The 71,013-nt window shown below is 48.3% G+C and overlaps 1 protein-coding gene and 2 long non-coding RNA genes across 4 annotated transcripts; 1 reads left to right on the forward strand and 2 right to left on the reverse strand.

Annotated features, from left to right (window-relative positions):
* Positions 1-387: 387 nt before the first annotated feature.
* Positions 388-4,991, reverse strand: ZNF703 (zinc finger protein 703). The gene is made up of 2 exons (XM_072950276.1): positions 4,229-4,991; positions 388-3,236 (listed from the first exon to the last, which is right to left on the reverse strand). Exons 1-2 carry the CDS (start codon positions 4,469-4,471, stop codon positions 1,707-1,709), a joined length of 1,773 nt encoding a protein of 590 aa, XP_072806377.1. The 5' UTR covers positions 4,472-4,991; the 3' UTR covers positions 388-1,706.
* On the forward strand, positions 3,721-16,491 carry LOC140689439 (uncharacterized). 2 transcript variants are annotated; one of them, XR_012064377.1, is made up of 3 exons: positions 3,721-4,064; positions 12,477-13,118; positions 14,103-16,491. It is a non-coding gene; the product is annotated as an uncharacterized lncRNA (long non-coding RNA). The 2 variants fall into 2 exon arrangements; XR_012064376.1 differs by having other exon boundaries at positions 12,877-13,118.
* LOC140689438 (uncharacterized) lies at positions 12,211-24,544 on the reverse strand. Its single transcript, XR_012064375.1, has 3 exons — positions 24,146-24,544; positions 12,866-12,976; positions 12,211-12,784 (listed from the first exon to the last, which is right to left on the reverse strand). It is a non-coding gene; the product is annotated as an uncharacterized lncRNA (long non-coding RNA).
* Between the last annotated feature and the right edge of the window lie 46,469 nt (positions 24,545-71,013).

Genomic DNA, 71,013 nt, shown 5'->3' on the forward strand with positions numbered 1-71,013 from the left:
GCCCGCAGGGCTCCGGGACGGTGCTGCCAAGAATGTTCTGAGCCCTGGGTCCTGGTTCTCTTCTCAGCCCCTTGCACCTCGAATCTAGGCCCAGAGGAAAATCCACATTTACACTCTCCCTCCACCCTGTCCCCAGGAAATGTCAAGGCCTTTGAAGTGAGGCTGGGAGCTAAATAACCAAGTTGAGGGGAAAAAAAGGGCAGTTTTATGTTATTTGTAACGCGTTGGCAGAAGTTTTGTTTTCATCTCTCCCCTTTTTTAAACTCGTCCTTGAATGGCAATCTGAGGAGACCATCAGGTATTTTAAACAAGAGTAAAAGAAGGGCGTCTGCTTATGTGTCTGGAAGGACGGTGGCTGAGCAAGAGAGAAACACACCACGGTGTGAATATAGCCAAGTATTCCATTTATTAACAAAATAAGTCTTACCAAGGGAGAGCTCTATTCATCCCAAACAGACCCCGCGGCCCCCGCTCGGCTGCATAAGACCAGGAGGGAGGGAGGGTGTGAGGAGAAGACCCAGGGGCTGAAGTCTTCAATCCTAGTAACTGAGGAAGCCCACGGCCAACTTTGGGGGTTCTGTTGGGTCAGGCCTGGGAGGGGGCGACGGGGACTGCTGCATTCCGTGTGCTCCCTGACTCTCCCACCTTCCCCCAAAAGCGCTAACATGGGTGTGTTGCCAGCTGATACTACCACTGGTCTGCTTTGGAAGGATCTAGCAAGAATCACACACCAAGCCCCTACCGCCAAGACAGGGACCACTGCCCCAGTGACCGAGCAAAAAACAATGGCTATAAAAGCACTTCGCAAACTATACGAGCAAAGTTTCATGCCAGCAGGGCCTTCTAGGACTTTTACTTGAGTAAGATGAGCCCTGCAGGTCCCCCACCAGCAGGCAGTGTGACCACCGGGGTGTCTGGGGCCTGGAAGAAGAGTAGCTCTGTTGGAGGCCTCTCGGGCCATTGACTCCTGCTCAGAGCAAGACAGGGGAGCAAGACTCTAATTTTGAGGGCCAGGGTGAAGACCAAGGACCCTGGGCGGAGAGGGTGGCAAGGGAGGAGTCACAGAGCAGAGTTCCAGGTTAATAAAAGCACAAGACCTCCAGCTCCCAAGGCCACTCCCTGCACCCCCAAATGAGTTACCGAAAAAAAAAAATCCTCCTCTCTGTTACTTGTACAAAAGAAAAAAAAAAAAACAACAGAACCTCAAATGGACGGAAACAAGAAGGAATGAAGGGGAAAGAGGGGGTAAAAGAGATGGAAGAAATGTAGTTTGAACAGTTAAGAAGCATGCAAGAAAATCTCCAGGAAGGGCAAACAAAACAAAAAGAACCCGAACTCTCCCTCCTCCCCCTAAAAACCAAACCAATCAAAAAAGAAAAAAAAAGCCAAAGGAAAAAGATTTAAAACTTACATCTAAGAAAAAGAGTCAAGAAAGGAAGAGGGGGTGGGACATGTAGTTACTTGCGTGATTAATATTATTATTTGGGGGAGGGGGGACGGACTTTTTGCATACCATTGACTCGTGTGGGCCGTTAATGCACTTATATTCCCAGCTTGTAAGCTAACATTATAGTAAATAAATACACAGTCCGGTGGGGAGGGTCTGGGCGGGGATCCGGCAGGGCTAAGCGGTAGTGGAGGCAGCAGCGGAGGCGGGTGGGGGTGCGGGGAGAAGAGGAGGGTCGGGGTGGGAGGAAGGGCTGTAGTTACTGGTATCCGAGCGCGGAGGCTGAGGCCAGTCTCTGTCCGTACAGCGCGTATGGTGAGTAGTAGGGTCCGGCTGTGGGGAGGGACGGCACGGCCAGGCCCCCGGCCGTGGATAAGTGGCTCTTGCCATAGGGGTGGTACCGGCTTAGCCCCAAAGTGTGTGGACTCCGCAATGACAGCGACCCGGGGCTGCCCGGGGCGGTGGGCGGGGGGAGGTGCAGATGGCAGGAGGCGGCGGCCGCGGCGGCCGCGGCGGCGCTGCCCAGGCCCGAGGCCCCCGGGTAGGCGGCCAGAAGTTTCTCCGCGCCGGGCAGGGCCGTGTGAGTCCGTAAGTGGCTGAGCAGCTCCTCCGAGGTGGCGAAGCGCTTGTCGCACGGCCCGCTGGCCGCCACCCAGTTGCAGCTGTGCGGCAGCGGTTCGTTCTGGAGCATGAAGCCGTAGGTGTAGAGCGGGTGGCCGGGGAGTGCGGCCTGAGCGGCGCTGGACGAGAGCGCGGCGGGCTGCAGCGGGTGCCCGGGGTACACCAGCGGGTAGCCCCCTGCCTTCAGGCTGGGCCCGGCCGGGTCGTGCGCGCTGCAAGTGGAGCAGCTGGAGCCGCCGAGGTGCGAGGCGCTGTGGTAGCCTCCCAGGCAGTAGGGGTCGCGGCATAATCCCTGCAGGAAGGAGGGCGGGGAGGCCCCGGTGAGCGGGCTGGAGCTGGGAGGCTTGCCCGGTGGCAGGCCCAGGCCCCCGGACAGCTGGCCTCCCACGAGGCCGGACTTGCTCGGATCCAGGCCAGGCACGAACTGAGACGGGTAGCCGGCGTAGGCGCCCACGATGGAGCCGTGGTAGCCGATGCTGGAGGGTGGCAGCGGGAACACCGAGTGGCCCGGTTTGTAGGGCGACACTGGCGCCACGTGGCCGGCCCCCACCAGAGCGGAGGGCGGCTCGGATTTGCGCCCGGAGGCTCCGGCCTCGGCGCCGCCGTGCGCGCCCGGCTCGCCACCGCTGCCGCGGCTCACGGCTGCAGGCTCAGGGCTGGGCTTGGGCTCCTGGTCTTTCTTGTCCAGCTCCCCGCCGCCGCCGCCCCCGCCGCCGTTCTTGCAGTCAGAGTGGTGCGGGGAGCCGCCCCGGGAGCCACCGGGAGAGGACGAGGACGACGACGCGGAGACCGGCGCTCCATGCGGGGGAAACGGCGTGCAGGTGGCGCTGGGGACTCTGAAACCCGCCTTGTCTCCGGGGGACAAGGAGGAGGAGGAGGAGGTGGAGGACACGGAGGAAGAGCCGCTGTCTTTGCGGGAGTCACCGCCACCGGAGCCTTTGGAGTAGGGCTTGAAGCTGGACTTGTCCTCGGCCGGGGAGTCCCCCAGCTGCTTGAGGGCAGCAGACGCGGAGGCGGCGCCCGAGGAGGAGCGGCCAGGGTCCTTCTCCGCTCCCAGCCCGTTGGCCGCCGCTACCGAGTTGAGCTTGGACGAGGGCGGCGGGTCCGGCTTGCCGATCTGCGAGCAAGTCTGCGCCAGCAACGCCAAAGGACTCTTCTTGGCGTCCAGCTGTGGGAGACAGCGGCAAGGGGAGGGAGAAGGGGGTGAGACTAGAGACCCGCCGATCAGGCAAGCGGGGCGCTGGGGAACTGGGTGGGCTCAGGGAGCTCGCAAGGCGGCGCGACGGAGCGGGAAGGCCTTGGAGAGAGGGTCTGCGAGCGCTGGGCGGGCGGGGCAGCTGGAGGATCTGCGCTCACACTAACCGTCGTCGGTGGGATCCCTTGCTCCACCGGGTCCTGTAATGCGCCACAGGCTTTGGGGAACGGCAGTGGAAGTAGTCTACCAAAGGCCACCGCCGGAGAAGGTGACTTCTCTAGTCGGGGCTGGGGGAGGGGCTGTGACTCGCCCCCCTTCCCTCTAATCTCCTCCTCCTCTCTGTCTAGGCAAAAACTTATTCCTTCAGTTTGGGGAACTTCGCTTGGGACGGGATTCTGGCGGTGGCGCCGCGGGGTAGGAGCGGGGAGACGCGCGTTCGGAAGCCAGTGCTGCCGTTGGCGCTCTCTTCGTAGCCCCTCCCTCCCGGGGAGGGCACCCAGGGAAGTGGGAGGAAGAAAGACCTGGGATCGGGAGTGCCTGGGCGTAGGGCGCTCTAACCGGATGGGACAGAGGCGGAGTGGGACGGGGGCGACTGGGCTTCAAAGAGAACAAACCCTGGTGGAGGCGTAGGGGCAGGAAAGGCCCAGGAGAGATCATCTCTGGCCTGGAAACTGGGTGCCGAGGAAAAGTAAAGGACCCAGTGGAGAATCCAAGAGCAAACCCAATCCAGGAGAAAACACGTAGCTCGGCAAGGCGAGTGTGGAAGGGGAACCTTCCCCGGAGAAGCCTAGGGAGAACCAGGTGGGTTCGGATCCCTCTGTTCTCCGTCCCTCCTCACTCCATCCGCCAGTGTGGCCGGACCTGAGCGTCGCACGGAGCCCGGGGCGCAGGGAGCAGGGTCGTGGGCCCAGCAGTGGTGGACGGAATGGGGCCGGCGCTGGGCGGGCAGCGACCAGGAGACTGACCTCAATCGGGCTGACGGGAGTGGAGGACAGCGGCTGCAGGTACTCCGGGTGCAGGAGGTGGCCGGTGTGAGCGCTCAGCATCTTCAGGACCCTGATAGGAAGCCGGTTAGCCTGGCGCAGGGGGTCCGCCGGGGGCAAGAGGGACACCGCCGCGGGCACCGCTGGCCTCTTCCCGCCGCCGCCGCTGCCGCTGCCGCTGCTTTCGGGTGTCCTTGGGTTAGATCCAGCGGGCGAATCGCTCATTTGGAGGAGGCAGCGCCACTGGGGGGGCGGGGAGGGAGGGGGTAGCTCCGGGGAGGCGAGCTCCCGGAGCGGGTGGGCTCGCTCCGCAGCACCGAGAGCGGTGCAGCAGCCGCCGCGCCTCCACCCCTCCTCCACCGACGCCGCCGCCGCCGCCGCCGCCGCCGCCGCCTCTAGCCCCGGCGAGCAACACAAAAACCTTTGCCTTCCGCGAGCCGCACGTCAAATAGCCGCGATCGGCAGCCACACTTCAAAGGGATCGCCGCGCCCGCCCAATCGCAGCTCTCGCCGGGACCCCGGGGCGGGGAGAGCGGCGGGCGGAGGCCGGCGCTGCCGGTGGGAGGGGAGAGCCTTAAAGGGGCCTCGCCCGCGCGCCGCCACCGCCTCGGCCTTTACCGCTCGCCGTACTCCTCCCCTCCCCCCAGCTGGGCCGCCCCTGCCGGGGGTCCCAGGGAGGACAGGACTTCTCCGGGACCCTGGGCTCTGCGCCCTATCCTCCGCTGGCTTTCCTGTCTCTCTCCCCTCTGTCTTCGCACCTCCGGGGGGTGGTGCTGGCGGGGGCAGGCACCCGCCAGGCCGTGGGTGTCTGGGGTGGGGTGAGGGGGTGGGGAGGGGTGGGGTGGAGTGGATGGTTAGGAGCGCCGGGCTCCGGCTCCAGTACGGCCGAGGCCGAGCCTCTCCCGCAGGCCGCCTAGGGGCTGGCCGCGCCTCCAGAGCCCCCGCTCTGCTCGGGCCCTGCTCGGGCGCTGCTCGGACTCATCTCCGGTCCAGCTCTCTTCCCCTAGTTGGCTTCTCCCGGGTGTGCTCATTTGGAAGCGCCCGAGCCTTGGACGCATCCATGGTTCTCGGCGCGCGGCGTAAACCGCTCCAACTACTTTGAGCCAGTCTTGTCCGAAGCCTGCAAGTTTGAGGACTCCCTTCCGGGGTGAGATGGTCGCGATAAAGCGCGGTTCCGCAGGTTATGCGCACCGCCAGGGCGCGCCTGGCGCGCGGTGCCTGCGCACTGATTTATAGGTTCGATGTTTGGGTGTGTTTCAGGTTTCTTACAATGTCCTGTTTAGAGGCATAAATTCTCTCACTGCACCGCGACTAGCTGCTTTTGTCGGGGGTAGGGTGGACCCAGGAGGAGAAGGGGATCTCTCTGGAGGAGGGGGCATCTCTCTAAGTGCTGCACGTCGATACAAACTCCAGAGATGCGTTCCCCCATCCTTTTCTTCTTGCGGGGGAAAATACACTAGGTTTTCCCACGGAAGTTTTGGAATAAAAACTTTTTATAAAAAATAACAGTATCTCCCTCCTCCAACCCACTCCCCCTACGTCTTCTGGATAAAGCTTATATCGGCAGCTTCGCACTCGGCAGAGATTTTACAGTCATAGTCCTGACGTTGAGAACCGTAAAGTTCCTGGTCTGCCCATCAGAAGGTGAAGCTGGTCCTTTGTGCACCGGCCTCCGGGGAGAGACCACTTCTCCGTGCTCTCGGCGACCGGTGGAGGCGCGCTGGTGTCACTGCCTCGCTTAGAGTTCCACTTTCCCAGCCTGAATCCATCACTCCGATTGTCAGGCCTGTCACTGGGGGCATCTTTTTCCAGGACTACTGGTCCCTGACTGTCACTCTTTCATTAACGCCTTGAGATCCTATGAGAACCCAAGATGGGGATAGATGATTTCAAAGGGGTTCTTCCAACAGACAGTAACAACTATCAGAAATAACAAGTGGCAGTCACGAACCTGTAGCTCAATAAAGAAGGCAACAGGCACCACTCCCAGGCCATAGCAGTTACTCCCTGGATCCGTCTGTTTAGGGGTGCAGTATGTATAGAAATGACTCAGGCTTTCCCTACCTCAATTATCAGATTACAGTGAATGTCAAGGGATGCCGTGACTGGGTGATGTAGTCCATACCGCAGCAAGAGGGGTACAAGACAGGGGGTGGCCCCATTTATTTTACCATAGTGGTCCCTATCCCCCGCACCCTCAATCTGCTCACGCCAGCCTCTGGGTACTGTGACATCCCTGCCACTGCCAATACCAAGTTTGAAGTCCACTGCAGGGCTGCTTCAGCCGACAAGACCAGCTGGCCCTTGGGAGAAACTTCCAGAATGGAAGCAGGTGGGCCTTTGTGGGCACCTTGGAGGAGCAGGAGGAGCTGGGAAGAGAGGAGAGCTAGGAGACAGGAAAAGACGAAAGACTCCTTCTTGATCATTGTAACCAGCTCAGCTGTGAGCACCAGCCAAGAACTGCTAGGACCCAAGCAGATGTGTGTTAGGGATGATTAATGGACAATCAGCAGGGAGCAAAGGGAGGGGAGAGAGACAAAGGCATTTCAGAATTTGGGAGGAATAGAGGGGCAGGAGGCAGCAGAAAGGGAGGAGAGAATGGAGGGTGATAAAATATTTAGTCTATTTGGTCAGGAAAAGGGAGGAAGAAGGTAAGGAATGAGTGAAAGAAGGGAGAAGGGAGGAGGTGAGGACAGCATGGCCCAGCTGGAGGCTGGGGAGTTTGCCCGGGGCATCATATACTGTCCTTAAAAAACCCACTCCCTTAGCTCACAGCTAATCCCTAGGAACAGGGGGTGCCGACAACACTTAGGTGGAAACTAGGCCTGTTTCCCCTGCTCCTGGAAAGTGCTAGCAAGGGAGTAGAGGCACCCTTCCCTTTGGGGTGCTGATGAGGGCAGCAGGGCCCCTTTGGCCGGATCCATTTGATTGTCTTGGAAGGGAAAATAGAAAACCACACTTAGCCAGGCCAGAGGCCTAATTAAAAGATACTAGATGATTATTACAATCAGTACTTGACATTCACTTAGCTGAAATGCTAACCTCCACAGAATCCTAAATGGGGCCCTAGTGGCCTAAAGCAAGGGCCGTATTCAAAGGAATGGCTTGTCACCTGGGAAGGAATAAGGCTTAGTATTGGGCTGGGCCGTGTTTATTGAAGGTGATGGGATGTGGTTGAGAAGGCCATGTGAGACACAGCGGACTTTCAGCGCACAAGTCCTCCGCTTGCAGAAAAGTGGCAGACGTGTGGCTCAGGGACAGCCCTCTCTCCAGGCCCTTCCCAGAGAGCCCTGGGAGTGCGGGGTGCCGTTCCACTAGGGCTGCTTGAGAATGCCCCCTGCCAATGTGGTAGAGAATGACAACTGGGTGTGTCAGACTCGATAAGCTTCAGTTATCATTGTTTATCATCCCCACTTACAGAGTGGGGAGGTTTAGTCACTTACCCAAAGGCACGTGACTGGAGTCAGGTCTCTGGGAGCTGGGCCTCTGAACCACATGGTTGCTGTGGCCCTGGTGAGGAAACCTCCCCAAGCTTCGGTTTCCTCCTGTAGAAAACCCAAGAGTGGTCACCTCAGGGTTGGGAGGCAGAGACCAGACAATGCAAGTCCCACGTCTGGGACCTGCCACAAAAACCCAGGTAAGTGATCGTCTGTGTCTGTGGGGGATTGCTCTGGAGAACAGCCATTGCACACCTGGATCCGGAGGCCCTGAGCCCTGAGCCCCCACCAGAACACCCCAGCCGGCCTGGAATTCCACCCAAAGGAGGGTACCCCTCACCCCTCCAGCCAACTATGGCCTTAAAAAAATCGCCTCTCAGAAGCCATCAAGAAAATCCTTTAGGAAATTCTGAATATGTATAGATTTTTTTTTCACGATGTCAATTTACATAAAACTTGCTGCCCAGGGAAAAAAACGCCTGAGTCAGGTGGAGCGGAGAGGTGGCAGATTTGCTGTGTGGGGTTAATGCCGAGTTTCAGTCCTGGCTGAGGCGGAATTTGCCTGAATGATCGCCTCTCTCTGCATAACACTCAAACCCTAATGGCTACAACATGAAATAATATCTCACTGGGTAACTATTTACATTTTTTTTTTTAAACAAGCTGTAAGAACTCTGAAAAGTCTGCCTCATGAAGGACTTGGTTTTCCTCCCTGGCGCTTAATATCTTTCAGCGGCTGGTAATTACTGCCTTGGCCAGGAGCCCTGATTTAGCGCAGTGTGCTCAGGGCCCTGGGAGGCCCTGCCTCCGTCCGTCCTATCACAGCCCCAGGCCTGAGAAGGCCAGAGGGGCATGAGTCAGGCAAAGCCAGCCTTACAGAGGAGCCCACTCCAGCAGCCCCTCTCCAGTGTTCTCACAACTCCGATTCTGCTCCATTATTACACCCATCCAAGGTCATCTGCCATTATTTATTTACTTCCATTCTCCCGCTGGACTGGGACTGCTTCTCTACTGTCCTCATCCTCTCTGTATTCTTATTGCCTTCCAGGGTGTTTAATGACATCCAGCCAACACCAAAAGCCAAACACTCATGTAAGCACTTTGCACGAATTATCCCGTTTGATCCTTGTGGAAGCCCAAAGAAGTAGGCCCTATTGTTACCCCGTTTCATAGAGGAGGCAGCAGAGGCACAGAGAGGTTTAGTAACCTGCCCCAAGCCTCAGCTGGTAAGAGGTAGGGGTGTGAATCCGGGCAGTCTGAATGCCCTACACGCCCCATGATAGTTTGTTGGTGAATGAAGAAGAATTTTACATATGGAGGGCTGTTTATTTCTATCTCCTGCACTGTATTAGCAAAAAGACTCATGGTGGATGACTTAGCATTTTGCATGATGTCAACCCTATGAGCCTGTTAAAGGATCTTTTCCCAAATCTGTGTTTATCATCTCACAAGATGCTGAGTTATTTTCGGCAGTTTTTTTTTTTTTATCCCTTTTGCTAGATGAAGAATGGGACTCTGAGAGCTGGGGGAGTCTAAAGTCAAGCAACCCCGCCAGCGAGGCAAGGAGAGGCCTCCCTATCTCCCTGGTTCTCCTATCCCAGCCTATTGCAGGGAGGATGGGGCCGTGATACCTTCTGATAAAAGAAGGAGGAATTAACTACTTTTCCTCCCCCTTTAATTTCCTTTGGAGACTTGGTGGGAAGGGATGGACAAAGGAAATGTAGACTGAAGCTTATCTTCCAGCCCCATGTTTGATCCTGGTCCTTGAGCAGCGTGCTTTGAAGAAGTGGTTTCGTTTATCTCCTATCAGCCCCAGGGAGATAGGCGGGGCTGGCGGGAGAGGGGGCTGGAGGAGGTGTGCTTTTGAAGTTCTTCTCCCTCCATCTGCCCCGCCCCATACATCACCCTTAGCCCTGGGCCGTCACCCTCGACTACTTTGTTCCTTTGGGCCTTCAAGTTCCTTGGAGACTCCTCTTTTAAGTTGCAAATACTGCTGGGGGGGATCATACTTTCGTAGTCCGCCAACACCTCAAATGCGATTGGCAGTTCATGTGCTACCCGGGGTAAATAATACCATTGATTGAGCCTTGCTGTGTGCCAGACTCGGAGTCTCTTACATGGAATAACTCATTTTTTTCTCACTGTACAAACAGATGAGGTGGGGACGATTACTATGCTTGTTCTATAGACGAGGCGCTGAGGCCCAGAGAGATTCAGTCACTTGCCCAAGTGACACAGTCAGAAAGTGTAGAACCGAGATTCAGATGCACAGAGCTGTTTCTGGGCCAGGCTGTTGAGGGCAGGGCTGAGTACGAGGGAGGCTGGAGCCGGGGAGAGAGCAGCAGAAGAAATGGGAAGCAAATAACTTCAGACTTCAACCGTCTTCTGGGGAACGCTGGTCTTTGCAACCAGGATTTTTTTTCCTCTCCAGGAAGGAGACTAACGTAGAGAGGAAACTGAGGCAGAGAAGGAAGTGAGGCAAACATTCACTGGATGGATTGGGCTAGAGTGAAGGAATTCATCCAGTTACTGTTTATTGGCCGCTTGGCAGGTGCAGGCCCGAGGTGATCCCACGACAGTAAGGATGAGAGCAAGCCGGCCAGTCCTGGCCTCCCACCTCCCTGGCACGCACATTCCCTGCTCCTAAAAGGCAGGGCAGCCCTTTCCTTTGGGCTGCCGTGGGCTTCTTTTACAGATTAAAAGAAAAAGTCAGGAAGCCCTAACTTAAATCCTGCTCAGTACCCTGTAGTTCAGTTGCCCACTTTTTAAAAAAATTTTTACTTATTATTTTTTAAATTGAGGTACAGTTGACTTACAATATTATATTAGTTTCGGGTGTACAACATAGTAATTCACAATTTTTATAGATTATACTCCATTGAAAGTTATAAGGGGGGAGGGTATAGCTCAGTGGTAGATCATGTGGTTAGCATGCATGAGGTCTTGAGTTCAAGCCCCAAGAACTCCATTAAGTAAATAAAAAATTGCTAAAAAAATGGCTAAACATTAAAAACAGTTATTATAAAATATTGGCTATATTCCCTGTGCTTTACAATATATCCTTGTAGCTTACATGTTTTTCATATAGGAGTTTGGACCAGTTGCCCACTGTTTTAAAGTGCATTTGCTCTAAGTTGGGTTCAGATTCCACCACATTTACTGAGCACTCTGGGTGCCAGGATGAATTTATCCTAAGTGTGTTCACATAGCATCTCTCATTGGGGTATAAGGTGAGTCCAAGAGCAGAGTGGAGGGGAGCAGGGACCAAGTCTACCCAAGCGTTCTCCCCCCATGCTCTGAGCACCCCCCAGCTGGAACCACTGGGCCCCCAGGAGAATCGTGGTGGCAAAGTGTATCTCAGTTGCACAGGGCGGATGTCCCACCTGCTTCTGACCCTTCCGTGGGCTTCAGCCATGAAGGTGGTGATGTTTCTCTGGTCCCGCCTCCTTCTGGCGGATAAACCTCTAAACTTGCCCAAAGCCTGCCCTTTTCTAGGCTGGGCTCCCAACTAGCTGGGGGTGTGTAGCTCCAAATTCATTTCAACAAATATGATTAGAGCAAAGGGGAGAGCTGCTCAGGCAGTGGCCCAATTACCACTGGTTGGATTTGATAAAACCAAATTCCAAGATGTCAGAACAATTTCGAGGAGTGTTTATTTCTGTGGCCCTCTGCCAGCCTCTGCTGGGAGAAGGAAACCTGAGAGGTGGGGTCCCAACCAAACTGATGGCTGGAAGTATCCAAGTCTAGTGGTCTGTTCAGAGTGGGGATTTACAAAATCACTTCTCTTTAAAAGTAGATTTAAATTATGATTCATTTTTTGGGGAAGAGTGCACTTATCTATTTATGATGAAGAGCACTCCCCAAGGTGGATAAGCAGTCTTCACTTCCTTCTTATTTTTATTTTTCCATTTTTGAATAAGTATTCCTTGCAGAATTCAAAGGTACCAAAAGGCGTGGACATATGATTTCTCAACGAGGGTTGAGAGAATAAGAATTTTCTGCTTTATCAACCATTTATCCAGGAAAAAAAAAAAAAAAGGGCAGCTGGGTATCCCAGTCCCCAGGCGTTGTGGGACCCGCAGCTTCTCAGTGCAAAAATGCACAGCCTGAGCCCTTCTCTTGTTCCTTCCTGTTCCTTCCAAGGCCTGGGCCTCCTGGAGCCACCGAGTCTCACTTTTTGTGCATGACCTTGACCATGAGACGCTGGGAGGACCCCATCAGGACTGGGCAGGCGGGTGTTGATGGGCTGTGAAATCAGGATAAAGGAACATTCCAGGCTGTCTAAAGTACAATTCTAACGTCTTGAAGACCTTTCTCGGGCGCCCTGAGCCACCCCTCCCAATGCCTCTCTTGATAACGTTCAACACGAACTTGTTCTGTCCGTCCGTCTTTGTTTCTCTCATTCATTTCCTTAAGTAAATAAATCATTGAACAAATGATTAAAAACAACAACAATAACAATAAAAATAACCCACACAATCCAAACCAGAAAAGCTACAGTAGTTAAAGAACCACCAGGAGACTGGGTCCTTCTCCATATGTTTATTCCTCTTCCACGTCAGGCCCTGGGTGAATTTTTCACCACTGCAGTCAAAATGCATAGTGACAGTCTTATTTCTGACAGGAGACATGTTTTTGTTTTTAAACAACTGACAGAGCTGCAAGATGGGAAATGCTGGGGAAGTGCGATTTGGGGGTGGGGGTGGGGGTGGGGACGAGCAGGGGGGTAGGATGCTGGCAGAGGAGAACAGTATTTTCCTTATTAAAAGCTGGAATCCATCCTTTCTTCCTAGAGCAAGTAAAGAAAGGCATCCAGGAAGAAAGCTGGGGTGGGGACATTGCATGGCGACAGGACTCAGAGGTCTGGACCAGGGGGCTTGCGTTGCCCTTGAACTGCTTCTGACTGGGCTCCCTCAGAAGGGACCACGTGGATGGAGGTGGAGAGGCAGTGAGAACAGAGGAGGAAGGTAGACTCGACTCCCCAACCCCGCCTCTCCCTGGGTGATGTCTCTGGTCAGCTTGACGGACGTCCTTGAGTCCCAACAGGTCCGCCTTTGACGTGATGCTTCTCGGTCCAGGCAGAGAATTAAAGTCGGACACTCTGGGAATGGTAGAACAGTCAGAGCTCGTGCAGACGGCTCATTCCTGGTGGGTGCAGGGAAGAGAAATAAAATGTTCTCACCTGTGTTTCAGGAGCAAGCACTTTCGTTTGGCCAACCACCGGAGGTGGTAACCTTCGCCTTACAGCGGGTCCTCCCTACGAGTCTGGAGGGGAAGTGATAGGAGATGAGCCCTGACCAGGAGAGGAGAAACAGCAACAATCAGAACAATCCAGAAAGCAGGGGAAAGGAAGACCTTGGATGGAAAAGAAGCTATAGTCTCCACCATAAGAGTGAATTCAAAAAAACCCTCTGGAGGTGGTGACAGGACTCCAGGCAGGTGGAAAGGAATTAGATCACTCCTGGCTTTTCAGAAACTGTTTTTTTTTTTTTAAGTCTTGTTTGTGGTCTGGGGGTCCTGTGTGTGATGGAAAAGATGGACCAGAAGCAGCTAATTCCACTGAAGGATCTTTGACTATTTTTTTCCTTGGTTTCTAGACATAATTATATTGCTAGGGGATCCACTGGACCATTGGATTAATTCAGCCAGCTTGCCTTTTCCAAGATGGGCCATAATATAGCCCCCAGTCACCAAGCCAACCAGCCCAGGTCTGCAGGGCCCTGTGCTCAGGAGCCTGCCCACACCCACTGGCAGGGCTGCGCTACCCTGGCCCTTCAGCTCCAACCTGAACAGGATGGATAATTAGAGCATTTGGTCAGCTTCTTCCTCAGGGACACAAATTCAGACCTTCTTGGAACACCCCCACCCCCACAACCACCCTGCCAGCCAAGCAGGATATTGGTTTTTTAAACCCCAATATATTTTGCCAAATAAGAGAGTGTTAATCCCCCCGCCCTCCCCCACTCCGAATGAATTGGATTACTTAAAGCATCTTTTCGGAGACGTCAGCAGTTTAATAGAGGCAATAAGTCAGGGCTGCCCTTGTGTTTTATTTTTCTGCCAGTATTTAGTTAATTAAAGAATGCAAATTAAAACACCTTAATTTATATAATATCAATACCAACGCCTTAAAACATTTGGCATAACTGCTCTGGCACGTCCTTTACATAAACTCTTCAGAGCAGTGCTAATAAAAATGAAAAAGGTTGTAAATCAAATTTAATTTATTCATCTTCTGTTTGGTATGAAAGCATATGCCAAAATCAAGTTATTTATGAGCGAGTCATAACAATAGGCATTTTTGTTGGTTGCAAATGACAAAAGATTTTTCCGAGGGATGTGTGTTTTAATTTTGAAATGTCTCTAGGTGCCTCTGTTTTCTGGGCTCTGATCTCTAAAATTTATATTTTTGTACCCAGAAAAAAATAGATTTGGATATTGGAAAAGTATAGAGCCTAAAAACATGGGGACATCTACGCCAAAAATCACCGGCTACCATCTGCCCGTAGATAGACACGTACATCGTGTGAATCTTCAGGTGAGATAAAAGGTTGCTGATTTATATCCCATTTCTTAAATATTCCATTAAAAGGATTATCTCATAAGAGTCTTGGATACAGAGGGCATCGGAAGGGATTTGGTGTGTGGCTGCTTTCTTGGATGACTTAGAGCTGAACTACATGTACGTGAACGAATAGCAAAACAGCACATTTTCTTTGGTCCTGGAGGAAGAACAGTACCGAGGGATAGCACGCTCTGTGCCCCATGGCAAAGCTCCCTAATGCAATTGTCTTTTTTAAACTATCCTCCTCCTTTTAAATGGAGATACTGGGGATTGAACCCAGGACCTCACGCATGCTAAGCATGCTCTCTACCACTGAGCTGTCCCCTCCCCCAAACTCCCTTCTTCACCCAGCTTTCAGCCCCACTCTTTACTCAAACAGGTCTCAGAGCATGTGAGAGAGTTGAAATTCCAGAAAAAGCCTCTCCATCCCGAAAACCCCAAGCAAATTCATAGATACGATCCTCTCGCCAGCTCGTGGCTTCCTCACATGGGAGAGAAGAACCCAGTACAATACTCGGTCCTAGTTTATTCCTTATCTTTTACCATGAGCATCACAAGTCTGGTAGAAGAGGTAGAAATACTGGGATTCCTCTCTTGGGGAAATGCAACAGACGGGGTGAGTGGCATCTTTCTGTGATCTTGACAGCCATGGATCCTGAGCAGCCACTAGGGCTGGGGGGGTGGGGAGACTGCTACAAACCCCCAATAAAATATGTCCTGAAAGCTCCCCTTCTGATGTTAACAACAACAGGAGACCTTTTACACTTGTTCCATTGGGAGCTAACGGGATGCCCTCCCTTGCCTCAGACTCACTGCAATGGCGAGCTAGAAACTCACACTCTTTCAAAGAGATGCTTCTTTTGGAGGTGGAGGTGGGGTGGTACCAAGCAGAACCAGCGAAAGTCGTAGAAAAGTTAACTGTCCCCTCTCCCACCCCCATGGTCCCTGCCCCCAGTCACCTCTCCCAGCTCCAATCCACAGTGTCTCACCGGGTCATGGGAAAAGAGTCAGGTGTGGCAGACAGCCTAGCTTGAGGGCAAGCTGAGCTGTGTGCTCTTATGAGGACACCTGGCATCACCGTCCCTCGATGGGAGGACTGCAGGGAGGGCTGTGGGCAGTTTCTCCAGGCACTGGCACCGAGCCTATGCGTCCTCGTGGGCATTTTCTCTCTCACTTTTACTGGCTACGTATCATCTTAAAAAGCTGACTTTTACCTTTATAGTTATTTGCATCCCTCCTGCTCCAGAAAAGATTTGAGGTCCCTTACAATTCGAAACCCAGGTCCAGTAAAACTTGAAGCCATTAGCAGAAAAGTAACCAGATCAGAGCCAAGGATAAAGGAGGAAGGGGGAGGAGGCAGCAGAATATTTACACCCGAGGGGGAAACACTGAGATTAAGGAAAGCAAATGCAATTGAGAACAAAACCCAGCTCTGAACTCCCTGGTAGCTTGGCAGGCAGCTGCCAGCTCTCATATTAACTGTGGATTATAGCACCTCAAGGGCAGGTGGGGGCTCACGGCTCTGTCAGCCCACTCGGAATCTCTGTTTCCTCATCTGTAAAATGAGGATTAACTCACCTATCACAGAGTTCTTGTGAGAATGAAATTCAACAACAGACAGTAGCTCACTTGTGTGGACTGTGCACAGTCTCTCTTCTTTGTATTTTGCACAGACACGTGTCACCAATCCTAAGATACATTTTTCCTTGCATTTTAAACATCTCTGACACTGATTTTTTTTAAAAGCCTGTGTCACAGATTTTCAGCCTTTTTTTCTTTCTTTGTTGGACCTGAGATAATGGTGTAATGTAGGTTATTAGATGAAATATGTTATAAACTCATTCAGTTCTCACAGTAACTTTACGAGGTAGATGCTTTTTTGGCCCCATTTTATGGATGAGCAAACAGAGACAATAGACCGTTTAGATGACCTGTTCAAGGGCTCCTACTGGTGAGCAGGGGAGCTGGGAATGTGTTCCAGGCTGCCTGACTCTACTGTTTTCCACTGAAACTTTCAGCAATGATCATTTCAGCAACATTTTCTCTGTTGCAGGATGGAAATTAACTTACCTGGTCCCTCTTAATGGCTGTTTTTTCCAAATGGTCTGTTGTTACACTGAGTAATGCTGATGTCAATATTATTATTACACATGTATTTGCACAACTGTTCCTCACATACTTGTTTCTTGTCATTTGACTTTATTTATGAAATATGTAAAAATAAATTTTGTAGATCAAATTTATCAGTTGTTTCCTTGATGACTTCTAGCCCTGATTTTTATACTTTAGAAAGGTCTCCACTCTCAAGTGGTAGAATAAAATGATTCATCCATGAAAAAAAAAATTCACTGTTAATAGAACAGTGAGATCCAGCAATTCCACTCCTCAGCATATATCTAAAGAAAACAAAAACACTAATTTGAAAAGACACATGCACCCCAATGTTCATAGCAGCACTATTTACAATAGCCAAGACACAGAAGCAACCTAAGTTTTCATCAACAGATGACTGGATAAAGAAGATGTGGTGTATATATATATATATACAATGGAATACTACTCAGTCATCAAAAAGAATGAAGTCTTGCCATTTGCAACAACATTGATGGACCTAGAGGGTATTACGCTTAGTGAAATAAGTCAGACAGAGAAAGATGTTATGTTATCACATATATATGAAATCTAAAAAAATGAAAGAAATGAATGAATATAACAAAACAGAAACAGACTTACAGATGCAGAGAACAAACTAGTGGTTACCAGTGGGAAGAGGGTGGTGGGGAGGGGCAAGATAAAGGTGGGGATTAAGAGATTCAAGCTCCTATGTATAAAATAAATAAGCTACAAGGATATATTGTACAGCACAAAGAATATAGCCACTATTTTAGAATAACTTTCAATGGAGTATAATCTATAAAAATACTGAATCACTATGTTGTTCACATAAAACTAATATAATATTGTAAATCAACTATACTTTAATAAAAAAAAGTTTCACCATTGGACACTGGGGATGTAAGATGAAAAGACAGGTACTTGCCCACAGACTCCAGTGAGGGGACCAAACATGTAGACAAATCATTGTATCTCGGAACATCAAATGCATCACTGGAAATACATCCAAGGCTTAGAAGCAAAGAAGGGAGAGATAATGTTTCTCAAAAGCCTCGCCTTTGAGCTTAGCTCTGTAGTAGAGGCTACCCCTCCTGCAGGTTAGGAGAGACACATGTTTTCTTGGCTCTGAAAGATCTGTTGGGTGGATCTTCAGATGCTAGGCGTGAGAACCTGTGTGGACACGTTCCAACAGCAGAGAACTCAAAGCACAGGCGTGTCGCGTATGTATGTGGACACTGGATGAGCCTTGAGGGAAGCAGATCTTAAGGGACCATCATGCTCTCAGGCAAGGCTTGGAAGTGACTTTGGGACAGAGACACAGGGAGAGGTTTGGCCTCAATGCTAGGGCTGGAGCTTCTGTCCCTGGACACCCAAACAGGAGGGTGGGGAGCTGGGGGAGGACCTGGAAAAGGGGAAAATAAAGGAGAGAAACAGGAATGAACCACCCATTTGGAGTAAGAAAATGCAGCTTCCGAAGGAACAGGACCATAGTCTCTGGGCTGCAGGGAGGCGCGTGGTGAAGGAAGCAGCCAGCTTGGATGGAGAGTGCTTGGGTGTGAGACCTATTTTGCTTCTTGGGAACACGATAGCCTTTGAATCTCAATTTTAGCTTGTGTCGAAAGGGCACAGCGACATTGTACTTACTGCCTCACACAGCACTTGAAAGATCAATTAGGATAATATATGTGAATGTACTTTCCAAACTCAATAATGCTATGCAAATGTGAGTTATCACTGCTGTCCTGGCTGGGCCCTTTGCTCTCTCACTTCCTGGCTGTAGGATCTGGGACCAGCTACTACAGGGGAAAAAGAAAACTCAGGGAATGAGGCTTCCCACAGTCACTAAAGCAGCTTGACTTGGAACTTGAAGCTCCTCTTGGCTGTGGGTCGGGTGGGGTGTGTCTCACTGACCCCCAACCTAGTGAGGAAGCTTGGGGGCTGCTGGGGACCCCTGGAGAGTCCAGGGACTCTGCCCCCAGGGTGGGGATGGGGGCCGAGCCTTCAGTGTTCACTGCCTCGGGCCCTTTGACCCCAGCCCAGCAGCAGCGAGTGAGCTGACCCTGGGAGAGAGCTTGGGGCGTATCTTCAGGGAGCAGAGAAAGACCGGCAGCCTGCAGACCAGGACTTAACACAACAAAACAAACTGATAAAAACAAAGCAAATCCACTCTGATGGTACTTCCCCAATAAAGACTATTTTCTAACATTTCAGACAGGATGAAATGTTTATTATCAAAGCCTCTTCTAGACCAAACAAGAATGGGATGGCCACAGAGGTCTGTGGCCCTGTTCATTGCACGGTTGAAGGGTCCAGGCTGTCCCTGTCTGAGGCCTCATCGCCTGCAGCCCGAGAGGAGAAGGGTGGCCGCCCGGGACGGGGAGGGGACTGGTGTCAACAGGACACTCCAGGGACAGCAGAAGCCGACTCCACCTTTTCTGGCCTTTTCCTGAGAAGAAGGAAGGAGGAAGTGGGAGGAGAGAGAGGAGGAGGAGGAAGAGGCCTCGAGCTGGGGAGGGTAAAGCAAGAGAAGGGTTGAAATAGAGGGAGGAAGCGAAGACAAGGAGGAAGAGGGGCGGTGAGGAGAGCTGGACCAGCGAGAGAGGGAAAAGCCACGAAGCATTCGCAGGATCGGCCGGCGTCCGCGCTCCGCCCCCGGGTCCCCTCCTGGACCGTCTCAGCATCTCCCACTCCCCTCCGTTCCTCATCCTTCGGGGAGACGGGCCCTTCCGAGCAGGGCCTGCCTTCCTTGGCAGCAGACAAAAGGCCATTTCTGAGTTGCACAGAAAAACGTGTTACTTTGCCAGAGGGGCCGGGTCAAGGGCTGTCGGGCCCAATCCGGGGCGAGCGGAGCGTGGGCAGAGGGGGGCTGTCAGTCACCGGGAGTCCTCCGTGAAAGGGGCCCCTTGTCAACTTCCCCTGCCTTTGAAGTGACTGGGATGGAGGTGCTCAATTAAAAGCCCATCAGTCTGTAAGTAAATCAACGCCTATCAGGCTTGTCACATCAAACAAACGATTATTACCCCAGCCCGCCCACCCCATTAATCTGGCTGTTCCTTCTTGACGGCTCAGGGTCAGGGCACCGTAAATCCTGTACTGGATTCTAGCCACCTGGATCGGGATGAAAGCGCTGTCGCCCCGAGCGGCCCGCTCAAGCGTTTCCCAGAGTCTCCCGGAAGACGGAAGACGGAGGATGGAGGAGGACCCAGGGACAGACAGAGGCATAGAGTCAGGGGATGTGATGGCAGAGAGAGACCCAAAGAGACAGAGACAGAAGGAAACTGAAGGAGACAGAACAGAAGTGGAGAGAGAGCCTGAGAATATAGGCCAAGGGTGGAAGTGATTGGAAGACACCCAAAGTAGTGGAGACAGGAGCCATAATTCACCCCGAATGTTAGGAATGAATAGATGCTTGTAGAAGACAAGGAGGTGTCTGAAGGAACTTCTTGGTCACTGGGTTCTGAGTCTGTGTCAGAGAGTGATCTAGGTTAGGGTCCTCCTATCCCCACCGCAACCCCCAAATGTTGCTGAGCCAAGGGGGTGGAGGTGGGAGGACATGAGCTTGGTGCTTTGCGGAGTGATGCTCTGGATCAGACATCTAAACACGTGACGGCCAGAACTGGGTTTTCTGCAATGAATGGATCTGAACAGACCAAAGGGACTGAATGTTAGGTTCTGATGCTCTGCTGAGCCAGTCCTAAGAACCACTTCCAGGGCATTTCTCCCGGGCTCTAGGGCTGCTTTGCAGGTTCTTTCTGCTTTGGGGATCAAGCTCTGGCTTTCCGCCCCACTGCAGACCAGAAGGAGGCAGGGTAGGGAGAAGAGGAGAGAGGACAGCTGTATTTTGGGCTTGAAGGAGGGGCTGGGGAGGAGGTGAAGGGCGGGGGAGGAGTGAGGAAGGAGGTGCAGTGTCCAGTTTGGAAGAACAAGGCATGCTATTTCAGGAAAGGAAAGAAGAGTCTTTCCCCAAACGCCCATTCCAGAGGTGCCCGAAGGTATAGCTCACCCTGACTCGTGAAGTTTCAAATCTAAAAAGGGCGGTCACATGGCTTCCCCATCGCTCGAGGAGTAATTCCCCAAAGAAAACAAGCAATGGAAGTTGGGCAGGGGGACTTCCTCCCCTCCCTCTGCCATGGGGCTGGATGCCCAGCCCAAGAACTTGTGGTGACTTCTTAGTAGACAAAGAAAGAAAATTCTAAAGAGGGAGACTGGACCACTGTCTTACTCCATCCACAAAAATCAACTCAAAATGGATTAAGGACTTGAACATGGTACAAACGACTAGGTATAAAATAAATAAGCCACAAAGATATATTGTAAGCACAGGGAATATAGACAATATTTTATAATATCTTTAAATGGAGTGTAATCTATAAAAATACCGAATCACTATGTTGTTCACCTGAAACTAATGTAATATTGTAAATCAACTATCCTTCAATGAAAAAAAAAAGACTTGAACTTAAAGCCTGAAGCCGTAACACCCCTAGAAAAAAACCTAGGTGTCATGCTCCTTGACGTCAGTCATTCTTGGTGATGATTTTCTGGGTTTGACACCAAAAGCAAAGACAGCAAAGGCAAAAATAAACAAGTGGGATGACAGCAAACTATAAAGCTTCTGCACAGCAAAGGGAACCGTTCACAAAATGAAAAGGCAACCTACAGAGTGGGAGAAAATATTTGCAAATCATGTATCTAATAAGGGGTTAATATCCAAAATATATAAAGAATTCGTACAACTCAATAGCAAAAAAAAAAAAATCAAACAATCCGTTGGGAAAAAAATAGGTAGAGAAACTAAATAGACATTTTTCCAAAGAAGGTAAGCAAATGTCCGACAGGGACATGAAAAGGCGCTCATTATTAGTAATCATCAGGGAAATGCGAACCAAACCCACAATGAACTATCACCTGTTAGAATGGCTAACAGAGCATATAAACTTCTGGTTACGAGATGACTAACTTCTGGGGAATCTAATTTACAGCATGATGATTATAGTCAATAAGACTGTATTATATACGTGAATGTTGCTAAGAGAGCATATCTTAAACGTTCTCATCACAAAAAAAGAAATGGTAATTCTATGATCAGATGGAGATGCTAGCTGACACTAGGGTGGTAATTTTAAGGTAAAGTCTATCACCTTAAATGTAGACAGTGTTCTACATTTATCCCATTGTATCTCATAAACCATAAAAAGAAAATTCTCAAAGATACTCAAGACATTTACAACCGTCTCCATCCTCCCCCAGACTGCATGGCAGGAACTGCTCACTGCAAATCCCAAAGACAGGCCACCACCACGGCCACAGGCTTGGGCCAGTGTGCAGGGTTTTCTCAAGCTAGCTGCCCATCACTCCATTGTAAACTCACTCATTCCACCATCAAGACCCAGCAGTGCGGCAGCCAGTTCCTCATTCCCGAGTTGAGAGACACGTTGACCCATCCCAGGTGTCAGTGAGACCTTTCCCAGAGATGAGGAGTGGGACACAGACACTTCACAGTGTGGGAGAATTATCCATGCTTCGTATTTTCACTCATTCAACCCAAATTTGGTATTTAATATTTACCACCTTACAGGCTCTTCTCTGAGTCCCGGGAATATGGCAGTGAATTTGATGGCCCAGGTCAAAGGGTAGGTGGAAGCTTTGACAAAGAACCCCAGGGTCTGACCTCATCTTTATCTATATGCCATGTATGCTCTCATCACACACATATTTGCTAAGCACCTACAATGTCTAAGTTTTGTGCACAAGTTGGCAAGGAAGACCAGAGGAGAGATAAGACACACGTTGTGAATAAATCGAGTGCATGGTTTAAAGCCAGGAAAAGCCAGGAAAAAGCTCAGCGAGAAAAGAGAATTTATCCAAGTTACCAAGTTACTTCTTTCTTACTGAAAGTCTGGCATGTAGACACATGTTAACTCTTCAGTCATGACAACTTTCAAACCTGCTCCGTGATATCATGCAGTGTGGGCTTCCTGTTTATTGCTACTGTTATTGGCGGTAATGACAATGTAATTCATCGCCGTTGTGACTGCAGACACATCACAACACTCCTTCTCTAGGAGGCAGGTGTTGGAAAACTCTGGAACTCCATTTCAGGCCTTGTCAGGAGTCGTGTATGGTTGAGAACTCCCAGAAATTGGAGACTTGCCTCTTGCAAGAGGCAGAGTGGTGCAGAGGTTAAGTGAGCCAGGCTCTGAAACCAGACTGCAATTCAAAACCAGCCTGCAAATGCTGGCTCTCCCGCTGGCCTGCTGTGAGGCCACGGGCAAATCACTTGAACTCCCTGTGTGTGTTTCCCCATCTGTTAAATTGGGGTGATAACAGCCCCGGCCTCATAGGGTTATATGACAATTAAATGCATGTAAAGCATTTACAACAGCACCCAACAGACAGAATATGCTCAGTAATGCCTGTCATTATTATTGCTCTACCTCGTACAAAGTGGTCTCTTGAAGGGACAATTGGCGTGATGCTCGAAGGACACTTATTCAATTAATGCAACGGTCTTCCTGGATTTAAATATCACTGGAAGTCATTCATATTAATTTTTCTTGAGAAATTCTTCCTGCGTTCAGCACCTGAGTTTTAACTATTTGAACGATTTGTTTTTACTAAAAGAATTTCTAATGTGGCATTTGATACACACAAAAGAATGTATGTTTGCATCATGTTTGTGTATTTAAAGCCTGTGTGTGCTTCTTTTCTGTCCTGTTTCCTGGTCTCTTCTCTGGAAGTGACCACTAGCCTGAATTTTGTGTTTATTATCCCTTTGCTTTTAAAAAACATAAAAAATTAAAGTATGACATAATACAGTAAAATGCACAAGACTTCAGCACACAGTTTGATTAATTTTTACAAAGTATACACGCATGTAACCACACTGAGGTCAAGATGGGGCATGTTACTGGTGTTCCAGAAGCTTCCCCCATGCCCCTTCCCAGGCCATTCTCCCCACATGCCCACAGCCAGCTAAACACCATTCTGACTCCCATCACCCTTTCTTAATGAACACACACTACCGTTTCATCCATGTGGATAAATGCTCATCAAGTGCCTGTTCCGCAGTGTCACTGTAAGGGCTGCGGTCTCATCTGTACACGACAAAGCACGTATGTGTACGTGGAGCACGGGTACCTGGATTAACCCTCATGGGCTTTGCTTTGGGTGCTCCAACAATCTCCAGATTTACAGGAAAGTGCCTTTTGGCAAACAGCAGTCCTCACACTAAGAGTTCCTTGCTGCACGGTTCTGCCTTACTTGCTCTGAGAAAGGGAACAACTCTCACACCCTCCCCTGCTCCACCCACGACGTGCATCAGGACCCCTCGGCGTTCTTGTTAAAGACAACTCTTTGGACACTCCCACCCAAGCTAAACTTTTTGGGCTGAGGTGGGTATAGGGCTCAGAAAGTCACATTTTTACCATGTTTTTCAGGTTATTCTTAAGTGTGCTGTGGTTTGAGAACCACTGCCCGGATCTCCTTTCTCCTTTAGCAAATTATCTAAAATATTTATGGAAGAGACTTTCAGGGAGCCCAGAAAAAAGGGAGCTGACTTGCAGTCATGCTTTTCGGCACTGAGGTCGCCATGAGATCTGGGGTGGGGATGGTGGGTGGACCTGGTTTGGCCACGTTCCATGCCTGTGTCTATCTTGCTGGGCATAACTTTGGTCCCTACAAGAACTTTCCAGAATTGCAATCACTTAAACATTCTTTCCCGAGCTTTTCATCCTGTTCATCTAAACACATACGTGTCAGCAGAGGATGATGATTACATACCATTAAAAGTTGACCAACTGTCCTGGTTTGCCCCAAACAGAGAGGCTTTGCGGGATGCATGGATTTCAGTGCCCAAACCACGATGGTCCTGAGCAAACTAGGATGACTTGGTCACCCGAGCAAACGTATCTTATAGATCTTATGTATTGAAACTAATGCATCTGGAAATACCAGCTTTGAAACCCACATGGGTTATAAAATAAAAAGGAGACTAGCGTGGGATGAAAAGCATTTTGGGATTCACCAGATGAGTGGTGCAGGACCGGACAGTTCACAGTGCTGACGGGCGGGCAGATGCTCCTGTGGACCCACCACGTTGGATGGGGCAGCCGCCCTTCTTCCAAGTCACGTTGTGCTGGCAACAGTGGCAGGAACACAGCTGGAGTGAGATGTTTGTGCTTTGAGAGGAGGCTGCCTTTCTGACCTAACAGTGAGCTCTTTGGTGCCTGGTTCCACACCCCTAAGTTGTCATGACAGCAAATAAAGAGTGTATCTGGGCTGGGGGGACACGGTGGGCAGCCCTTCCCATGCTCTGGGCCAGGAGAAAGATTGTTGCCAGGATGAATGTCCTGGTGGGGCTTGAATATGCCACCTTGACCTCAGAATCAGCCGAGGCCACCAGGCTCTGCCTGCCACGGCAGATTCCCGGCCAGATTTGGGTGCTGTCAGAACAGGGGAGGGAAGGGGGAGATAAGGGTCCTGTTCCCCTTCCCTGGAAGCAGATGTGCCCTTAACCTCTTCATCTGGGGTGTGCGGTTAATTTCTTCTTGAAGATGTTTCCGTGTTATTTTTTCATGGGAATTGTCAGTGTAAGACTTGTGAAGTGTGTGTGTGTGTGTATTTGGGCAGGATGAGGAACAGTGGGTGAAGTCTGGAATGAGACAGAGAAAGACCCACCACTTACTGGGTGGCCTCTTGGTGGCAACTGCTCTGCCAGACGTTCCACTATTAATTCTCAAGACGACCCTGGAGGTAGAAATGAGCCTCTCTATCTGAAACATGCAGCTGAAAATGAGCAACTGGGACACATGCACCGTGACAGCCTGTGAGTGGCAGAGTCAAGCGCGGTTCCTACCTTTGACCTCAATGAACTTTTCCACGCAAACTAATCACGCTGTTTGTCATGTCTGTAAAACATAATGGGAAAGCAGAAATTCTATAAATGTTTGGCTAATCTGATTATGGAACCGGCCACTCTGGAAATGCAAGCACAAGAATGATCTCCGAGGACCTGTGTTATTTAGGTTTTTCCTCTGCCCAGAGTTAACGTCTGCCTTCCTGGTCCTCCCTGCCATCTTACATCCTAATGATGACAATGGCACCAGCAACCACATGGCTCCAGTGGCGATAAAGGACCTTGAGTGCCAAACTAATGAAGCTAGGAAAGGTTTTTGTTTTAACCCGATGTGAGTGTTTTTAATTTGCTTCCCTATTTCCTAATATGTCCGTTCTTTCAATAACGGTGCGCGTTTTGAAATTAACATTCGAGACTGTGATTATCCTTTAAAATCTTTAGATTAGAATTAATTTCATGACACAAAAGCTTGAATTTAGCATTTACCTTTCCAGATAAAGAAAGTTTCTCTGTACAGATTCTGTCTGCCAATTTGTATGTGGGCCAATCCACGTAAAAAGGGAAGATTTTCCAAAAAAGTTTTTTCATTTCCTAGTTAAAAATGAGCAACCAACCAAGAGCAGCATTTGTGTGTATTCTCTCCTTATCATTTCCCTATAATTAAAAGTGTGTAATATAATTGTGATATGATTGTGATGAAACTTTATATTTTATGTCATACATACAAATGGGTCTGTTTCTCGATACATGCTGGAGAGGGTGTGGAGAAAAGGGAACCCACACACGCTGTTGGTGGGAATGCAGTTTGGCGCAGTCACTGTGGAAAACAGTGTGGAGATTCCTTACAAAACTAAAAATAGAGTTACCCTATGATCCAGCAGTCCCACTCCTGGGCATACATCCAGAGGGAACCCTAATTCAAAAAGATACATGCACCCCCGTGTTCACAGCAGCACTATTTACAATAGCCAAGACATGGAAATGACCTAAATGCTCATTGATGGATGACTGGATAAAGAAGTTGTGGTATATTTATACAATGGAATACTACTCAGTCTTAAAAAAGAATGAAATAATGCCATCCATAGCAACACGGATGGACATAGAGATTGCCATACGAAGTGAAGTAAGCCAGAAAGAGAAGGAAAAATACCATATGATATCACTTATATGTCGAATCTAAAAAGAGACAAATCAACTTATTTACAAAGCAAACAGACTCACAGACATAGAAAACAAACTTATCGTTGGAGGGGTGGAGTTGAGGGGGAGAGGGATAAATTGGGAGTTGGGGATTTGCAGATACATACTACTATACATAAAACAGATAAACAACCAGGTCCTACTGTATAGCACAGGGAACTGTATTCAGTATCTTGTAATAGCTTATAACAAAAAATATGAAAAGGAATATACATATATATATAACTGAAACACAATGCTGTACACCAGAAATTAACACAACATTATAAACCAACTATACTTCAATAAAAAAAACAAAAAACAAATGGGTCTGTTTCTGTGTTGGAGTTTAACTGCATGCCAGGGCGCATGTACACACACACACACACACACACACACACACACACACACACACACGCAGATCCAGCTACCCTCCTTCCCTCTAACCACTCAGTGGTAATGACTCCTCCCTTCTCCTTAGTGTTGGGAGAGTGAGGAGATACTTGGTCCCTCTCCCTGGGGTTCTGATGTCCCAACGGGAGGTTGAGAAACAGCACCTGGCAGTTTCACAGGGCGTTGTTGCTGCTGGTGACTTTCCCACTGCAGGAACGAGAGCCCTGTCCCCACCCTGGCTCTCCGTCTCCTTGGACTGTGATGGAACAGCCCCTGAAGGCTGCAGCTCTGTCTTCTGGGTGTCATAAAGTACTTCAGTGGACAATATTTCATCTTTTTCATTTTGCCGGCCTCACCTGCTCCCTTTCAGGATTTCAGAACAAAGCTCCTTGGGTGCTACAGTAAGTGTTGGGGGAAAAAGCAACACCACTTTTTTTTTTTAATAAAACAGATTTATTGTGGTATAATTTACCTACCATAAAATTCACCAATTTTAAGTGTACACTTTGATGAGTTTAGTACATTTACACAGTTGTGCAACCATCACTACAATCCAGTTTTAGGACATTTCCATCCCCCCAGAAGTCTCCTGGTGCCCATTTAAAGCCAGTCTCCACTCCCGCCCTTAGTCCCAGGCAACCAGTGTTTGTGTTTCTAGAGATTTGACCTCTTTAAAAATATCCTACAAATGGGATCGTGTAATACTTAACTCTTCTATGCTTGGCTTCCTAAATGTACCATATTTTGGGGGACTTGTCTGTATTGTTGCAGGTAAAAGTAGTTTGTCTCTTTTTATTGCTGAATAGGATTTTACTATATGGCTCTACCACATTTTGTTCGTCCACGTGCTCCGAATACAGACTTCCAATTGCTTCCCTTCTTTTCACCCAGATCCACAGCTTTATTGGCTAGAAGTTTGCGTACAAGCTTGTCAATACCACACCACTTTGAATATGTTGATTTTGTATTTAATATCTGGGGAGGCAAGTCCTTTCTCCCTCTTCTGAATTTTCTTGACTAGTCTCAGACACATGTTTATTTATATGAGTTAAAAAAAATCACAAAGAATTCAGATAGACCTATACAGATGTGTACGTATTTGATAATTAATTTAGTTTCCCAAATAATCCTGCCAGGATTCTAATTGAATTCTTATTCATTCTTGCATCTCTTGGGCAGGGCCTGGATTGTGTTACACTTTCAAAAAAACATCTGTTAGATGGAAATAAACCTTTGATTCCAATGCCCAGGCTCTCTCTCGTACACCATCCTGTCTGATTTGTGCTCAGATCACAGAGCCAGCTGGTGGCAGGACCAGACGACCTCAGGTGTCGTAATTCACCATCTAGCACTTTTTATACCACGCTTGTACCTTAAAACACTTCTGAGCAGTTACACACAGTCCAGCCTCCAGGCCGTGCTGGTGTGAATGGAAGGTCGGAAAGCCACGGGAGTCAAAGTGTTTTAAAATCCCAAAGAATTATCTCTGCCCGGGTCAACCTATCCCACTTGCATCACAAGCTTCTGTGTGGAAGAGCAGGACGGGCAGGTGATGCCTTCAGCCTGACCGGTACGTTTATGGGGGGGGGGCAGACGGAATATTACCAAGTTTATTTATATTTTCCCATAGGAGGAGCCGTATTTCAATGGCATGAATACGAGTGCAGGAGGAGGATGGTTTATCTGCCACGTCTGATCCATGTGGAGTTTAAGTAATAAAGTTTATTAGTGCCCCTGATTTAATATGACACATTTCCAGTGCAAATTACTCTGAGATCATCGTGTTCATAAAATATGACAGAAATCTTTTAAGTGTGAGCATAAGTTCTGAATTAATTTAATAACCCAGTCTGGAAAAAGGCATGTGGTTTAAAACATAACATTATGCACTGGGCTCCTACGTTTGTCTTCCAGCCACCCCCACTTTTCAAAAGCCCTTCTTCGTGTCTGGAGTCAGTTGGCCTCTTCCCAGAGCTCAGGGCTCTGCCTTCTCAAGAAGGTTTGGAAGAGGATGTATGAGCATTGCCAAGGCGACAGAGTCCATCCTTCCGTATCCTGGGGGCCCTTAAGCACAGCTGGTTTTGGTTGTTAATGGCACCTACCCCGAGGATCATTCCCGCCCTCCCGTTAGTGGGTCGGGGTGTGCGTGGGAGAGTGAGCTGGCAAACCATGACATTGGAAGGCCATGGTCACAGGGAACGTGAACTCTGCCCACTCCCCCCTCCCTCCCCCATCTTTCCAGTTGGGGAAAAAATGACAGTGGCAGGACACACGCCCCCAAATGCACATGAAATCATTGTACATCGTGAAAGTAAGTCACGGGTCTCCTCGTCTCGTGGCAGTGTAAAGCCAAACCAAACCAAATTTTCATCCAGGTAGAAAATAAAATAAAGACAAAAGACGAGCCCTTTGGTATAACTTGACCAACAGGGTGTTCAGCCTTCCATCTCGTAGGCAGACCAGTGACACCACGTTGGACAAGTCTGTGGTCCACGCTCCCCACTCCTGCCCGACTGTCGCAGCTCGACTGGGCTGACTCCATGTTCACTCCCTAACCCACTTCCTGGGCAATCCTATCTTGTTCCTGGACCTTGGGGCCTCCCTTTGTCCTGCCCAAGAAGGCTGGGACACTGGGTGGGGGGACTCCGAGCCTTCCTTAGACGTGCTCTGGTGCAATCCTCTGGTCTGTTCCCGATTCAGCCTCCAAGCAGAGCCCAGAAGGGCCACCCGAGTGCCCTGCGATAATACTTCTTTGCTGTTTGTGGTGCTTCTGACACGAACACGGGGCAACACGCTCCGAGCAGATCAGCTCCTTCCAGGTGGCCGTCAGCAGCTCAGAGAAGATGCTTTCAACACTCCTAATTTTGCCCAACGGGCACTGTGGAGGGTAAATTGTTCTTACTTCAGGTTTCCACCCTCCCATCTAGAAACTGGAAACAGCAAGAGCTCAAAGCGGCATTTAGCAAGAGACTCCACCTCAGTTCTAGGGAGAAGCTGCTTCTTCAGAGCCCTGCTCAAGTCCCACCACCTCCATAAAACCGTCCCCGAAGGAACCAGCCAACACGTCTTTCTTCATTGGCCTCGCATTGCATTAATGACTTCAAATACACCGTCAGCGCTCAGTGGTAGTCTAGTTAGCTGTTATGTTGTGTGTTGTCTGTCTTGTTTTGGCCTCTAATTACTTCCTGTGGGTAAGTCTTGTCGACCAGCCAGGCTGTAAGTGCCAACCCCTGTCCAGGGGCTCTCAGTGCTGGGGAGGGAGGTCCTCAGTGATTCAGGCTTATTTAAGTCAGGGAGAAGATCTGAGTCTGGCTTGTGGGATGAGGGCTGAGGTTGGAGATGTGCCAGCTTTCCTGAGGAGCGGGGTGCTCCCAGCGGGGCAGTGTCCGAGGAGCCCGGACATGAGGAATTCCTTCCCTCTGGCTTCCACACCTCCCTTTTTACCCCCCACCCTGGAGAGAGGCAGACCTGTCTGCACCCCGATCTGTTCTCGGGACCCCTGCTTCTGCTTTTCTCCTCGCGTCTCCCTCCACCTCCAGCATTCGGACTCCCCCATTGCCTTATGTCTAAAATCCAAACCCTTCAAAGATCAGCTCTAATGTCCCCTTTTCCTGAAGGTGTGGCCCAGTCTGTCAACTGAAATTTCCCTTTCCCCTCACTGAACCCCACCAGCACCTACTGAGGCCTCTTGGCTGGTACTGATCAGTTCTCCTTTTGTTCTTGTATTTGTGAATAAACTTTCTCTTTTGCATTAACTTTTCTGTCACTGTTTGTAACAAATGGCCACAAACTTAGTGGCTTAAGACAACGCAGAGGTGCCTGGAGGAACACTGCACATGGTTGGGGGTTGCTGTGGCATTAGCCGGGGGATAGGGGAGAGTGGTGGGGAGATGCGTCTGGAGAGGCTGGCAGGAGCTGGGTCTCAGGAGGTTTTTCACGCCAAGAAGCTTGGATCCTGGAGTTGTAGAAGCTAGGGATGCCTTCGAGGGCCTTCCGGAGGATTATATGTCAGAAAGGTTGGAGAAGACCATAAGGGAGCAGGGACACTCAAGACAAGAGAGAAGAATTTCAGAAAGGAGTGACGTATCAACAGTGTGAGCATTGGAAGGAGGTCGGGTACCAGAGGGATGAGTCCCATCACTGGGTTTGACAGTGAGATTTCCAGTGTCCTCAGTGGAAGCAGTTTCCATGGAGAAGTGGGAGGCAGAGGCAGCCTGACGTGGACCGAGGGGATTGGGAGATGAGGAAGGGAGGACACATGGTAAAACCAACTTGGCCAAGAAAGGAAGGAGAGTTATGGGGTGGTAGCTAGGGACAATGATCCTGGCAAGATTTTGTTGGCTGGATCTCCATCTGCTGGAGGTCACCCGCTGTTCCTCAAGAACCTATCACAGTGTCAGACACATGGCAGATATTCAGAAATGGTGTGAAGAATGACTGAATGCATCCTGCACATTTCCTGGAAGAGGCTGAAGCCACATCACGGATTTTCTCACCAAAGATTCTTCGCTGTCCAGGGGCGTTCTGGGAAGCAGCTGAAGTCATGAGCTCTGTTCCCAATCACGTGCTTTCCTGAAGCCCGAAAGGCGCACGGGCCAGGGTGTCAACACCTCAGGTCACACCACATAACGCAGAGCCTAATTTGACTTTCAGGCTGATGTCAACATTTTGTTACTTTGCTGAGAAGGCCAACCTGAAGACTACATTAATTTACAGTTGCCCACATTCAAATAATGCATTCCAGATCGGGGCCGGCAACGACACTGAGGTAGATGCTGGCAGTTCCTGGATGGAAGAAAACCCTCTCCTTGTCTGCAGGAGATTGCATGCGCTTTCAAGGCATCCCTTGGGAGAAGTTCCACCAGCTTACCCAGCAGGGTAATCCCCTTTAAAACGAGGGAGCCACGCAGGAAAAGAGACTCATCCTTTATCACCATGAAGCGATGGAGTTGTGATGCAGATGGCATGATTATGAGTTCTCCAGTTTGAGGAATGCCTCCCCTCAAGGTTAAAATAATTTCCCACATAGAGCTGGGCATGTACCTCCAGCCAGGGGGTGGGGAAGTGAGATTCCTGCAGAGATGGGCATTGAGGTCCAAGACACTGGTCACAGGGAGAGAATGATGGGCTCAGTTGCTGGGACACCTACCCATGTCCAGATGCAGGATGTGCCCTCCCGAGAAGATGTGCATGTTCCCAGTGCCTTGGCTCCCCTTGAGCTTCGTGTGGACGCGGGTGATGGGGAAGGATGCAGAGTTCTTTGGTATTCTCAAGTGTGCTGCCTCCCAAGCCCACCTCTCTCCCCAGCATCCCAGCCTTGGTTTTGATTACTGCCCACCCTCTCTGTGCCCCCTAATCCTGGCCCCATGGCCCTGCCCTTTCTCCTGGCTTTTCTTTCTGCCTTCTAGAGCCAGCAGGATGAACAGTCTCTTCCTTTGTGCTCCTTGTTCTAGTTTTATTATTTTGTTCCCATCATTTTTTGTGGGTCTACCTCTGTCCCTAAGGTGCGAGGCTCTGGGTCCTATTTAACACAGTACCTTCAGTGTCAGCACAGCGTGTGATCTTACCACATTTACTGAACAGATGGACGAACTTATAAATAGTCTACGACTGCCCATCCTTCAAGGCCCCTCCCCACCTCACCTTCTATTGCCTCTTGTTCAATTTCTTCCAGGCTGATGCTCTCTCGACTCTTACCCTGGATTCAACCAACATCTATTGAGCACCAATTATGGTATTTGGTGCTAGGAATAAACTTGACTAGATGCCCACCCTCAAGACATCTTATGAATAGTTGAGAATTTAGGTAGGTTAATCAACAATTAAGTGAGACAGATGCTGTTATACAGAAACAGTTGCAGAATAATAAAGACCGATTTTAATAACCTTTGAAAATTTATTTCAGTGAAGGTTTTATCACTTTGGTGCCGGGATGAAATTTTAATGGAGCTGAATGTAAAACCTGAATTTGCTATTCTATTGCATCATAGATTAAACATATTTTTGCTAAATTAGAAAATAATATGCTCATTATAGAAATTCAGAAAAACATAAAAGTATAAAGGAGAAATAAAATGATTAACCTATCCTCAGAGATTACTATTAACTTTTTGATGTATATCCTTCTAGCCTGTTTATCATCTATCTGTAAATATCTTTTTTTAGACAAACAAAACATAAAACTGGAATTCTGAAAGTTATCATTTTTTCCCTCTTTATTATGAACACTTTATCATTAAATGTTACAAAAAAATGTCACCAATGACCTATGTGATATGGCTGTGCTGTGGTTGAGACATAAACTATCCTTCTTGCTTTGGATTTAGTCTGCTTTCAATTTTTCTTGATTACAATTAGTGGGAAAATCTTTGTACAAAATCCTACATCATTGGCCTATTTTTTTCCTTTTGGGGTATTCATCTTTTTCTTATTGATTTTTCAAAGGCTCTTTACATATAAAGAACATCCATCTTCTGACATATCTATGAAACATGTATTTCCTGGTTTGTCTTTTAATTTTGCTTAGGATCAGATTTTAAAGCCAGAAAGGATCTCTGAGGAATTTAAAGCTAACTCTCTCATTTAAAAACAAGGAAACTATAAAGCTTCACTAAGCATAATATTCTCCAGGTCCATCTATGTTGTTGCAAATGGCAGAATTTCATTCTTTTTCATGGCTGAGTAATAGTCCTTTGTATATAGATACCACATCTTCTTTATCATTCATCTGTTGATGGACACTTACGTTGCTTCCATGTCTTGGCTATTGTAAATAATGCTGCTATGAACATTGGGGTACATGCATCTTTTCGAAACAGTGTTTTCTTCTCTTTCAATATATACCCAGGAGTGGAATTGCTGGATCAATGGTAGTTCTATTTTTAGATTTTTGAGGAACCTCCATACTGTTTTCCAGAGTGACTGCACCAATTTACATTCCTACCACTGGTGTACTAGGGTTTCCTATTCTGCACATCCCAGATTGAATAATCAGAAGCCCACGGAAAAGAGCCACTTTCATGGGTGTGGAGGGATCAAGTTAAACGCAGCCTCGGTTTGGTTTTGTTTTGGCATTTTTCTTAAACTGGGGTACAATACATACAAACATAAGGGGAATCTTTTTAAAGTGAACAATTCTGGAGCATTTAGTAATTCACAGTATCGTGTGACTACCACATCTCTCCAGCTCACAAATGTTTTCATCACCCCAAAATAAAACCTGTACCCAAGAAGCAGTCACTTCCTTCTTTCTGCTCCCCCAGCCCCTGGCCACCACTAATCTACTTCCTGTCTCTATGGATTTACCTACTTTGGACATTTCCCATAAATGGAATCATCCAATATGTGACCTTGGTACCTGGCTTCCTTCACTCAGCATACTGTGTTCAAGGATGATCCACATTGTAGCAGGTGTTAGTGCTTTATTCTGTTTTCTTTTTCATGCCTGAGTGATACTCCGTTGTATGGCTATGCCACGGTTTGTTTATCCATCCATCTGTTGATGGATATTTGGATTGTTTCCACTTAGCCTGGGTTTTGAGGGCAAGGGCCTCTAAGAGCCGGAATCCCTCTGGTTGTCCTAAAACCAACCCTACGTAGACTTGACCCTGATCTCTGTTTGAAACCGCTTTTCTACATGGGAGGAGCAGGGGATTTGCTCTTAAAGTGGCTCCAGATGGAGGTCCCGAGAGCTGGGCTGGGGAGCGGAGCTGTGAGTGCAGTGAAGGAGCTCCCTTTCGGGGAGCTCCCAGGCCCCTGGTGTGGGTGGCTGCAGTGACAGGGTGAAGACTGCAGACTGACTCGGTCCAGGGCTGTCCTTCCGCCCTTCTGCTCCCAGCAGGCAGAAAGGAGCCACTGGGATTCTCTCTCTCTCGTCCACTTCGTTAACAACTTCAATTAGCCCGGGAGCTGGAGAAGCTCGGCTGCCTGGATCAGCAGCAAAATTAAGCCATCACGTTTATGAACTGCCCGGCGAGTTCTGGGAGGAACTCTGCATATTTTACATTTAATAACTTGCCTCTCGCTTTTATTTATAATGTTAATAATGATTTGGGGTAGGGGGTGCTCTGGGAGAAAGGCGGAAAAGAGGGAGAGAGAGAGACGGTGATGTGGACACAGAGAAGGCAGGACGCGTGACAAAGGGATGCTGGCTGTCACCCCCCGACTCGTGCTACGCAAGAGATGTGAGGGGCGGCTCTCCACTGACAGGCAGTGGGGCTTTTCTGGCCTTACAGCTGCTCTCTGTCTGGGGTCAGGTGACCAGGAGCCAGGGAGGGGACCCATGTTTGCGGGCAGCCTCTCTGGGCTTGCTCCCACCTTCTCCATGTTCCGACCTGGCGTGTGGGGTCCAGGGGCCCTGTGGGTTTAGGGGGGCTTCTTCAGAGTGGGGCTCCTCCTCTCCCTCCTCCCCACCCTCAGGCCTGCCTCACTAGCTTCTCCTGTGGCCTGTCGGTGGGTGGGTCAGATGGGATGAAGGAAGCGAGATTTTCCCCTCCAGGAAATATTTCATAGTGTGCCAGCATTATTGGAGAGTGTCCCTTAGCAACACTCAAAATGAGTTTTTTAGTAACTCCTTATTTTGGATGTAAATGAACTAAGGTCCAGAAGAGCCAAGGGACCCTCCCAGGTCGCCAGTACAGCTGGTTGGCCGTAGTTCAGGGTGAGGGGTTGTGGGAGGGGTGCGGGGTTTCCCGCTGTGGGTGGGGCGGTGGGGAGGCTGGGCCGCTCAGGTCACCCAGCCTGGGTTCAGGTCTCAGCTCTGCCTCTGACTCTCCGTGGGGCTTTGGGCAAGTTATTTGGCTCCTGGGTCTCAGTGTGCATTTCCATAACACAGGGACAATCAGAATCTCCATCTCATAGAACTGCTGGGAGATTTACCCAAGATCACGTTCATGAAAGCACTTTGTAAAGCACAAATCACAGCACGTATATTTATAGATCACCTGCAAGTGTGGGAAGTCCCTCTGGCTCGTAGCATTGCTGGGTGGACTCCAGCGCAGGGGTCTGCAACTTTTTTTGGAAGGGGCTAACTGGTAACTGTTGTAGGCGTGGTGCGTCTTACGGCCTCTGTCAGATCTACAGTTGGCCCTCCTCATCCATTGGATTCCTCATCCTCAGAGATGGAAAATATTCAGGAAAAAGATTCCAGAAATTTCCAAAAAGCTAAACTTGAATTTGTCACACACAGGCAACTGTTTACACAGCCTATACATTGTATTAGGTGTTACAAGTAATCTAGAGATGATTTAAATCTCTAGATTTAAATGTGCGTAGGTTATATGCAAATATTAAACCATTTCATATAAGGGACTTGAGCATCTGTGGAGTTTGGTATCCACAGGGGTCCTGGAACCAATTCACCGGGACAAGGAGGGACCACCGTGCTCACTCACGTGGGCAGCTGTAGCCGGAAGCAGCTGCTGACAGGACACAATCGGATGGGTGTGGCTGCGTTCTAATGAAAGTTACTTACCAACCCAGGCTGTGGCTGGATTTGTCCTGCAGGCCATACTTTGTCCCCTCCTGCTCCCGAGCTGCAGGTTCCTGGGGCTGAAAGCACTGCTCTTGAGAACTCGAGGCTGCCTGGAAGGAGAGTTCCCTGAGACCCATCCATTGCACCACAGTCCGGTTGCTTCACAAGGACCCTTTTTTTCCCTGCAAATTTTTCCTACCAAGAATATAGCGTCAAAAGCTCAGTTACCCGTGGTCACCTGTGGGCCCGTCCAGGGGGAACTGACCAGGCGAGGTCTCCAAACTCCAAACTCTGGCTCCACTGGTGCTCAGGAGAGGAAAGTCGTCATATTCCCCTCCGCTGCTTTCATCGTTGGCAATTAAGGAAACTCATCTCCACCAAAGATTTTTGTGGTGGGAAAGAGCGTCCTACTTTCTTCCACAGCTGACTCTTTCCTGACAGTTTCCACCGTCCAGGAGGATAAGGCGGGGCAAAGGGAGAGGAACGAGAACTCAGAAAATGCTGGCGATGGGAGGAGGCTGAACAGGGCAGGACCGGAGCCAGTCACTTTTATTGCTCATTTGTCACATACAGGCTTTGAGCTCAGTGTTGCCCAGACACTGGATCCAAGGTGGATTATGACTGCCATCTTCTAGGTGGGGTAGCAGAGACCCAGCTAGGCTAGTTTCTGCCCACGGGAGTGAGAGGTGGGGTATGAATTCAGCCCGGTTCTGCCTGATTCTCCAGATCATCATCTTCTCACTACACCTTGCTGCCAGGCAGATTTATTGGGTCTGCAGGGCTCATCAGAAATGCATTCACCTGCTCTGTGCACACCCTCTTCCTCCGGGGCAAACATGAGACAGCAGAGTGGAAGAGCTGGGGAAGGGTGGACTTGGGAACCAGGTATCTGCATTTGAGCTCTGCTCCAAAACGCCTCTTGACTTGGGGCAAGTCACAGCCACTGGGCTGGCCTCAGTTTCCTCATTTGGGCATCTGAGATCATCTTGCTGGCACCTTCCAGCCCTGTGATCCTGAGAGCTTTTCTGCAAATAGCCCGTGGTGGCCAATTCGTTCTACTTCTCCTCTGTCTGGCTGCGCGACAGGAGGGAGGGAGGGAGCGAAAAAGCAAGGTCAATCAATTCCAGCCGAGACCGGAGCCTAAGAGATAGGGCGTGGCGCGCTGAAAGATAATGTCTGGCAAAAATCATTAGAAGCATCTTTCAACAATCTATATGCCGTTATCGATCTTGTTATAGATCATCTTCCTCCATTCCTCCCACTCCTTTTTTTTTTTCCCCCAAGATCTTCTGGATCAATACAGCAAGTGCATTGAGACTGTGGCAACACATTTAAAACCTTATAAAAGGTTATTTAGTTGCTAACAGTGCAGTGGTTTCTGCAAAGCCTGCCAAAAGGTTACAGCTTTTTGGGGGTCATAAATTACAGACGACAGGAAAAAAGTAAGTGCGGTTTTCTTTATCGTCTCGATGATGGATGGGCTCCTGAACAGGGCAGAAAATACATCATATCACCTTTAATGGGCGTGCATTTCTGCAGCCATAACTCACAATTTTAAAATAGAAAATGGTGAAATATGGCGTTGTATATTCCACTTGTGACATATTTATGAGTCCTTGCCTTCTTATAAATACAGTGATTGCTATTTCAAAGCACCATGTCAGGTATGAGCTGAGCACAAACAGCTGGCGCGGCTGAAAAATTATAGCCAGAGTGGACGTTTTCAAAAACTCTCTCTCGCAGCAGTAAATTTACAGTGTTTGCACTAACTGTTATTAAAACCAAATCCATATCTTGGCAACAGGAATCCATTGCTCAGTAACAGCTGGAGTGACAGTGTGTCCTGACAGCTGGGGTGAGCTCTGAACTTGGCCGCAGTGCATATCCAGGACAGAAGGTTGTGGAGCTCACACTGAGACCGGGGGGCTCCAGGGTGCTCGTGTCTGGAGCTCAGGCCGGCAGGGTGGGTTGGAGGAGGGGGGTCCACCGGGCCTGCCTCTGTCTCCTGTCTGACCACTGCGTCCAGCCTGCTCCCAGCAATATTCCAGGCCCGGCCAGCATCCTCTCCTGATAGCTTTCTCTCTAGACCTTTGAGCCACTCAGCCTTATGCCTTCCCAGCTCCCTTCTCTCCACCCCAGTGAGTCATTCTAGCATCTGGAGATGGAAGCAACAGAGCTGAAAACAGGGACAGATCCTGTGCACAGCCCAGAGAGGAAAGACAAGGGGCAGAGTCCATGGGGCGGGCTTGTGATGGGGAGATAGGGTTCCACGAGGCAGCGGGGGGTGGTGGTGGGTACAATTAGGCTGTGGATTAAAAAAAAAAAACAGGATATAAAAGGCCAGACGGTTTATGCAATCACAATACTCTTCAGTTCAACCAAAATTGGTTGAGCCCCGATTATGAACTAGGCATAATTTGAAGAGATGAAAATACAAATAAATGAATAAGACATCATTTTTACTCTCAAGGAGCTTCCGGTCTCCAGATTGCCGGAGACTCAGCTAACACTCCTACCTGTGTTTGTGTTTGTCCTGCTTTCTAAATTCTTTTCTTCCCTGGTATTTGGCTGTTTCAACAACTGAAGAAAACACACAGTAGCATGGATAAAACTCCAGATGTGAGGTTAAATGAAAGGAGACAGACACAGAAGAACACATATTCTAGGATTCAACTCATGTGACATCTCAAAGGAGGCAAAGCTGATCTGTGGGGAAAGAGGTCAGAGAGCGCTTATCACTGGGGGCGGGGCCAGAAGTGGCCGGGGGCGGAGCCGGAAGTGGCAGGGGGGCGTGGGGAGGCCAGCAGGGCCTTGGGAAAGAAAGGTTCTATGTCTCGATTGGAGTGGAGGGTTACAGAGAGTATACAGAAGTGGAACCCATCTCTCTGTCAATCTGAGATTAGTGCACTTTACACTGTTATACCCCAAGTCCTCCTCCTCCTCCCCCCACCCCCCAGTCACACACAGATGGCAGGACTGGTGGCCTTGCTTTAGGGGGCGGGGGAGACTGAGGCACAAGTTTGCCCAAGGACACACAGCTGATTTCAGAAGAAGCTCCAAGTCCACTCTCAAGCCGACACCTCTTCCGTCAATGACATTCTCGCTTTATAGGTGAACTTCTCAGGTAGGAGCTGCTCATCAAATAGTGGCCTTTTGGTCTAAGTTGGTGGTTTTCAGCCTCTTTCTGGAAGCAGTGACTTCCCTCCACCCCTTGCAAACACACTCTTCCTAGGAACCTGCGTGTAAGGACCAAGGAGGGTCTGTGCTGTACCATGTGGCTAAGTCAGGAGGGTCCTGTTTCTCCTGGGACACCACAGCCACCCTCAGTCACTGCTTGGGACTTGGGGTCTCTGGAGAATGGGGCTTGAAAACCAGCTGGTCCAGGGATCCCCAACTCTGATTTTGGAATCTGTTCAAAACATTTCCATTAATATCAAGAGGTGGGTGTAAAATTCACACCAAAATTTGGGACAAATTATCTGTACATATTCATTCATTCTTTCTTTCACCATCGCCATTGGCTGAGATCCTTCTGTTTGCTGGAAATATTTGCTACATCTGAGTCGTAGGCTGAGGATGAGTGATGACAATGATGTGATAACTGTTTTCAGGTATCTGCAGGCTGGGGAGGGGGGCCTCTGTCTACAGGCAGCATGGACAGATGAATTCTGCTGGGACATTGGGGAAGAGGACTTCATGGGGGCGATGTTGACGCTAGATCTTGAAGGGCGAGTACAGGTTCACCAGGAAGAGTACTTAAGGTGAAGGAAACAGGAGGAACAGAGTCCAGGGTGTGAGAGCGTGGTTTGAGAGGGAAGGGTGGCATGAAATGGACTGAAAAAGTCGGGGGTGGAGGCATCTTTTGGAAGATGTCACCTCAAAGATTAAGCTTTATCCTGCCAGTGAAAGAAAGCAAATTTTTGCATGGGGGCTGGATGGAGATAGATCTGTGTTGAAGCCAGCTGCCTCTGCATTGCCTCAGAGCACGGTGAGCAGGGCAGAGAGTCCGACGCGGGGGCAACAGAGGACTCCATCAGGAACATCTGAGTGGGAGGCGCGGTGGGTCACCCTGCTCTCCCAGCAGACCACAAGCCCACAGATCGCAGAATCCACCATCAAGCAACAACCAGACAATGGCCACTATTCAAAAAGGTTGGGAACTACTTAAAGGTTCAGTTCAATATTTCCACTTATATATATAAATATATATATATATATATTTTTTTTTTTCCTGAGGATACAGTGCTGGTTTTTTTGGTGGGTAATTTTAATAGAATTATCTCTCAATCATGAAAGAAATACATGCTTCTTGTAAAAAAAAAAAAATCAAACAATGTAGACAAAAATAAGTTCAAGATGCACCAAAGGCCAACTTTGGCTTTACTATTTGGCCTAAATCTGATATTTGGCCTCAGTTTAGGGCTTCACCTTTGGGAGGCCAGAGAGTGGAGGCCGGCTTCATCAGCATTTCTGGCCTCTCCGACCTGTGTGTGACCCATAGTTGTGTGATTGCTTCATATCTAATCATCACAACAGCAGTGATATGAACAAGTCATAGCACTCAGATTTACTACCAGCTAAACATTCATTTTGAGATAGAAGCGAGTCCTCTAGATGTAGCTTGGAGTGAGAATATCTCTGATGCTTTATGTGTTGGAAACTTATAAATCAGTGGAAGTAAGAAATGTGCATGTATAATCGCGAGAGCAAGGTGCTGCAGTCGCTCTGTGTGAAAGGTATTCATTTTATGCACAAAACTATGAACGTTCAAATAGTTAAATATGTAGGGAACAGCTGGCACTCAATAGGAATGATAGGTGAGAGCAGGCTACCTAGGCAACTTTGGGAAAAATCTGATAACCTTACTTCCTTCTCGGGAGCCAAAAATATTATGAACACCTACAAAATAACAAGACGAAAACGTAAATTAGTGCTATGGACGGAATGTTTGTATCCCCTCTCTGATTCATATTTTGAAGCCCTGACCCCCAGTGTGATGGTTTTTGGAGGTGAGGCCTTTGGGAGATAAGGAGGTTTCGGTGAGGTCATGAAGGTGTGTCCTCACGATGGAACGTGTGCCCTTGTGAGAAGAGAACCAGGGAGCAAGCTCTCTTTTTGCCGTAAATGGACCCAGAAGAGAACGGCTGTCAGGCTATACTGTACACCCCATGTCCTCTGATGGCCTTGGGGTGGAGATGCCTGTGCCTTGCAAGAGCATCTTCAGGGCACCTAGGAAGATGCCCAAAGTAACTGAACTGTAACTGAACTAGCACATGGAGTAACAGTTCTAGGAAAATGTGAGTTCTAAGTTTGCATCTGAGACACCTCTTCCCCTGCTACAATGATTCAGGGGTTCTCTTACTCCTGCCAGCAGCCATTCCCCTCTTGTTTAGCAGGAGGATTAGAGATGCTTCAGAGCATGGATGGAGGCTCCTGAAGACGGGGCTGAAGGGTTGAACCGGGCTGGTGAGAAGAGGATTTGGGCTGGAGGACAGGGTGCATGTAAGGGAGAAGGTCCCAGGGAGAAGGGAACAAGGCTGCGTGGGGCTCAGCTTCCTGCCAGGGCTTCTCAGCCCCACGTGCCCCCAGGGGCTGGCTGCCTGCTCTCTGCCACTGCCACCAGGCTGTCCACCAGAGTTTCCCTGCTCTCTGGCCTGCTGACAGTGGGAACAGTCTCACCACTTTCTGGACTTTCTGGCTCCTAAAACAAACAGGGAGCATTTCTGACATTTTCTGAAGAGTTTTTGCTACAAGTAGCAAAAGGTCAACAGTTTAAAGTTCTCTCCTAAGATATGCCTGTGTTATAATGTTCAGTGAGGAAAAAAAAGGTCAGGGCACACTAAATTGCTTAATCTCTGTTCTCCGTTATAAACAAACAGGCAGGGCTGGAAGCATCTTAGCCATGATTGTCTCTGAGTTATAAGTGATGCTTTTCCCTCACTTTTCTTTGTTCTCTAGACTTGTGCATCTATTATTTTTATAACTAAGAAAAGTAAATCTAAAGATTTCTTTGAAAAAATAAAAAGACTGTTGTCTCTAAAACAGGAAAAGGATTCTGACCAGACATCAAATCTACTGGCACCTTGATCTTGGACTTCCAGTTTCTGGAACCGTGAGAAACAAACATTTGTTAAGTTTGCAGTAATTTGTTCTAGCAGCCCCAGTCGACGAAGACAATTAGATAGCGTCATTAAGGCTCACTTTATAGAATTATTTGTTATAACAACATGCATGTCATTAAATCAAACAACCTTTCAGAACAGTTTTCAAAAAATTTTTAAATGTTCAGTTCTATTCAGGCCACGGGTATTTCAAGGAAAATCCTCGCCTGAGAATTCTTCACATCGTATGAAGGTGAATAAAAGATGCAAGGTCAACTTTACCATGTTCACATTTCACAAGGAGGAAACACTCCAGAATCACAAACAACATCTGAGATAAATCGTCCTTGATTCAGACATAATGCAAAATATAAAAAGAGTAAAGAAAAAAGACACTGTTCAAGAAAAATGAGACTTTCCTCAAAATAGGTTGCTTCTCACCTACCTTGGTTCCAAGCGGCTTCCTCTTCAGTGACACAGACTGGCAGTGGAGGGACCGGGGAACATCCCTTTAAGCTGATGGTCCAGAAAAATTGTTTCTGTGCTTTATTTCAACCCTCAGAATTTCACTACAGTTTTTTGGAAAGTAACCTTTAAAAATTGTTTAAAAAGATGAAACACACAAAATAAAATAAAATGATTATTGGCCTTTAAAATTTTTTTCACTATAGTTTTAATACAAAATTGCTATAAGAAAAAAAATTTTTTAAAACAATTTATTGAGTACTATGCTAAGCATGTCACATGAGTTGTTACTTTCTGGGGCTCGATAATTAGGTTTATTTATTTAATGGAAGTACTGGGGATTGAACCTAGGAACTCATGCATGCTAAGCATGTGCTCTACGCCTGAGCTATACCCTCCCATGGCAATAGTAAAATTTTAATATAAAATGATGTATAGGTTTTGGCCTCTTCTTTGGCTGACTTAAATAACTTGACCATTCTGCATTCTGGTGGGATGGACCACTAAATATAATGCCCCTGTAGATATAAATTGAATTATTTTTCCTCTCCCCACCCCTAGTCTCTTTCTCGGGGATAACTACTGATCTACCATATTGTCTTTCAGACTTTTGAAATGTAGCTGTAACATGTTTGTATTTTTTCCCTTGTGACAGGGAGATTGTATTGTCTGATAATTTGCTATTTACCACTCAAGAATTTAATACAAACTTCTCTCCATGAGACTACATATAGCTCTGTTTTACATTTTGTAATGACTGCCTGTATTTCAGTATATGGATGGTATTATTTATTTAACCAATCTCCAGTGAAAGAACATTTAGGCTATTTCTAATTTTTATCCATTGTAAGGAATGTGGCAGTAGACATTTTTGTACAGTTTTTTGGGGGTAAGTACTAATTATTTCCTTTGTATGTTTTTACGTAGGCATATACATATATAATTTTTGGCATATTTCGCCATATTGTCTTCTAGAAACATTGTATCAATTAATATTTCCACCAACGATGTTTATATTCGAGAAGCCTGTTTCCCTCAACAACATGGAATGTCATCTGCCTTTGGAATCTTTGCCAACGTGCTACATGAAAAATGGCCTCCTGACATTTTAATATGCATCTTCCATTATCAGTGAGGTTGAACATCTTTCTATCTGTCATTGCATTGATTATTTTGAATCACAGAAGAAATGATGTCATCCTAAGTGAAGGAGAAAACACCAACATATAGGTGGATGGTCTAGCTTTAGATGATTCTATGTGGACGGAACACACTCTGTTTGTGACTCTCTTTATAGCAGTCAAGTCATTTTTACTTCTTAATATCTGTTAATTCTCACAATTACGCTGTGAAGGATTTACTGGGTTTTTTTTGGTTTGTTTAAAAAACTTTTTTTTTAAATGTTTTGAAAATTTCTCTTTCTCCCTTTTATTTTTATGTATTTATTTTTGGTCAGGGGGAGGTAATTAGGTTTATTTGTTTACTTATTTTTAGAGGAGGTAGTGGGGATTGAACCCAGGACCCTGTGCATGCTAAGCATGCGCTCTACCACTGAGCTATATCCTCCCCCAGGACTTACTGTTACATGAACTTGTTCAAGTATGAAAGGGTGGGACCCTGAGAAGTCAGCTCATTTGCCTATGGGTAAAAAAGTAGATCTGGAGTATGAAGCTCCATTTTTACACCCCACTCAGTCTTCTCTGTATCCCACTGTGTTGGCTACTGAAAAACCAAAATCCAGAATTCTGGACTAACAGTTCCTAAATAGGAGAAATTGCTATACTTTCTGAGCACAGCCCTGTGAACACACAATCTCACTGAATCCTCATAACCACTCTACGAGGGAGGAGAACGTTATTATCCACGCGTACATCTGGAGACCCGACCGCGGTCACACAGGCAGGATTTAGCTTTGGAAGGCTCACCCGAGCCCATGCTTGTGACTTGATATCACCCAGCTTCCCGTGCCAACTATGCCCGAGGAAACAGCCTCCCCATGGATGCCCCTGAGTCCCCGGCCCTGCAGGGCACCGCATGAGATTGTGACATTTATTCAAGGGACACAAGACCAAATCAGGCTGAGAATTAAGGCCAGGGTTGGTACACGTTGGGTTTTCTCAACAAAATACCTGGTATTCTGGGTGGGATGTTTCTTAGTGCAGGATTGAATCCTGCATTGCCGAAGGCTTAGCATCCTTGGTTCTTACCCTCTAAAGGCCAGTAGCATCCCCTCGGGCACTTTGACAACCCAAACCATTGAATTTCCAAATGACCCATGAGGGAGTGGTACTGCCCTGTGGGAACTACTGGGTCAAGGGACAGTTGCTTGATTCTGGTGCAGGATCGTGTTGGAGGGAATGGAGTTGTGTCTAGTGTGGTTGTGTAGTTTAGACCAACCGTCTGCACAGGGCTGGAGTTTAAAGAGTGTTCTGCCCTGGTATTGTGGCATTCCTAGGCCTTCCTCCCTGGCTGATCTCCTGTGACCCCTAGAGCTCCTGACGCAGCCTCTGCCTGCAGACAGTCAATAAATGTCAATCAATAGCTGCTCTTGACAGATGTCTGGGTGTTTGTCCTCCCATGCTGGGCTCCAGCCCACGGCACCTCCCCTTCCAGGCCCAGGTTTTTCTTCCTTTTAACGGCAGAGGCAGGAGCTGGCAGGGGAATGATCAGCCCACAGCCATCTCGCTATAGGGAGGGATTTTCAAAGGTTGGAACCCAGGCTGTCTGGGTTGGCTCCTTTGAAGAGCAGCCTGGCCCAGTCCTCCCGGCCATGGGAGCCGGCCCTCTGGTTCAGCAGGAGCCCTTCCTGCCCAGCCTGTGAGCATCGTGTTCATTTCAGGCAGAGTTAGGGCCTCTGGGGCGTGATCAGCAGGACTTTAGGAAACTCGAGGAGGAGAAGGCGGCGAGTGGCTACTTGGGGTTTGACTCCTGCCCGCAACTATGTCCAGCCAGCCGGCCAGGCCCACTGCAGGGGCTCCGTGGCAGGCTTGTGAAGGCAGTGGCACAGCATGGCAGCAGCAGTGTTTAAACCATCACTCCATTTGGCCCAGCAAAGAGGGTTTGTTATGGGGTCATCCGAGCATGTGTGCAGAGAGAGGTGATTCTGAGAAGGGGAAGCTCTTCAGAGAAGCGAGATTTCTAACACAAGGGAGATGCTCCTTGTGAGTTCTCCTTCCTTGTTTGTGTGAACAGTGGTCTCCTTCACCTGGGTCGATGCTTAGGGCTGGACCACGAACAGGAAAGCTCACTGTTCAAAAGCAATTGGTTTTTAAATTGGTCCAGGTGCCATGTGTTGTAAATACCGGGTGGGCCCCCTCACCCCACGGCAGCCTCCTGCCCCCGGAGGGTGGATGGGATTGGGAGATAAGGGGCCTCCTAATGGGCTCCTGGTGGTTTTGCTTCTGCTGCTGGGAGAGATCTGGGCCGAGAACCTTCTAGCCTGAGGCTCTTGTTAATAGTCTCGCTTGGAAGTGCGTGGCAGGGCTCCGAGGTGCTCTGGGGAGAAGTCGGGGATTCGGGGGACCTTCCCTTCGCTTTCCTGGACTGGCATTCTTCCTGGACCTGCTGGTCGTGTGTGCTCCCCGCCCATCTGCTGGGACACGCGCCCTCCAGCTGATTCGCTCTGTGGCTTCGCAGGAGTCAGCTCAGGAGCAAGTGGGCTCTTGGTGGACTGCAGATGATGGCGCATTGAGGGCAGCCCCTCATCTCTGGAGAGAAGCAGCCAAGAGTAGGGTCGTATCATTTACACTGATTCCACTAGCTCCCATTAACTTTATAACGTTCTTCACGCAGCGCCGGGCCGCCACCAAGCGGGATAAGGCTTCCGAAGCGGTTAAACCTTGCAGACTTAGAGGGCTGGCTGAGGGCTACTCTGCACAAATGCAGTGTGTTACTGACACACGGGTGTCTCTGTGAAAATCCACAGACATTCATCCTGGAACCAGCCAGAGACTTGGGCTAACCCATCCTTTCGCTGGGTCTCTGGGAACTCTGTTGGTCTCTGGTTCCAGGGTTTCTCGAGAAGTAGTAAGGACAAATTTCAGGTGTCCCCTTGGAGCAGGGTTTGGTTTCTAGTGTAGGAGTTGGAAAGAGCTTGGGATTTGGATTCAACCAACCTGAGACCAATCAGGGGAGGCCACCACTTAGTAAGTCCGCAAGTGGCCTGGGTTTTGATTTCCTGGTCTGTAAAAAGGGATAATGATAGTCTCTTGCCTGAAATGATTGCCTGGAGAATCAACTGAGGGGTGTGGAAAGGCTTTGGAACCTGTAAAATGCTTTCCAAGTGTTGTCTGTGTTATTCTTTACTCTCAGATGTTGAACTTTAAAAGTCCCTTTCAACTGTGATGAATCCTGCGATGGGAAATTCTTCCTGAGACAAAGCTCTTCTTTCCCACGGGACACACCCACAATCTCCAGAGAAGCCTCCGGTCCAGGTGCAAACCAGCCAGCTGAGTCTCTGTTTTTGTTTAATTTAATACAATTTATACTTTTTTTCTTTTTTACTCCTTTATTTTTGATTGAATTTGAACCAAATAGACCCTTAAAAGAACAATGGCCCTGGGAAGAGCTCTCAGGCATCCTTGCCAAAGCTACAGTATCAGACATGAGCTCAGCAGTACCGCCGCTGTCTGCGGAGGCCGGTGGAAGAGGGACCACCTTGGGTTGGTGCTTTCTTGATGAAGTGTTTCAGCAGGAATGGCTTCTTTAGGCAAGGTGAAAGAATTCAGTGTTGAGTTTGGCTAGTGCCCACTGACATAGCATCAAGGTTAGTTCATGGCTCAAAAAAAGTCTCGAATATCAATTGTTTCTTCTTTCTGTGATCAGTCTTGCCAGGCCTGGGGGTCATGGTTGAGGCTCTGATATTTAAATGGAAGCATCAGATTGTGGTAGGAAGAGGACTGACCTTGGAGTCTGACAAGCTGCGTTGACGTGGCTCACCACTAACTACTTGTGTGACGTCGAGGAAATCACTTAACCTGTTTGTCCTGCATCTAGGTAATGGGATTTAATAATGTTTGGGGAGAGTTATGTGTATCATGTTGTATAGTTATGACCTTTGTAAAGAATGAATATTTAAAAGTCTGTGTATAATGTACATTTGGAAAACTGCTCATATCATAAATGTACAGCTTGATGAACCATCTCGAAGGAAACACACTCATAGAAGCGCCACCCCGATGAAGAACTAGAACATTACCAGAACCCCAGAATCCCCTCTCTGCCAGTCTCCAGCCTCCTCCCCTAAAATTGTTAAGAATCAGACCACAGGGGCTCCTTGTGGGCTCAAAACCTTCTTTCCAGGGAAACGTCTGTCTTCCCCTGGGTGAGCAGGGCCTGTGTGACCTCCCCTGTCACAGACTGGGCCAGGTGGTGACAGAAGTAGCCCGACTGTGGGCTGGCCAGAGGACTGCCATTGGCTTATGTGTTTTCCTAAGCCAATAAGAGTCCATCTTTCGGGAATCGGAACCAGGCATCAGAAGATTTTCTTGGCCAATGCTGGGCACGTGTGCTGAAAGCTCCATGTAGAGCTGGGGGCAAGGGGCACTATTTGGGGACTAACAGTTGTTGGATAGATAAGAGACCCAGACACAGAGAAGTTGATCAGGAGGGAGGAGGTGGGTGGCGACCCAGAGAAAAGCAGAGAGATCACGTGTGAGTGCGGAGAGAGCGAGCGCGTGCACACGTCCCTGGCTTTGCCCTTCTTCAGGCCCGATTGAGTGTTTCCCAGTTTCCCTCGGGACCTCTGTGTAGCCTTGTAATAACCCAGTCTTTCACTGGAGCTCCTTGTTGTGGGTTTCTGGCTCTTGCCATTAAAAGAGTTTGGACTAGGATCAGCCAGATCAAAGGTAGGAAAAGAAGAAAGAAAAAGATTTATGGGTTGTATTTCGTTCAATAAACCTCATGGAATTTGAGTAAAAATTGATTCCTCTACAATTTAGATCACCTATCTTATTGACTAGAATTACGTCTGTGAGAATAACTGCTCTGCTCTTTAGCCATTAAAATGTTCATTCTGGATGTGGGAGCAAAGGGGTATTCATGGTGGTGGCTTTCGGATCTTCATGCTGTAATTAAAGCAGGATCCTAATGTGGAGCTGGGTGGGTGGGGGCAGAGGCACCTGTGGCCCACGGGCTGCAGATTTCTCACCTCTGGTCTTGGGCCGTGTCCTTCAAGGAGCTCCAAAAGTTGTTAGGGTAGAGGGGAGGGTATAGCTCAGTGGTAGAGTGCATGCCTAGCATGCATGAGGTCCTGGGTTCAATCCCCAGTTCTTCTGTTAAAAAATAAACAAATAAACCTAGTTACCTCCCCTCCCAAATAAATTAGTTAATTAAATAATAAAAATAAAATATTAAAAAAAGTTGTTTTGGTAAAAAGTAGTTACAACCTCAATGGCCAAGGGTAGGAGAATGGTTAAATAAATTAGTCGTCTCCAAATGAGGGCATGTTTATGGAGTCATTAAAGATGTCATTAAAGAGGTCTTTAATGACATGAGAAATTAATTGTATAATAATAAGTACCATGAACTGGAAAACGGATATAAAATATTATATACAGGCTGATCTCAACTATGTTCAAATAAACACTCAAAATTGTTAACAGTTGTCATCTCTATATATGTTATGTTACTTGTATACACATATATATTTGCCTTTCTGTGTTTTCTATGATTACTTTTATAATAAAATTTTTTTTTTAAATTAAAATACAAATGCGTATGCTGTTTACTCAGATTCTCAAAATGTGATGTGAATCTGTTCTGGAGTTTTCCTCAAATTTCCATCCATGGTTCACAATCTCCAAACCTCTGCTGTCCAAGGGCATGTGTATACGGAAACATTTGCAGCGAACAGCTTCTGAGATGGCCCTTCCCTGAGCAGGCTGCCCTCCACACAGCCTGGGCTCAACACCTCTCACCGCCTTCGGGATGTCTGAGGACGATAACGATGCCGTTCCTCCAGGGTGTGAGAGAGGTGGAGACCCCAGCTTAGCAATTACAGAGCCAAGTTGGGATCTGTTTTGTTTTGTTTTTTAAAATTTTTTATTGATTTATAATCATTTTACAATGTTGTATCAAATTCCAGTGTAGAGCACAATTTTTCAGTTATACATGAACATGTATATATTCATTGTCACCTTTTTTTCTCTGTGAGCTACCATAAGATCTTGTGTATATTTCCCTGTGGGATCTGGTTTAAATGAGGACTCTTCCTTTGATTAAAGACCCTTTTTATGATTTACTCCAGACATACAGAAAATTACAGAAAGCTGTATTTCTCATTAGTTGTCTTTATCAAAAAAAGAGTAAAATGAGAGATAAGTGATATAGTTTCTGTTCATACGGTCATGGAACCCAAGAAATCTTTGTCCTTCAAAATAGATCCTTTCTGCAGTCTGGGGAGAGGGTTGTCTCTGGGGAGGGCCCAGGGGAGGTGTCACCAGCAGGTGGCCAACCAAAAACCCTATTCAAGACCCTAGTCCCAGGGAACCTCTTGCAACAACTAAGTAGAATTCTAACCCACAAGAGAGGTAGACCGATCTCCCACACAAGAGTTCCTTGATTTCAGGGGATCTGTTCTGGGTTGGCTCCAATGGGCATAGAAGCAAAGTTAACCTCTGCCCTTTCTTGCAGTGCTCTGTGGCCCCAGGTCTTGTGTCCTTGGGCCAGGAAATGTGGCCTCACACTTTATTTATTCCCGGTGCCACCCACACACTGGAGCTGTGTCCCTAACATCTGCAACTGTTCGCGAAATATAAGTTCCCAGGCCTGGTGTCGGCGCTGTTTTGTGTCCTGCACACGTGCAAAGACCTTTGAGTCGGCAGCTCAGTTTTATAAGGTTGCGACTTCCGGCCCTTGGTTTATTACATCTGTTCTTTGGGGCCTGGTGTTATAAATTGGATATGTGACGATGTGTAATCACTAACTGAAAAGCCAATACATTTCCACTGTACCGGCAGCAAGACAAATAAAAGGGAAAATGAAAGGCCTGTGCTCTTTCGACAAAGGGAAAAGCACCCAACACACATATTAAAGGGAAAAAAAAGTCAGATTGCAAATTGAAAATGTTGTCATCTTCGGGGGCCGGTCTTCTGGGGGGTTATCTGGCCTTGTTTTGCCTCCTGGGAGTGGGGTTCCTGGCGGCTGGGAGGAGGGGATGTTTTATTCCTCTTGGGAGCCACATTATTATTAGACTTCGTAAACCTCAGGCTATTGCTCTGGGCGCTTATGAGATAGGATTCTGGGCAGTGTTTGATTGAGATCAACTGGTCCATGGTCGGAGGTTACGGGACCGAGAAAGGCGGCTGGAGAGAGAGGGAAACAGAAAGAGAGAAGCCTACGTGTTTGTTTAGGTCCGTATAATCGTAGGGCGATTTCCCCCTAGTAGTTCAGTAAACAGCACCGGTTGGTATTAATGTATGTAGGACAGTGAGATGCATACAGTCAGGGCCTAATAAGTGATGAGTCTATGTTCTGATTCAGCGCTCTCACACAGTAGGGGCTGGGTAGGATGAGGGTGTGTGTATAGACGTTCGTTCAAGAACTTTTGGGAAAGAAGTCCTCCCGTCCATTCATATTCAGGAAATACGAATATTCATTCATATTCCTCTCCATGACCCTGCAGACATATAGTCTGCAGACCAGGAGTTTTATTTGGCTTTGATTTTTTCTTCTCCAAAGTCTGCAGGAAAATGTAATAGAAATGGGGCTTGGGGGATAGTTTTTTTTTTTCTTGAAACTGATTAAAGCAAAAGATAACAGAAATAATATATATTGTCAGTCTATAAAGGGTTTTTGCCAGGAAAAATAAAAGAGGGAAAAAATCTTTAGGCTTGCTAACTAATTATGAGCATGAAGTTAAGATGAATGTGAATAAAGATAAAGGTCCCCTTTGTAAAAAGGATTCAACCAGGAGCATTTAGAAATTTGGCTTTTAGTAGTTCTTCCAACACACTGAAATAATAATAATAATAATAATAATAATAATAATAATAATAATAATAATAATAATAATAATAATAATAATATTAATACCAATTGTAATAACCTGGCTGCATTCCATTCATAGATCACCTATACACAGGGCTGAACACAAGTGAGGACCCAGTGCAAATGAACAGGGCCCAGGGGGCTGGAGTGGCCCCGGGGCCATCGTGCTTATCAATACAGATCTGCCCTCTCTGGAGGCTTCCAACTTATTTTCTAGTGCCAAACCAGCTCTCAGCTGATTAATTTTCAAAACTCTTTTGTAGTTTATCTCATCTGGTGTTTCAAGAACTCTGGAGGGAGACAGGAAAGGCATTTCTTTCTTTTTTTTTTAAATTGACATATTGTTGGTTTACAATATTGTGTTCATTTCTGGTGGACAGCATAGTGATTCATATATATATTCCTTTTCATATTCTTTTTCATTATAGGCTATTACAAGGTATTGAATGTAGTTCCCTGTGCTGTACAGTAGGGCCTTGTTGTTTATCTATTTTATATATAGTAGTTTCTATCTGCAAATCCTGAACTCTCACTTTATCCCTCCACCTTCCTCCTTTCCCCACTGGAAACTCTAAGTTTATTTTCTATGTCTGTGAGTCTGGGAAAGGCATTTCTATCTCTCCAGAATTACAGATAGGGAAACCAGGACTCCAACGGGGTGGCTGACTCTCCCACAGCGGCCAGCGGTGGAGCCAGGACCTGAGCAAAGCCTTCCTGAGTCTGCTTGCATCATCTCCAGGCCATCGGCGAGGGGCTGCACAGGAGTGAGCCCACCTAAGCGGCATTCCCAGCGTATCCCCGGTCACCTGTAGGTACCAAATAGTGCCAGCCACTTTCAGTTCTGGAGTCTCTGTGCTTTGAGCACATTGACACCTAAGGAGCCCCAGATGTGACAGCATGGGGGCTCCCAATGGGCTGGCGAGCAAGCCTGGCTCCTGTTGGGCTGACCTGTTTTAGTTGCAAAATAAAGCAAACCTTCACTGTCCGCCGGCATTGAGTTCTTGTACTGGGTAAGCACAGAACACTTCCTTCGGGATGCTAACTCATAATTGGGGGTTATTTTCTGAGATGAAGATGCTGGTGTCTTAAGTTATTCAACACAGACCTTCACTTCATTTCATTAAAATGACACCATTTAGATAGTAATAGACGATTTTTATTTTTACTGTCTATCTCTGCTGCTCACTCCCCAGTCTGAACGTAAGATCTGTGAAGCCAGGGGTTTTTTCGTTCTGTTTCTCCTACTTAAGATCTCAAGTGCTTGGAATAGTGCCTGACATTTGTAAGTGTTCAATGATTGTTTTTTTGTTTGGATGACTGAATGGTAAAATAAAGAGAAAACAGCTGAGGCTGACAACCTTAAATAACACATTCATGTCCAATGAAGGGGGAAGGATGCTACTGTTTGAGGTCCAATCTGTGGTTCAAACAGAGAAAAGAACCAAGAGGACGAAGCTGCCACATGGCCCAGGGAACCACAGGCACACAGAACCCAAATGTACACCCTTTCGAAGGTGTATTGCTCAGATTCTGCCTTTTTCGTATCAACTCTTTAGCAGTGATTAAGCAGTAAATAGGCAAGAAATATGTTCTGTTTGATTTTTTCCCAAGGTTGAATTTTGGAGTGAATTATTGGATGGACGGGTCCATAAAAATAATAAATCAATAGTTTAAGAGTGAAATTCGCCGTTACAAGGCAAAAGGCCAAATGATGACATAATAAAGATGATGGATGAAATCAGGAGTCGGCAAACTCTGGCCCTCGGGCCAAATCCTGCCAGGCACCTGTTTTCGTAAATAAAGTTTTATTGGAACACAGCCAGGTCTACCCATTAACCATGGTCTACGGCTGATTTCACGCTACAATGATAGAGTTTGTAGTTTGTGACAGAGCCCATACGGTCTGCAAAGCCTAAAATATTTACAATCTGGCCTTTTAAAGAAAATGATGTCCTCTGGATTAAATGATGGTCCATCATGTTAAAGTCCAAAGAATCAAGCTGACCACGGAGTTGAAGGTTAAAACAACGATATCTTTCTGCTGGTGTGGCCAGGGCCAGACCTAGCTTCTACAAGACATCACTATCCATCATTATAAGTTAATACAGTTAATTTGAATTTTATTGGTTTGCTAGTTTTAATTGTATTTATTCCATAAATTTGTTTTTGTTTTATATTTGCATAAGAGCTAGAAGCACTGGGTTTATACTCGGTTTATCTGTTAACTTTAGCATAAAATAACTTAAGTCAGCCCCATGGGGAATGGTGAGATACTTTTTCCTTTCAAATATGCTGTCATCCTCTGTTGCTTCAATCTGAAAATCGCTGGTGTAAACGCATCTGGTAGGAGCTTGTATCTAGGTTTTGCTCAGTCACACTATCGTCACTGATAATTGTCCTAAACTTGTTTGGGCAGGGGAGTGACGTTACTTAAATTTCTCTCCTTTCTGGGGAACCCTCCTACACTGCTGGTGGGAATGCAGTTTGGTGCAGCCACTATGGAAAACAGTGTGGAGATTCCTCAAAAGACTAGGAATAGACTTACCATATGACCCAGGAATCCCACTCCTGGGCTTGTATCCAGAAGGAACCTTACTTAAGGATGACACCTGCACCCCAATGTTCATAGCAGCACTATTTACAATAGCCAAAACATGGAAACAGCCTAAATGTCCATCAACAGGTGACTGGATAAAGAAGATGTGGTATATTTATACAATGGAATACTACTCAGCCATAAAAACCGACAACATAATGCCATTTGCAGCAACATGGATGCTCCTGGAGAATGTCATTCTAAGTGAAGTAAGCCAGAAAGAGAAAGAAAAATACCATATGAGATCGCTCATATGTGGAATCTAAAAAACAAAAACAAAAACAAACAAACAAAAACAAAGCATAAATACAGGACAGAAATAGACTCATAGACAGAGAATACAGACTTGTGGTTACCAGGGGTGGTGGACGGTGGGAAGGGATAGACTGAGATTTCAAAATTGTAGAATAGATAAACAAGATTACACTGTATAGCACAGGGAAATATACACAAAATGTTATGATAACTCACAGAGGAAAAAATGTGACAATGAGTGTGTCTATGTCCATGAATGACTGAAACATTGTGCTGAACACTGGAATTTGACACAACATTGTAAAATGATTACAAATCAATAAAAAATGTTAAAAAAAATTTCTCTCCTTTCTAGTTTGACTCATTAAGTGTTTATAACTTGGAGAATTCAAGAGAGAAGAAACTTATCAGGAGGTAATTACTGGAGTCCTTTTTTGTCCTTTTATCATTTTCATTTGATTGGATTCTGATCACTGCCTCCATACTCCTCACCTTAGAGACCATTGGGCATGTTGTCATGGATACTGATGTAAAAGTATGTCTTCTTCCCAGAGCCAGACTGCTGGAGCCCAGCAGACCTGAGTCTGGGGGGCTTGATGTTGGGGGTGTTGAAGGCTTTCCTGTTATTTGCTCTCTGGAGTGTATCTGACTGTAAATTCCCAGAGCTTCCATTTGACAAGCATTTACTGTCTGATATAAATGTGTCACTTATAGAATCTCTGTAAGTCATAGGATCATAATATTGTCGAGTCAGAGAAAAGATTGGAATTCAAAGAAGTCCAGGCTTGTGCCTAAGATCACAAAGCTGGTAAGAGGTAGAACCAAGATTGTACCAGGTGCATCAAGGAAACAAAAAGACACAAATCCCAAAACCAAACCAAACCAGACCAGGAAAAAAACCTTGACAAAAACAAAACAGCTAAAGTAATCTTAGCGCTGAAGTTAGAGATGTAAAAACACACAACCATCTGGGGCTAAAGATTTCATTTATGACATGAACTCTGGAACATTATCTATTTTTATTTCCAGAAAGGCTCTTTGATTTTATCCTGGGCTGATGTTTGTAGCTTCTTTTATAGAACTTGTTCTATCTAGTCTCTGTTCTTAAAGTCTTACAGCAGCCTTTGATGGTGAACAGTATAATTCTGACTTCCAGTTGGTAGAATGCAAATATTCCTGTAAAGGTACATTATGCCGCATGCCTTCCTGGCCCCCCATTTGAAAGCAAGCCCACCCTCCACGCCGCCTAAGCTCAGCCTGGTCCTCGAATCGGCACTAGAGTGAGCTTTTGAAACACAAATCTTTTTTCTTTTAGTTGAAGTATAGTTGGTTTACAATGTTGTGTTAATTTCTGGTGTACAGCATGGTGATTCAGTTATATATAAATATATATATTCCTTTTAATTATAGGCTATTACAAGATTTTGAATATAGTTCCCTGTGCTGTACAGTAGGACCTTACTGCTTATCTGTTTTACATATAGCAGTGTGTATCTGCAAATCCTGAGCTCCCAGTGTATCCCTCCACACCTGCCCTTTCTCCCCTCGTAACCATAAGTTTGTTTTCTATGTCTATTAGTTTGTTTTCTGTTTTGTAAATAGGTTCATTTGTGTCATTTTTTTAGATTCCACATCTTAGTGATATCATATGGTATTTTTCTTTCTCTTCCTGGCTTATTTCACTTAGAATGACAATCTGCAAGTCTATCCGTGTTGCTGCAAATGGCATTATTTTATTCCCCCCTTTTTTTTTTATAGCTGAGTAGTATTGCATTGTGTAAATATACCACAACTTCTTTTTCCATTCATCTGTCAATGGACATTTAGGTTGCCTCCATGACTTAGCTATTGTAAATAGTGCTGCTATGAACATTGGGGTGCATGTATCTTTTTGAATTAGAGTTCCCTGTGGATATATGCCCAGGAGTGGGGTTGCTGGTTCATATGGTAAGTCTATTTTTAGTTTTTAAGGACTCTCCATACTGTTTTCCATAATGGCTGCACCAACAGTGTGTGAGGTTTCCCTTTTCTCCACAGCCTCTCCAGCATTTGCACTTCGTGGACTTTTAAATGATGGCCATTCTGACTGGTGTGGGGTGATACCTCATCGTAGTTTTGATTTGCATTTCTCTGTTAATTAACGATACTGAACATTTTTCCATGTGCCTATTGGCCATTTGTATGTCTTCACTGGAAAAATGTTTGTTTGGGTCTTCTGCCCATTTTTGGCTTGGCTTTTTTTTCTTTAAATAGTTTCTTTTTAAAATGCATGTCCTTTTATTTATTTATCTGGTGGGGGGAGATAATTAGGCTTGTTTATTTATTTATTCTTAGAGGAGGTACTGGGGATTGAACCTCATGCATGCTAAGCATGTGCTCTACCACTTGAGCTATACCTGGCACCTGGGCTTTCTTTTTCTTTTGTTATTGAGTTGTATGAGCTGTGAAATACACATCTGATCACGTCCCTATCTCCCCTGCTTAATCCTTGTGATGGCTTTCCATAGCTTCCTTGACTTGCTGGTTCCGCCCTCCCATCCCTCTGGCTTCCTCGGGAGACCAGCTACTCCCCACCCCTTTCCCTCCTTTTCTGTTCCAGCCACACTGGCTGCCTCCAGACTCCGGGCCCCACTATGCAGCCATCCTTCTGCCTGGTTGGCACCATCCCGTCCTTGGCCTTTCAGTTCAGGGGTCACCTCCTCAGGGAAGTGACCTCCTCTGCCTTCCTGACCCAGGCAGTTCCTCCTCAAGGTGGGACAGCACCACGCATGTCCCTGAAGCACGGAATCACTGCTACAATCCATTCAATTTCATTCATTCGTGTCAAGTGAGCTCTGTGAGGCAGAAACAGAGTCTTATTCTCAACTCGATCCCCAGACCGGTGCCTGGCATCTATAGATGCTCAGGAAGTCCTTTTTGACCCTTGAATGAATGAAAGAATGAATGAATGAATGAAATTCGGGCCCAGGGTTGGGGGAAGCATCTTAGCAGCACATTTGCCAAGGGGATGTGTTGGAAGAGAATGCAATTTGTAGTTACTAAGACTTTTATTCAAATCTCTGGGTAAGCTGGCCTCTTTGGGCCTCAATTAATCCATCTGGTAAAGGGGAATGAGTCATGACACCCATCGCACAGGGAATTGGGAAGATTAAAAGATTAAGCAGGTATCCTGTGAACACACCGCTCTTTTCTCCCTTCGCTCAGACTCAGACACAAACGCAGCCAGTGAGGCTGGTCCCTATTTCAGAGAGGAGCTTGGTCGACCGCAGGCCTCTGCTGTCCCTGGGGCTTTGGAAGCTGCTGGTGACCCATGTAAGCAGGACCCAGGGACAGGGCAGCTTTGCACGTCGGGGCTCAGATGAGCGGGACCTGGGAGGACAGGGGTTAAGGAAGAGCCACTTAAGATGGGCCCTGGCAGGGGTGGACCCGTACATCATGATAAGTGTCATAGTAAAATCAATTCTCTGTGTACTTTGGGGAATTACAACTATCATTTTGGTGTGATTTATTTGGTGTATAACACGAACCCAGCCGTTTTTTTCATTATTCTGAAAGTTCATCTCAAATTGCTTTGAGTTTCTGGTTTTCGGGAGTGACAAGTCCAACTGTTATCATCTTTCCTATGAAATATGGATCGAGGGGTACGCGGCTGCCTGCCTTGTTTCCTCCCCGTTACCTGCCTTAGGTGGCAGGGGAAGTTCTATGGTTCTGATTTCTCTTCTCTCACTGCCCTCCCCATGCAGGAATCTGTCTTGGGACCAATACAGGGTTAAACCCGGGGGCCTTCCTCCCTGCCAGCCCTGGGGAACTTCTCTCTTCTGCAAGGAAGGGAGATGCTCTCTGAAGACGCTGGGGCTCTCCATCTGCTCCTGCACCCTTCCCTGGGGCCTCTGTCCCTCCCATCCACAATCCTGAACCTGGTTTGACCCCAGGTATAGGGGTTAAAAACCGCCCTGGAGTCCAAATGGATGGGTTTGAGTGTCTGTCCTCACACCTAAAGTGGCTGTGTGACTTTGGGCAGTTCCCTCAATTTCTCTGAGTTTTCTCTTCCACAGACTGGAGATTATAACAAGGTGAGGACTGCGTGAACTAATTGTCTTAGCACGGATCTAGCACCAAGCTCGGAGAATAAGCACTACCGGTCACCGTATCACCAGTCCTGGTTTCTGCTTTGAGCTAAGCTCTGTGCCTGGGGTCTCAGTTTTGCCCAGTTGGAAGATGGCCTCTTAAGGTGAGTTGCAGGGCTGGGGGAAGATGGGAACTGGAAGACGTGGGGTAATAAACCTGCCCTGGTGGGACACCAAGGGTGGTATTTACACTCCGGGCTTTGCTGTGTTGCAGTTTCTCTGTTGTCTGTTTTGTTGATGGAAGCACTTGATGTCTGGGCCCCTTGCGGGGGTGGGGGTGGGGGTATCCTGGGACACCGGGAGCAAGTGAGGTCAGAACACTGCCAGTCTTCCCATCTGGCTGTGGCATCTGCCGAGAGGCCTGTGGTTTATTCCTGACATCTTTTACAATAATAACACCACCCACCATGTATCACGTGCACAGACCCCTTAAAAATCAGCGTCAGGATTTTTTTTTTCCCTGGGACACCTGTTCTATTTTCTTGAAATGGAGCAGTTGTCTTTGTATAAATTCCTCTCAACTTTTACGTCAACGCCTGGCCCATCCAGGGCGTGCTGTCATCGGGAACACTTTGTCACACTTTTCCCTCTGAGTCCTTGCATTTTCTGCTCTTTCTCTCCACGGGAAATGTGCTGTTCCCTCACATCCAAATCTTCATATCCTCAAGATTCAAACGCCACCCACTCCGAGAAGCCCTCCCTCATTCTCCCCATGGGTTATGGACTCTCTTTTCTTTTTGCTCCCACGACTCTTTCTTTACCTGCATGTCTGTTTTGGCATCTTTCACTTTTTCCCTTTGCACAGGGAATCGCTAAACACACAGCTTATCCACCCAACTCTATTTTAGTTCCTTTTTGAGGGAGCGCTGTGTCTTTTAACTCCCACATCTGGCTCAGTGTCTGGCACAAAGCAGACCTTTCTTTCTTGCTTGCTTTCTTGCTCGCAGGTAATGGTTCCTATTTTGGGGGGAAAACTTTGCTTTGAATTTCTCCTGTTCTTCCAAAGGGATGCGCGATCTCCAATTCCCGAGGCGGAGCCGGGTGGGCTCCCTGGGGGTGGGAGCGGAGGACGCTGCCGGGAGGACGCAAAGGGCTGGGAATTGAACAGGGAGGGCCCGAGGGCGGAAGGTTTCCTGAGTGAAGCGGCTCGAGGAAACAAGTCCTGGGAGCCGAACGAAGAAGATGGTGGACTCGGTGGTTCGGGCCTTAGTTCTCTCAGGCGAGGGAAGGAGCTGCGGCTTTGGCATCCACGAGCCCCATCCCGCCTCTCTCCCGCACGCTCCCAGCAGAAGTAAGCAGGGCCTGCTTAAGACACACGTGCCTTCCTCTGTCTCCTCCTCTGCTCCTGCGTGATGGGGAGAAGACTCCAGAGTTCCCTCAAATCCGCGGATGGCTGAGGAGCGCGTTCGTGCCGGTAATGGAGCCCCTGCTTGGCCTGGACCTCCACCTTCCCCTCGGGCTGCTGAAACAGGCACCCTTGACCTCCGAAAGGTACGTCCTTAAGGCGGATGTCACCTTTAGTGCCACTCACTTTGGGCTGTCATGAGCACTCACGCCTATGACAGGTGTTTGTCAGCAAACGCTGGCAGGAAGGTCCGCTGCTGGGTCCCCAACCTAGAGGGGACACTTGCGGGTTGGCAGGTGGCCAGGCTCCAGTTGGTTGCAGTGGCCTCAGAGGAGGCCTGGTGGGGTGGGTGGGATGGGCTCGGTTTGGCTTCTGGGAGTTGGGAGTATCATTGCTGGGAGAAGGGTTTCATGCCTGACTCCTCTCTTGGGCTGCGAGAGACTCTTCCTCTCCCTCCTCCTCCATCTGGGCCCTCCCAGAGGGTCATAGCGATGACCTGGGCCTCCTGGCTGTGGGACAGGATGCTCTGGCTGCCGGCGTTGGCCGAGGAACTCCGGCCTGGCTCCTGCCGGGCAGTTGTGCTCTTTGGAGATGGACCTTGGGCAGGCAGGGCTGTCCCCAGGGGCAGGGAGCCTGTGATTTCAGCCCCAGTGGGGACCAGGCCTTGCAGGTGCCACCCTGGCTATGTGGCCTTGACCAGACAAGCCAGAGTAAAGTCGAGATGGCCCTGAGTGCCTTTGAATCAACACACAGCAGAGGACAGCGTTTGTCTAGCTTCTTTCTATACTTGGCAGGAGGGGTTCTGGGAAAGGTGTGAGGCTCAATCCACTGACACTGAGTATTGGAGACAAAAGAGGTCCTGGAGTTCACGTAAAATTCGCGATTTTTCAAATTTTTACTATCGGCTCTGTCAGAAGCAATTATCCTGAGTCTTTACTGTCACAGCAGCTGTGACTTGAATTCTGTGTCCCTCCTTCGCCCTTCACTGTGGGGATTGATAATAACAATAATAGTATTAGGAACCTCCACAACCGATGACTTTATCGCAGGCTCGTCATGTGCCGGGATGTGCATACGTGATGCCGTTCTTGTAACAGTGCTGTGAAGTCGGTCTTGTCACCCTCACTTTATTGATGAGGAAGTAAAGGCTCCGGGAGAATGCGCCACTTGCTCATGGTGGAGCCAGGGTTCAGACCCAGGTCCAAATAACTCCTGAGGTACTTAGCCACTCCCTTTCACAGATAGAGGTCTTCCTTGGCTCATGATGCAGTTACATCCCCATAAACCCATCGTGAGTTGAAAATATCCTAAGTTGAAAATGCAGTGAATTCATTTGACCTACCAAGCTTCATGTGTGAGTCTGACATACCTTCAAAGTGCCCAGAACCCTTCCGTTAGCCTGCAGTTGGGCTAAAACATCTGACACCAAGCTTATTTTATCATCAAGTGTCAAATCGCTCCTTTAATTGACTACTGTCCTGAAAGTGGAAAACAGTCTGGCTGTCTGGGTGCAAATGGCAGTGATCACATTTGTGTTTTCCCCTTGAGATGGCGGGGCTGGCGGGGAGCTGTGGCGGGGTGCCCTGCCCAGCATCACGAGAGCATCGTACCCAGGATCGCTAGCCTGCGAAAAGCTCAAAATTCAAATTTTGAAGTACGATTTCTACTTGAACGCGTATTGCCTTCACACCCTCGTGAAGTTGAAAAATCCTAAATTGAACCGTGGTTGAGGACCATCTGTGCTGTTGAGAGTGTAGTTTGTCACCCGCTCTGTGCTCTGGGTCAGGAGAGATCAGAGAACGGAGGCCAGAGGGGTGAGCGCTCATCACTGGCTGGTGGCTGAGCTGGCGCTCATCTGTATCAGCCCACGGATGATTTGATTGTGCCCAGCCCTGTGCTGGACCCTTTGGGGGGGTTCCAAAAAGAGTATGTCCAAAACTCCAGAAGCTACCCTATGCCAGAAAAAGCAAACTGTATTCCTAGGTCCCACTGATTGGGCTTTTGCTCTGTGGCAGACACGTCTTTTACATTTAGCTCTTGTAACTCTGCGGTCTGTCTTGTCATTATCCCCCTTCAATAGTAAGGAGAATGAGGCCCAGAGACGTTAAGCAACTTATCCAGGGCCACAAAGCTAGGAAGGGGGAGATAGTGAGGTGGGAAGCCCCATAAAAAAGACCAGCAAGACCCCCAGGCAGGGCCACTGCTCTCCTGCCAGCACCATCCGTTTCCCTGGCCCAGCAGCTCTATCTCACTTTTTTGCCTCTGAAAGGGCTTACTTCTAGGAAAGTGGAACTTACCCCTGAAATTCTATTGGTTCCCTGAACTAACTGCTGATTGGTCCATTTGTAGCACTTCATTTGCATGGAGCTCATTCCTGATTGGTTATTTCTCTCACTGCTGATTGGTTCATTTCCCTCACTCCTGATTGGTCACTTCTCTCTCTCCTGATTGGTCCATTTCTACAAAGCTTGTTCCTAATTAGTTAACTTTTGTTACACATTATTTGCATATGATGTTGCAAAATGTAAACTGGTAGCCTATAAAAGTGTGTGTAAACCTACAGACGGGGTTCAGAGCTTGGAGTGTTAACTCTTCTGGGTCCACTGGCGTAATAAACGTGAGTTCTCCAACTCTGCGAGTGCTGCTTGGTCTCTGTCCTGGATCCAGGTTGCTGTCACAATTGAGCTGTAACACTGAGCTGTAACACACTTTTCTGCAATAGAAGCTAAACCCACTGCTGTCTGGCTGCAGAGCCTTTGTGTCACACTTCAAACACAGAAAACAACTGCACAATCTTGAGAGCCAAGCTGTGAGCACCTATGATGGAACACGAGAGAAAGGAGAAAGGGTGTGTGTGTGTGTGTCGGGGGTGGGGTGGGAGTGTTATGGGAGGGGAGCTCTTCAAAGGAGGTGGAATTTGAGCTGGGCTTTGATTTTCATTAGAGAGTCTGGGGACGGTGGCCGGGGTGGAAAAAAATCCCATTGTGAAGGGTCAAGTGTGTGGCTGTGTGTGCCTGCTTGATGGTGAAGGGAGCCTTCTCTGACTGTCAGCTCCTACATCCTATTTGACTCCCACCTGACTGCTGATTCCAAGCCTTTTTGGCAGCTAAGAAACTTTGCCGATTAGAAGATAAGAGCGTGTTTGTGTCCTAAGAGCTTGTGTGGCAGAGGGAACAGGCGTATAGTTAGAACTGGGGTTAACTCGAATGCTGTCATTTACTGACTGGCTGTCTTTGGGAGACACCAAAGGATCACAGGCTTTATGTAATACTCCTTTGATCGGTTTTGACATTGAACAAAGGTCAAGAGGAAGAGGGCAATGCTTAACCCCAAAGCACAGGACCTTAAAGAGGGCAGGAGATTTGCTAGTGCTTCCCAGCTGCCCCCACCTGTTTGTTTGGCTTGTGTTAAGGCAGATTCTGGAAAAGCTTCTCCCTTCCCTGTCCTTGGACGTGGGCTTGGAGGCTCTTCTCCGAGCCCACACTCCCTGCTTTGTCCCTGGGCACCATCTGCTGACCCCGGACACGCCCGGCTTGGCCGAGCTGCCTGGGGGAGCTGTCAGCACGGGTGGGGTGTGCGTGCTGGAATGCCGACCTGGGGGCTTGAGGGAGAAAAGGTGCCGGGAGCAGGCAAGGATGTGCCAGGCGGCTTTGCATTACCTGCCAGCATGGAAACCGCGCGTAAATCATGGTGCACAGCTGCGGGCGGCCAGAGCGGGGGTGAGAGGTGATGCCGGGCTGTCATGTGGGAGGGAACAGGCTCAGGTCACAGGCCAGAAGGTGGATGGGCCAGGCAGGCTACTTTTAGTTCAGGGTCAAAACCAAACCAAACCAAAAAACTGAGTTAAAACAGTCTAACACTGGGATAGGCAACTGAAAGGTAGTGAACTCCCCGTCCTTAGAGGTATTCCAGAGCCTGCTGCTCATCCTTGGTGCTGCGGTTATAAGGGCTCTTGTGTTGGGAGGGAGATGGCGCCTTCCAACCTTGAGATTCCCCAGGCCTGGGACTGGTTTCCTGGTCTGTGATTTTTAAAACTGGAGGGGACAGGCATTTACTGTCATTTAATTCCATGGATGTTGTACTAACCATGTGCCAGGCTCTGTTCTAATTGCTTACAGATATGAACTAGTGTCATGAATGAGTACTGTGCAGTAGTTCCTCCTGCTTCCATTTTTTTGAGGGGGATGTAATTAGGTTTCTTTATGTATTTTTAAATGATTTTTAAATTTTATTTGATTTTTTAATGGAGGGACTGGGGATTGAACCCAGGACCTTGTGCTTGCTGAGCATGGGCTCTACGACTGAGTTGTCCCCTCTCCCTATTTCCATTTTATAGATGGAGAACCTGAGACATAGATAAGGAGCTCACCTAAGAGTTTCCAGCTGCACAATCTGATTCCAGAGTCTGTTCTCTTGCCTGCTCTGCTGCTGTGGTCCTCTCTGGGATGTTCCAGGAGGCCTGGTTGCAGTATCTTGGTCCACGAATGGCTGGGGGGCAAAGTCTGACAGCAGGTCCTTCGAGGAGTCCCTTTCCCCAGGCATTTCTTATAACCTGAAGGATGTGGTGACAGACAAGGTGGCCATCCAGGTGACAGAGAGGGGACAGACCCTCCCTCAAAGCAGGAGGCTCATAATGACAGAGGATGTGGATGCTTGAAAGCCAGAGTAGGCAGGTGACTGAGGGATGTCTGTTCTTCATCATGGATCTCAGGGATCTGGGGACTAGGGAGGGGGCTCTGCCAATCCCAGGAGGTTTCACTGAGACGGGAACTCAGGCCTGGGGACAAGATGAAGACTGTGGCATCAGAACTGGCAAGTGATGTGGGAAGCTTTCAGAAAGAGGGCTTGGTGTGGCGTCCCAGGGCTGGGCTGGAGCAGCTGCCCCAGAAAGGAGGGCTGGCTTCAGAACTCAGAGACTGGGGTTTAATCCCCAGACCTGCCACTTTTGCTCCTTGTGTGACCAGGACAGCATGGTCAAGCTCTCTGACCCTTGGTTTCCTTACCTTGAAAGGCAGGTAATGAGAACTATCTTGCATGAAGTCAGGGATGGGGGTGGGGAATCAAATCAGATACTATTTGCTCACGTAGAAATTTTCTTTGCAAATAAGAAGGGCTCACTAAATGTCTTTGTGTGTCTTGGGTGGGGATTGAGCCGGATGGAGAGTGTGCGGGGGAGGGCTGGAGAAGGGAAGAGGCAGGAGGGCTGTGGAGGGCGGGGCTGGGGAGGCCAAGCCATCGGACATACCCCTGCCCACTCTGGTGCCAGCAACCCCCGATGTTGGGGTCATTGAGTTAATCCGTGGGTTTGCGGGACCCTCTGGGTACCACCCCCAGGATAAGAAACCTGGAGGCAGTGGAAGGGGTGACTACTAAGGAATGACCTGGGATTTCACGTGAATGAATTGAAAACCATCCCCAGGGCCACGGAGCGGGCTGGCTCCCCGCAGCACTGAGGGGCACAGAGCTTGCCTTCAGCGTCCCCTCCTGTGGGCACCCTCCGTCTCCTCACCTGTGAAATGAGTGGACTTGGATGAGAAGATATCAAAGGCCAGTTATATACCTTCTTTGGTCTTAGGGACCAAACATTTTACTTTTCCTTTCATCTGGAAGTTTAGAAGAATCTCTTCCAAGTTAGAGGTCTTCGTTCAGGGCAGCCAGACTAACAGAAAGATTCGCAAACTGAGAATGATAGCAAGAGCCATCACTTTAGGTCTCGCGTTCTAGAACGGACGATGGGGCCCCATGTATTAGGTTTAATGTTTATAAGATTCCCATCTTTCAGATAAGGCTGCCGAGGGCCAGAGGAATTAAGTGACTGGCTGGAGGTCACACAGCTGGTTGGGGGTAAAGCCAGGCTCCTCACCAGGGTTTTCCAGTCCCAGCTCTGATTCAGAGTAACTGCCTGTGTCTCCGTGGGCCTCAGTATCCACATCTGTAAAATGGGTGGATAGTTCCCTCTGGCAATAAAAGGTTATGAACTTAGGATTTCTCTGTTGCTGGGGCTGCAGGGCTTCCTCTTGGTGCTGGTTGATCTCTGTCTTGGTCTCCAGAGCGTTTGGAAATCAGCCTGTTTCCTCCCTTGTTGTGAATACTGACTGCTGATAACGAAGGCTTGAAAGTCAGCCCCGGAGGGTAGTCCTGAGATAGCTCTAGATGCTCCTTCTACTGTGTAGGGTGTGGGGAGTATTTCAGAATCACATTTCTGATGGTAAGGAGCCGCAGAGGTCATCCTGTGTCCAGAGGGGCCTTGCTTGGTGGGTGTGGAATCCAAGCCCTTGCCTTCAGGAGGATGGACCAGATGACCGGGGCAGATCCCCAGCCTCCTTCTCCTTTAAAGTCTCATTGAAGAAAGTATGTCCGCGGTCGTCCCTGGGTAACGCATTCCGGTGTTTCACAACCCTCCTTGCCAGGAAGCTGTTCTTAATGTTTAACCTTAATCCCTCGTGCTGTAATTCAAGGCCCTTTCCTCTTGTTGAGTGCAAATGGAGAACAGCTGCTCCGGCTCAGGGTCTGACATCAGCTATTTCTCAAGCTGACCCTGTGAGACAGGCCAGGGTCATTAGACCCAATTTGGTGCTGGATGCACATGTATGTATTCCTGCCCGCGCGGCTGCAGACGCGCTCACCGGCCCAACCAACGGCTGCCAGTTTCCGGGGGTGTCTCTTAAGATGTGTGTCTCCTGGTGTCCGTGTTACCTGGCAAACCCCAGAGGGCAGAGACCCCGCCTGTCTGGCCCGCTTTGTGAAGGCCCTTCTGTGGCGTCCCCACGGCTGAGCCTGCTGACCCCAGGGGAGCAGTTTTATGCAAGTGGCTGAGATTTAAACCTTGAGGCAACCAGTCCAAGAGGAGGGTCGGGATGAAACAGTCAGGCTCCTCCCTCTCCTCGGAGGTAGCTCTGCTTCTGGGATGTCTTTCCAGGCGGCAAAGCTGGAGATGTTCCATGGTGTTCTGTGTGATCCCCTGGCCTCCTGAGGGGCCATGTGGAGGGTGAGGGGAAGAGTTGGGGGGAGGGTTCTGTGGCCACTTGGAGGTTGTCCTGCTGTCTGTCCTTTCCGAAAGGAGGCAGGGATGAAATCTAACCCAGCAGTTGACCTCCCAACATTGCTGAAAGCAACAGTATCAACAAGAATGGGAACCCATGGGCCTGCGGGGCGAAACGTGCCTTTCTCGGCTCAGGTCTTACCCGGCGCTCTGTCTCTGTCTGTGTTTAGAGAACCGTGGGGAGCGTGTTTGGAAGAACAGGTGAGCCCGTGTGAGGAAATTTCAGACGCCTGGGCCAGCGGGCTGACCCTCCCCGGGGTAACTTTTGATGGGAACTCCACATCTCTCGGAACAGTGCCTCCTATGGCTGGAGGTCCCCGCTCCTGTGCCCTCTCCCCAAACAGCAAAGGCTAACCCCAGCTGGAAGCTCTGCGTGATGAGAGGCCTCTAAGGCCAGACCTGCCCCAGGCACCCCCTCCTGGAATCTGTCTTTCTCCGGGAGGCTGAATTCCCTTCCATAAACCTCCTTCTCCGGGGCTTAGAGTTGAGCTGTTCCTCATGTTTATCAGAGGCCTGGATCAGAGCTGTCCAGGTCGTAAATCTCTGTGGCTGTCAGGCCCCAGGGCAGCTGAAGAGGGTTGACAGCCCTCTGGGCCTCAAAGGAAAAAATGTGCTCTACTCCACCCACTGCTGTCTCTGCCAAGAAGCTGTCCTCTCCGGAGCCACTGCCGGGCCGCTCCATTCCTGGGAGCTGCTTCTGGAGATGTGCTTGTTTGTGGAGGGGGAGAGAAGGCAGAGCCTGGGAACAGGAGGCGAGGGTGAGGGGTCCAGGAATGGCCCGTGTGTGTGTGGTTGTCAAATGCTTTGTGGATGCCTTCACAGGTTGGGTGGATGTGGGTGAGGGAGACAGAACCCTTGAAGTCAAACCCCTCATTTTCCAGAAGAGATGGAGGCCCAGGAGGAGGAAGAGTTTGCTCCCAGCCCCACACATAGCTCAGGCTCATCAGGAAGCCAGACCGTGGTACTGATCTCCTGGCTCCCTGTCCAGAGCAGAGCATCAGGACCTCAGGAAGTGTCGGAAGGGCTTTGCAACATCAAGAAAGGGCTTCTTGGCTTTAGGAACTCCCTCCTGACCCCTGTCTGGCATTCATGGAGGCCGTGCCTCTGGATTTTGTGGACACCTCGGGGACTGTATGACTGACACCCATGAGAAATTCGATGCTGGAGGAGAAAATGCAATGAAGGCGGAAGATCTCAGAATCCATTGGACGGGGAGGGTGCCCCTTCCCTGGACAGACAGACTTGTCTTGCGGGGAATGGGCTTCAGGAACATCTTGTGTGGATGTGCAGGAGCACTCAACGGCCCTGTCTTTGCCTCAGGGTGCTGGCAGCTTTAGGGCTGAGACTTGAGCTCTCTAGGAAGGGCCAGGGGACTGTTCTGGGAAAACCCACCATTCTCTTTCCTAAGACTCAGAAGAGGTGGTAGAAACAGCTTAACCCCTTCACTTAGTCAGGAGGAAAACAAGAGGGACAGGAAGGAACTAATGCAGGAATGCCATCATCACAGAGACCCCGGGGTCTGGCGCAGGTTCCCACGCCCTCCAGCCTGAGCCGGTTCACAAAACAGAGGCACATAGGCATTGCTGTCGATAAACCGTGTATGTGCTTATATAAAACACATAAACATAGATGGCCACGATTTTGGAAAAGTGCTCCACAGATAAAAGGAGCTTTAAATCCTCTATAAAATGTTAAAGGCGAGCCCTTAACTCCTAGCAGGTCTGCAGGCTCTCAAAGGCGGAGGTGATGCTGCTCAGATGTTGACCATTGAGCATCTCCGTGTGTAAAGAGGATGCAGACAAGCGAAGGGGATGGAGACAGGGCATCAGGGGTCACAGAGACTTGGGGTCCAGGCCAGGCTGGGCCCTCACCAAATGTTGACCTTGGGCAAATGACCTTGGTTTCCTGATGTACTTACCTCGTAGGTCGTGGTACAGATGAAATCGTATCAGTTTTGGGAGCCGTGCTGGGGACATAGTCTGTGTTCAGTAGATGTCCCCTTTTAGAGAGCCTCTGGGATCTTGGTCCAGGTCACATTGAAAAGGATCTCACTCTGGGAGGAAGAACCAAGCAGGACCCCGCTGCTCCTTTGGACAGGATGCAGACACTCGGGGTCTGTTGAAGGCTAGCTGCAAATCACTGACATGGGATGTGACGGGGCTGGGGTCAATTAATGCAGACTTACCCCAGTTTCAGATGTTGTGGGTGGATCTGGTGGCTTTCCAGGCTTTTGTTCCTTCTAGGGGACTCAACCCTGTGGTGAGCTTTAGGGTTCTGTTATTGGCTGAATTTGTCTCCCCAAATTTGTGTATTGGAGTCCTAAGCCCCACCCCCTCTGAATGTGACTGTATTTGGAGATGGAGGTCTTTAAAGAGGTCATGAAGTTAAAATAAGGTCATTAGAACCAGCCCTCACAAGAGGGGGCATTTTGGACACAGTTGGGCACAGTGGGAGGACCCTGTGAAGACACAGGAGGAAGGCGGCCGTCCACAAGCCAAGGAAAGGGGCCTCAGAGATGACCCTGCTTGTCCTAGGATCCTAGACTTCTCGCCTCTGGAAATGTGAGGAAGTACATTTGAGCTGTTGAAGCCACAGTGCCTGTGGTATGTGGTTACGGCCTCCAGAGCTGACTGCCTTGGTTCTAGCCTCCTGAGGCCTGAACGCAGCCACGACTGCCCCTTCCCGGCGCCCGCATTCCTCGTCTGGCAGAGGGGCTGGGGCCGGGGACCAGCACTGCTTCTCAGACTTTGTGTGTGTGGGTTTTTTTTTTTTTAATGGAAGCATCATTGATTTCCAATAGTATATTAGTTTCAGGTGTACAACATGGTGATTTGATATTTTTATAGATTAAACTCCATTTAGAGTTATTACAAAATATTGACTAGATCCCTGTCCCATACATTACATTCTTGTAGCTTATTTATTTCATACATGCTAATTTGTACTTCTTAATCCCCTACTCCTATCTTGCCCTTCCCTACCCCCTCCCCACAGGTAACCACTAGTTTTCTCTCTGCATCTCTGAGTCCATTTCTGTTCTGCTATGTTCATACATTTGTTTTATTTTTTAAGATTCCCCATATAAGGGATAAAATACAGTATTTATCTTTCTCTCTCTGACTTATTTAACTAAGCATAACACCCTCCAGGTCCATCCACATTGTTGCAAATGGCAGAATTTCACTCTTTTTCATGGCTGAGTAATATTTCATTGTATATAGATACCACATCTTCTTCATCCATTTGTCTGTTAATGGACACTTAGGTTGCTTCCATATCTTGCCTATTGTAAATAATGCTGCTATGAACATTGGGGTGCATGTATATTTTTGAATTTGTGTTTTCATTTTCTTTGGATACATACCCAGGAGTGGAAAAGCTGGACCATATATGGTAGCTCTATTTTTAGCTTTTTGTAGAACCTCCGTACTGTTTTCCACAGTGACTGCTACTGTCAAAAAGATCATAAGTAACAAAGGTTGATGAAGATGTGGAGCAAAGGGAACCCTAATACACTGTTGGTGGGAATATAAATTGGTGCAGCCACTACAGACTTCTGTGTGTTTGAAAATCTCCTCTGGGGCACCTGTTAATGAGGGGGACTCCATGACCACACCCCCCTATGGGAGTCTTATCTAGTCCCGCTTGGGGAGGTGCCCTGGGGCGGTTCCCTGGTGTCTCTGATGATGGGGTCCATCCCTTGGAGACACTGTCTCACCCTTGGGCCCACCCAGGCCTGCCTTCCTGGGGGTTAGTGCTGAGGGGACGCTGGCAGGTGTCACTCCTCAGTCACCCAGGAGGCTGGAAGCCCCTGGATCTGCCGGGAC

Source organism: Vicugna pacos, chromosome 26 (assembly GCF_048564905.1).
Source record: "Vicugna pacos chromosome 26, VicPac4, whole genome shotgun sequence".
In the NCBI taxonomy this organism is placed as follows: domain Eukaryota; kingdom Metazoa; phylum Chordata; class Mammalia; order Artiodactyla; family Camelidae; genus Vicugna; species Vicugna pacos.

Excerpts from the sequence above, each read along its gene's own strand:
- ZNF703 (XM_072950276.1), bottom strand. The coding sequence starts at position 4,471 with ATGAGCGATTCGCCCGCTGGATCTAACCCAAGGACACCCGAAAGCAGC. Across the intron at positions 3,237-4,228 it reads CTCCCGTCAGCCCGATTGAG|CTGGACGCCAAGAAGAGTCC; the intron begins GTCAGTCTCCTG and ends TGTCTCCCACAG.